This window comes from Siphateles boraxobius, unplaced genomic scaffold (genome assembly GCF_051911475.1).
Source record: "Siphateles boraxobius isolate OS27281-9 unplaced genomic scaffold, OSU_SipBor_1 46, whole genome shotgun sequence".
In the NCBI taxonomy this organism is placed as follows: Eukaryota; Metazoa; Chordata; class Actinopteri; order Cypriniformes; family Leuciscidae; genus Siphateles; species Siphateles boraxobius.
This window is the reverse complement of record NW_027509097.1, coordinates 20,261,244-20,333,332: the sequence shown is the minus strand read 5'-3', so window position 1 is coordinate 20,333,332 and position 72,089 is coordinate 20,261,244. Positions and strand designations below refer to the sequence as shown.

At 39.7% G+C, this 72,089-nt stretch overlaps 2 long non-coding RNA genes across 2 annotated transcripts; one reads left to right on the top strand and one right to left on the bottom strand.

Annotated features, from left to right (window-relative positions):
• The first annotated feature begins 60,978 nt into the window (after window positions 1–60,978).
• LOC143710308 (uncharacterized) lies at window positions 60,979–64,014 on the top strand. Its single transcript, XR_013194523.1, has 6 exons — window positions 60,979–61,087; window positions 61,938–62,149; window positions 62,258–62,334; window positions 62,437–62,490; window positions 63,154–63,211; window positions 63,309–64,014. It is a non-coding gene; the product is annotated as an uncharacterized LOC143710308 (long non-coding RNA).
• A 1,504-nt stretch (window positions 64,015–65,518) lies between these two features.
• On the bottom strand, window positions 65,519–67,259 carry LOC143710307 (uncharacterized). The gene is made up of 3 exons (XR_013194522.1): window positions 67,223–67,259; window positions 66,389–66,430; window positions 65,519–65,793 (listed from the first exon to the last, which is right to left on the bottom strand). It is a non-coding gene; the product is annotated as an uncharacterized LOC143710307 (long non-coding RNA).
• Window positions 67,260–72,089: the final 4,830 nt, after the last annotated feature.

Below are 72,089 nucleotides of genomic sequence, written 5' to 3'. Positions count from 1 at the left end.
TAAGCAGAAAAAAAGTTAAAAAGGTCCCATATGGACTACTGTCTGGCAGACTTTACTTTTTAACATCAGAAAGAGTCTAAGAGGACATCAAATAACTTTTAGACATTCTGGGGACCCTCTGAGGAGAAAAAAAGTTTAAAGGTCCCATAAGGACGACTGTCTGGCGGACTTGACGACTTTTTAACATCAGAAAGAGTCTATGAGGACATCACGTAGCTTTTAGACCTTCTGTGGACCCTCTGAGCAGAAAAAAAAGTTCAAAAGGTCCTATATGGACTACTGTCTGGAGGACTTGACTTCACTTTTTAAAATCAGAAAGAGTCTATAAGGACATCATGTAGCTTTTAGACCTTCTGGGGACCCTTTGAGCAGAAAAAAGTTCAAAGGGTCCCATAAAGACTACTGTCTGGAGGACTTGACTTGACTTTTCAACATCAGAAAGAGTCTAGAAGGACATCGCATAGCTTTCAGACCCTCTGGGGACCCTCTGAGCAGAAAAAAGTTTAAAAGGATCCATTTGGACTAGTGTCTGGCGGACTTGCCTTCAATTTCTAACATCAGAAGGAGTCTATGAGGACATCACGTAGCTTTTAGACCTTCTGGGGACCCTCTGAGCAGAAAAAAAGTTCAAAAGATCCCATATGGACTACTGTCTGGCGGACTTGACTTGACTTTTTAACATCAAAAAGAGTCTTTAAGGACATCATGTAGCTTTTAGACCTTCTGGGGACACTCTGAGGTGAAAAAAAGTTCAAAAGGTCCAATATGGACTACTGTCTGTAGGACTTGACTTTTTAACATCAGAAAGAGTCTTAAGGACATCATGAAGCTTTTAGACCTTCTGGGGACCCTCTGAGGAAAAAAAAAAGTTCAAAAGGTCCCATATGGACTACTGTCTGGCGGACGTGACTTGAATTTTTAACATCATAAAGACTCTATGAGGACATCACGTCGCTTTTAGACCTTCTCTGGACCCTCTGAGCAGAAAAAAAAGTTCAAAAGGTCCAAAATGGACTACAGTATGGCGGACTTGACTTGACTTTTTAACAACAGAAAGAGTCTTTGAGGACATAATGTAGCTTTAAGACCTTCTGGGGACCCTCTGAGGAGAAAAAAAGTTCAAAAGGTCCCCTATGGACTACTGTCTGGCGGACTTGACGACTTTTTAACATCAGAAAGAGTCTATGAGGACATCACATAGTTTTTAGACCTTCTGGGGACCCTCTGAGCAGAAAAAAAGTTGAAAAGGTCACATATGGATTTCTGTTTGGAGGACTTGACTTGACTTTTTAACGTCAGAAAGAGTCTATAAGGACATCATATAGCTTTTAGACCTTCCATGGACCCTCTGAGCAGAAAAAAAGTTCAAAATGTCCCATATGGACTACTGTCTTGAGGACTTGACTTGACTTTTTAACATCAGAAAGAGTCTATAAGGACATCATGTAGCTTTTAGACCTTCCGTGGACCCTCTGAGCAGAAAAAAAGTTCAAAATGTCCCATATGGACAGTCTTGAGGACTCAAGTCTTGAGGACTTGACTTGAATTTTAAACTTCAGAAAGAGTCTATAAGGACATCATGTAGCTTTTAGACCTTCTGTGGACCCTCTGAGCAGAAAAAAAGTTCAAAAGGTCCCATATGAACTACTGTCTGGCGGACTTTACGACTTTTTTAACATCAGAGAGAGCCTTTGAGGACATCATCTAGCTATTATACCTTCTGGGGACCCTCTGGGCAGAAAAAAAGTTCAAAAGGTCCCATATGGACTTCTGTTTGGAGGACTTGTCTTGACTTTTTAACATCAGAAAGACTCTATAAGGACATCATGTAGCTTTTAGACCTTCCGTGGACCCTCTGAGAAGAAAAAAAGTTCAAAAGGTCCCATACGGACTACTGTCTGTAGGACTTGACTTGACTTTTTAACATCAGAAAGAGTCTATAAGGACATCATGTAGCTTTTAGACCTTCTGTGGACCCTCTGAGCAGAAAAAAAGTTGGCGGACTTGACTTGACTTTTTAACATCAGAAAGAGTCTATGAGGACATCACATAGTTTTTAGACCTTCTGGGGACGCTCGTAGGAGAGAAAAAGTTCAGAAGGTCTCATATGGACTACTGTCTGGCCGACTTGACTTGACTTTTTAAAATCAGAAAGAGTCTACATCATGTCGCTTTTAGACCTTCTGGGGACCTTCTGAGGAGAAAAAAAGTTCAAAAGGTCCCATATGGACTACTGTCAGGCGGACGTGACTTGACTTTTTAATATCAGAAAGAGTCTATGAGGACAACACGTAGCGTTTAGACTTTCTGTGGACCCTCTAAGCAGAAAAAACGTTCAAAAGGTCCCATATGGACTACTGTCTGGCGGACTTGACTTTTTAACATAAGAGAGAGTATTTGAGGACATCATTTAGCTATTACACCTTCTGGGGACCGTCTGAGCAGAAAAAAAGTTCAAAAGGTCCCATATGGACTACTGTCTGGCGTTCTTGACTTGACTTTTTAACATCAGAAAGAGTCTATGAGGACATCATGTAGCTTTTAGACCTTCCGTGGACCCTCTGAGCAGAAAAAAAGTTCAAAAGGTCCCAAATGGACTTCTGTTTGGCGGACTTGACTTGTCTTTTTAAAATCAGAAAGAGTCTATAAAGACATCATCTAGCTTTTAGACCTTCCATGGACCCTCTGAGCAGAAAAAAGTTCAAAAGGTCCCATATGGACTACTGTCTGGCGGACTTGACTTGATTTTTTAACATCAGAAAGAGTCTATGAGGACGTCACGTAGCTGTTAGACCTTCTGGGGACCCTCTGAGCAGAAAAAAAGTTCAAAAGGTCCCAAATGGACTACAGACTGGCGGACTTGACTTGACTTTTTAACAACAGAAAGAGTCTTTGAGGACGTCATGTAGCTTTTAGACCTTCTGTGGACCCTCTGAGCAGAAAAAAGTTAAAAAGGTCCCATATGGACTACTGTCTGGCAGACAATACTTTTTAACATCAGAAAGAGTCTATGAGGACATCAAATAACTTTTAGACCTTCTGGTGACCCTCTGAGGAGAAAAAAAGTTTAAAGGTCCCATAAGGACGACTGTCCGGCGGACTTGACGACTTTTTAACATCAGAAAGAGTCTATGAGGACATCACGTAGCTTTTAGACCTTCTGTGGACCCTCTGAGCAGAAAAAAAAGTTCAAAAGGTCCTATATGGACTACTGTCTGGAGGACTTGACTTCACTTTTTAACATCAGAAAGAGTCTATGGGGACATCACATAGCTTTTAGACCTTCTGGGGACCCTCTGAGGAGAAAAAAAGTTCAAAAGGTCCCATAAGGACTACTGTCTGGCAGACTTGACTTGACTTTTTAACATCAGAAAGAGTCTACATCATGTCGCTTTTAGACCTTCTGGGGACCTTCTGAGGAGAAAAAAAGTTCAAAAGGTCCCATATGGACTACTGTGTGGCGGACGTGACTTGACTTTTTAATATCAGAAAGAGTCTATGAGGACAACACGTAGCGTTTAGACTTTGTTTGGACCCTCTAAGCAGAAAAAACGTTCAAAAGGTCCCATATGGACTACTGTCTGGCGGACTTGACTTTTTAACATAAGAGAGAGTATTTGAGGACATCATGTAGCTATTACACCTTCTGGGGACCGTCTGAGCAGAAAAAAAGTTCAAAAGGTCCCATATGGACTACTGTCTGGCGTTCTTGACTTGACTTTTTAACATCAGAAAGAGTCTATGAGGACATCATGTAGCTTTTAGACCTTCCGTGGACCCTCTGAGCAGAAAAAAAGTTCAAAAGGTCCCAAATGGACTTCTGTTTGGTGGACTTGACTTGTCTTTTTAAAATCAGAAAGAGTCTATAAATACATCATGTAGCTTTTAGACCTTCCATGGACCCTCTGAGCAGAAAAAAGTTCAAAAGGTCCCATATGGACTACTGTCTGGCGGACTTGACTTGATTTTTTAACATCAGAAAGAGTCTATGAGGACTTCACGTAGCTGTTAGACCTTCTGGGGACCCTCTGAGCAGAAAAAAAGTTCAAAAGGTCCCAAATGGACTACAGAATGGCGGACTTGACTTGACTTTTTAACAACAGAAAGAGTCTTTGAGGACATCATGTAGCTTTTAGACCTTCTGTGGACCCTCTAAGCAGAAAAAAGTTAAAAAGGTCCCATATGGACTACTGTCTGGCAGACTTTACTTTTTAACATCAGAAAGAGTCTAAGAGGACATCAAATAACTTTTAGACATTCTGGGGACCCTCTGAGGAGAAAAAAAGTTTAAAGGTCCCATAAGGACGACTGTCTGGCGGACTTGACGACTTTTTAACATCAGAAAGAGTCTATGAGGACATCACGTAGCTTTTAGACCTTCTGTGGACCCTCTGAGCAGAAAAAAAAGTTCAAAAGGTCCTATATGGACTACTGTCTGGAGGACTTGACTTCACTTTTTAAAATCAGAAAGAGTCTATAAGGACATCATGTAGCTTTTAGACCTTCTGGGGACCCTTTGAGCAGAAAAAAGTTCAAAGGGTCCCATAAAGACTACTGTCTGGAGGACTTGACTTGACTTTTCAACATCAGAAAGAGTCTAGAAGGACATCGCATAGCTTTCAGACCCTCTGGGGACCCTCTGAGCAGAAAAAAGTTTAAAAGGATCCATTTGGACTAGTGTCTGGCGGACTTGCCTTCAATTTCTAACATCAGAAGGAGTCTATGAGGACATCACGTAGCTTTTAGACCTTCTGGGGACCCTCTGAGCAGAAAAAAAGTTCAAAAGATCCCATATGGACTACTGTCTGGCGGACTTGACTTGACTTTTTAACATCAAAAAGAGTCTTTAAGGACATCATGTAGCTTTTAGACCTTCTGGGGACACTCTGAGGTGAAAAAAAGTTCAAAAGGTCCCATATGGACTACTGTCTGTAGGACTTGACTTTTTAACATCAGAAAGAGTCTTAAGGACATCATGAAGCTTTTAGACCTTCTGGGGACCCTCTGAGGAAAAAAAAAAGTTCAAAAGGTCCCATATGGACTACTGTCTGGCGGACGTGACTTGAATTTTTAACATCATAAAGACTCTATGAGGACATCACGTCGCTTTTAGACCTTCTCTGGACCCTCTGAGCAGAAAAAAAGTTCAAAAGGTCCAAAATGGACTACAGTATGGCGGACTTGACTTGACTTTTTAACAACAGAAAGAGTCTTTGAGGACATCACATAGTTTTTAGACCTTCTGGGGACCCTCTGAGCAGAAAAAAAGTTGAAAAGGTCACATATGGACTTCTGTTTGGAGGACTTGACTTGACTTTTTAACATCAGAAAGAGTCTATAAGGACATCATATAGCTTTTAGACCTTCCATGGACCCTATGAGCAGAAAAAAAGTTCAAAATGTCCCATATGGACTACTGTCTTGAGGACTTGACTTGACTTTTTAACATCAGAAAGAGTCTATAAGGACATCATGTAGCTTTTAGACCTTCCGTGGACCCTCTGAGCAGAAAAAAAGTTCAAAATGTCCCATATGGACAGTCTTGAGGACTCAAGTCTTGAGGACTTGACTTGAATTTTAAACTTCAGAAAGAGTCTATAAGGACATCATGTAGCTTTTAGACCTTCTGTGGACCCTCTGAGCAGAAAAAAAGTTCAAAAGGTCCCATATGAACTACTGTCTGGCGGACTTTACGACTTTTTTAACATCAGAGAGAGCCTTTGAGGACATCATCTAGCTATTATACCTTCTGGGGACCCTCTGGGCAGAAAAAAAGTTCAAAAGGTCCCATATGGACTTCTGTTTGGAGGACTTGTCTTGACTTTTTAACATCAGAAAGAGTCTATAAGGACATCATGTAGCTTTTAGACCTTCCGTGGACCCTCTGAGAAGAAAAAAAGTTCAAAAGGTCCCATACGGACTACTGTCTGGAGGACTTGACTTGACTTTTTAACATCAGAAAGAGTCTATAAGGACATCATGTAGCTTTTAGACCTTCTGTGGACCCTCTGAGCAGAAAAAAAGTTGGCGGACTTGACTTGACTTTTTAACATCAGAAAGAGTCTATGAGGACATCACATAGTTTTTAGACCTTCTGGGGACGCTCGTAGGAGAGAAAAAGTTCAGAAGGTCTCATATGGACTACTGTCTGGCCGACTTGACTTGACTTTTTAAAATCAGAAAGAGTCTACATCATGTCGCTTTTAGACCTTCTGGGGACCTTCTGAGGAGAAAAAAAGTTCAAAAGGTCCCATATGGACTACTGTCAGGCGGACGTGACTTGACTTTTTAATATCAGAAAGAGTCTATGAGGACAACACGTAGCGTTTAGACTTTCTGTGGACCCTCTAAGCAGAAAAAACGTTCAAAAGGTCCCATATGGACTACTGTCTGGCGGACTTGACTTTTTAACATAAGAGAGAGTATTTGAGGACATCATTTAGCTATTACACCTTCTGGGGACCGTCTGAGCAGAAAAAAAGTTCAAAAGGTCCCATATGGACTACTGTCTGGCGTTCTTGACTTGACTTTTTAACATCAGAAAGAGTCTATGAGGACATCATGTAGCTTTTAGACCTTCCGTGGACCCTCTGAGCAGAAAAAAAGTTCAAAAGGTCCCAAATGGACTTCTGTTTGGCGGACTTGACTTGTCTTTTTAAAATCAGAAAGAGTCTATAAAGACATCATCTAGCTTTTAGACCTTCCATGGACCCTCTGAGCAGAAAAAAGTTCAAAAGGTCCCATATGGACTACTGTCTGGCGGACTTGACTTGATTTTTTAACATCAGAAAGAGTCTATGAGGACGTCACGTAGCTGTTAGACCTTCTGGGGACCCTCTGAGCAGAAAAAAAGTTCAAAAGGTCCCAAATGGACTACAGACTGGCGGACTTGACTTGACTTTTTAACAACAGAAAGAGTCTTTGAGGACATCATGTAGCTTTTAGACCTTCTGTGGACCCTCTGAGCAGAAAAAAGTTAAAAAGGTCCCATATGGACTACTGTCTGGCAGACAATACTTTTTAACATCAGAAAGAGTCTATGAGGACATCAAATAACTTTTAGACCTTCTGGTGACCCTCTGAGGAGAAAAAAAGTTTAAAGGTCCCATAAGGACGACTGTCCGGCGGACTTGACGACTTTTTAACATCAGAAAGAGTCTATGAGGACATCACGTAGCTTTTAGACCTTCTGTGGACCCTCTGAGCAGAAAAAAAAGTTCAAAAGGTCCTATATGGACTACTGTCTGGAGGACTTGACTTCACTTTTTAACATCAGAAAGAGTCTATGGGGACATCACATAGCTTTTAGACCTTCTGGGGACCCTCTGAGGAGAAAAAAAGTTCAAAAGGTCCCATAAGGACTACTGTCTGGCCGACTTGACTTGACTTTTTAACATCAGAAAGAGTCTACATCATGTCGCTTTTAGACCTTCTGGGGACCTTCTGAGGAGAAAAAAAGTTCAAAAGGTCCCATATGGACTACTGTGTGGCGGACGTGACTTGACTTTTTAATATCAGAAAGAGTCTATGAGGACAACACGTAGCGTTTAGACTTTGTTTGGACCCTCTAAGCAGAAAAAACGTTCAAAAGGTCCCATATGGACTACTGTCTGCCGGACTTGACTTTTTAACATAAGAGAGAGTATTTGAGGACATCATGTAGCTATTACACCTTATGGGGACCGTCTGAGCAGAAAAAAAGTTCAAAAGGTCCCATATGGACTACTGTCTGGCGTTCTTGACTTGACTTTTTAACATCAGAAAGAGTCTATGAGGACATCATGTAGCTTTTAGACCTTCCGTGGACCCTCTGAGCAGAAAAAAAGTTCAAAAGGTCCCAAATGGACTTCTGTTTGGCGGACTTGACTTGTCTTTTTAAAATCAGAAAGAGTCTATAAATACATCATGTAGCTTTTAGACCTTCCATGGACCCTCTGAGCAGAAAAAAGTTCAAAAGGTCCCATATGGACTACTGTCTGGCGGACTTGACTTGACTTTTTAACATCAGAAAGAGTCTATAAGGACATCATGTAGCTTTTAGACCTTCTGTGGACCCTCTGAGCAGAAAAAAAGTTGGCGGACTTGACTTGACTTTTTAACATCAGAAAGAGTCTATGAGGACATCACATAGTTTTTAGACCTTCTGGGGACGCTCGTAGGAGAGAAAAAGTTCAGAAGGTCTCATATGGACTACTGTCTGGCCGACTTGACTTGACTTTTTAAAATCAGAAAGAGTCTACATCATGTCGCTTTTAGACCTTCTGGGGACCTTCTGAGGAGAAAAAAAGTTCAAAAGGTCCCATATGGACTACTGTCAGGCAGACGTGACTTGACTTTTTAATATCAGAAAGAGTCTATGAGGACAACACGTAGCGTTTAGACTTTCTGTGGACCCTCTAAGCAGAAAAAACGTTCAAAAGGTCCCATATGGACTACTGTCTGGCGGACTTGACTTTTTAACATAAGAGAGAGTATTTGAGGACATCATTTAGCTATTACACCTTCTGGGGACCGTCTGAGCAGAAAAAAAGTTCAAAAGGTCCCATATGGACTACTGTCTGGCGTTCTTGACTTGACTTTTTAACATCAGAAAGAGTCTATGAGGACATCATGTAGCTTTTAGACCTTCCGTGGACCCTCTGAGCAGAAAAAAAGTTCAAAAGGTCCCAAATGGACTTCTGTTTGGCGGACTTGACTTGTCTTTTTAAAATCAGAAAGAGTCTATAAAGACATCATCTAGCTTTTAGACCTTCCATGGACCCTCTGAGCAGAAAAAAGTTCAAAAGGTCCCATATGGACTACTGTCTGGCGGACTTGACTTGATTTTTTAACATCAGAAAGAGTCTATGAGGACGTCACGTAGCTGTTAGACCTTCTGGGGACCCTCTGAGCAGAAAAAAAGTTCAAAAGGTCCCAAATGGACTACAGACTGGCGGACTTGACTTGACTTTTTAACAACAGAAAGAGTCTTTGAGGACATCATGTAGCTTTTAGACCTTCTGTGGACCCTCTGAGCAGAAAAAAAGTTAAAAAGGTCCCATATGGACTACTGTCTGGCAGACAATACTTTTTAACATCAGAAAGAGTCTATGAGGACATCAAATAACTTTTAGACCTTCTGGTGACCCTCTGAGGAGAAAAAAAGTTTAAAGGTCCCATAAGGACGACTGTCCGGCGGACTTGACGACTTTTTAACATCAGAAAGAGTCTATGAGGACATCACGTAGCTTTTAGACCTTCTGTGGACCCTCTGAGCAGAAAAAAAAGTTCAAAAGGTCCTATATGGACTACTGTCTGGAGGACTTGACTTCACTTTTTAACATCAGAAAGAGTCTATGAGGACATCACATAGTTTTTAGACCTTCTGGGGACCCTCTGAGCAGAAAAAAAGTTGAAAGGTCACATATGGACTTCTGTTTGGAGGACTTGACTTGACTTTTTAACATCAGAAAGAGTCTATAAGGACATCATATAGCTTTTAGACCTTCCATGGACCCTCTGAGCAAAAAAAAAGTTCAAAATGTCCCATATGGACTACTGTCTTGAGGACTTGACTTTACTTTTTAACATCAGAAAGAGTCTATAAGGACATCATGTAGCTTTTAGACCTTCCGTGGACCCTCTGAGCAGAAAAAAAGTTCAAAATGTCCCATATGGACAGTCTTGAGGACTCAAGTCTTGAGGACTTGACTTGAATTTTAAACTTCAGAAAGAGTCTATAAGGACATCATGTAGCTTTTAGACCTTCTGTGGACCCTCTGAGCAGAAAAAAAGTTCAAAAGGTCCCATATGAACTACTGTCTGGCGGACTTTACGACTTTTTTAACATCAGAGAGAGCCTTTGAGGACATCATCTAGCTATTATGCCTTCTGGGGACCCTCTGGGCAGAAAAAAAGTTCAAAAGGTCCCATATGGACTTCTGTTTGGAGGACTTGTCTTGACTTTTTAACATCAGAAAGAGTCTATAAGGACATCATGTAGCTTTTAGACCTTCCGTGGACCCTCTGAGAAGAAAAAAAGTTCAAAAGGTCCCATACGGACTACTGTCTGGAGGACTTGACTTGACTTTTTAACATCAGAAAGAGTCTATAAGGACATCATGTAGCTTTTAGACCTTCTGTGGACCCTCTGAGCAGAAAAAAAGTTGGCGGACTTGACTTGACTTTTTAACATCAGAAAGAGTCTATGAGGACATCACATAGTTTTTAGACCTTCTGGGGACGCTCGTAGGAGAGAAAAAGTTCAGAAGGTCTCATATGGACTACTGTCTGGCCGACTTGACTTGACTTTTTAAAATCAGAAAGAGTCTACATCATGTCGCTTTTAGACCTTCTGTTGACCTTCTGAGGAGAAAAAAAGTTCAAAAGGTCCCATATGGACTACTGTCAGGCGGACGTGACTTGACTTTTTAATATCAGAAAGAGTCTATGAGGACAACACGTAGCGTTTAGACTTTCTGTGGACCCTCTAAGCAGAAAAAACGTTCAAAAGGTCCCATATGGACTACTGTCTGGCGGACTTGACTTTTTAACATAAGAGAGAGTATTTGAGGACATCATTTAGCTATTACACCTTCTGGGGACCGTCTGAGCAGAAAAAAAGTTCAAAACGTCCCATATGGACTACTGTCTGGCGTTCTTGACTTGACTTTTTAACATCAGAAAGAGTCTATGAGGACATCATGTAGCTTTTAGACCTTCCGTGGACCCTCTGAGCAGAAAAAAAGTTCAAAAGGTCCCAAATGGACTTCTGTTTGGCGGACTTGACTTGTCTTTTTAAAATCAGAAAGAGTCTATAAAGACATCATCTAGCTTTTAGACCTTCCATGGACCCTCTGAGCAGAAAAAAGTTCAAAAGGTCCCATATGGACTACTGTCTGGCGGACTTGACTTGATTTTTTAACATCAGAAAGAGTCTATGAGGACGTCACGTAGCTGTTAGACCTTCTGGGGACCCTCTGAGCAGAAAAAAAGTTCAAAAGGTCCCAAATGGACTACAGACTGGCGGACTTGACTTGACTTTTTAACAACAGAAAGAGTCTTTGAGGACATCATGTAGCTTTTAGACCTTCTGTGGACCCTCTGAGCAGAAAAAAGTTAAAAAGGTCCCATATGGACTACTGTCTGGCAGACAATACTTTTTAACATCAGAAAGAGTCTATGAGGACATCAAATAACTTTTAGACCTTCTGGTGACCCTCTGAGGAGAAAAAAAGTTTAAAGGTCCCATAAGGACGACTGTCCGGCGGACTTGACGACTTTTTAACATCAGAAAGAGTCTATGAGGACATCACGTAGCTTTTAGACCTTCTGTGGACCCTCTGAGCAGAAAAAAAAGTTCAAAAGGTCCTATATGGACTACTGTCTGGAGGACTTGACTTCACTTTTTAACATCAGAAAGAGTCTATGGGGACATCACATAGCTTTTAGACCTTCTGGGGACCCTCTGAGGAGAAAAAAAGTTCAAAAGGTCCCATAAGGACTACTGTCTGGCCGACTTGACTTGACTTTTTAACATCAGAAAGAGTCTACATCATGTCGCTTTTAGACCTTCTGGGGACCTTCTGAGGAGAAAAAAAGTTCAAAAGGTCCCATATGGACTACTGTGTGGCGGACGTGACTTGACTTTTTAATATCAGAAAGAGTCTATGAGGACAACACGTAGCGTTTAGACTTTGTTTGGACCCTCTAAGCAGAAAAAACGTTCAAAAGGTCCCATATGGACTACTGTCTGGCGGACTTGACTTTTTAACATAAGAGAGAGTATTTGAGGACATCATGTAGCTATTACACCTTCTGGGGACCGTCTGAGCAGAAAAAAAGTTCAAAAGGTCCCATATGGACTACTGTCTGGCGTTCTTGACTTGACTTTTTAACATCAGAAAGAGTCCATGAGGACATCATGTAGCTTTTAGACCTTCCGTGGACCCTCTGAGCAGAAAAAAAGTTCAAAAGGTCCCAAATGGACTTCTGTTTGGCGGACTTGACTTGTCTTTTTAAAATCAGAAAGAGTCTATAAATACATCATGTAGCTTTTAGACCTTCCATGGACCCTCTGAGCAGAAAAAAGTTCAAAAGGTCCCATATGGACTACTGTCTGGCGGACTTGACTTGATTTTTTAACATCAGAAAGAGTCTATGAGGACTTCACGTAGCTGTTAGACCTTCTGGGGACACTCTTAGCCGAAAAAAAGTTAAAAGGGCACATATGGACTACTGTCTGGCGGACTTGACTTGACTTTTTAACTTCAGAAAGAGTCTATAAAGACATCATGTAGCTTTTAGACCTTCCGTGGACCCTCTGAGCAGAAAAAAGTTCAAAAGGTCCCATATGGACTACTGTCTGGCGGACTTGACTTGACTTTTTAACATCAAAAAGAGTCATTAAGGTCATCATGTAGCTTTTAGACCTTCTGGGGACGCCCTGAGGAGAAAAAAAGTTCAAAAGGTCCCATATGTACTACTGTCTGGCGGACTTGACTGGACTTTTTAACATCAGAAAAAGTCTACATCATGTAGCTTTTAGACCTTTTGGGGATCTTCTGAGGAGAAAAAAAGTTCAAACGATCCCATATGGACTACTGTCTGGCGGACTTGACTTTACTTTTTAACATCAGAAAGAGTCTACATCATGTAGGTTTTAGACCTTCTGGGGATCTTCTGAGGAGATAAAAAGTTCAAACGATCCCATATTGACTACTGTCTGGTGGACTTGACTTGACTTTTTAACATCAAAAAGAGTCTTTAAGGACATCATGTAGCTTTTAGACCTTCTGGGGACCCTCTGAGGTGAAAAAAAAATCAAAAGGACCCATATGAACTACTGTCTGGCGGACTTTACGACTTTTTTAACATCAGAGAGAGCCTTTGAGGACATCATCTAGCTATTATACCTTCTGGGGACCCACTGGGCAGTAAAAGTTCAAAAGGTCCAAATGGAATTATGTTTGGCGGACTTGACTTGACTTTTTAAAATCAGAAAGAGTCTATAAAGACATCATGTAGCTTTTAGACCTTCCGTGGACCCTCTGAGCAGAAAAAAGTTCAAAAGGTCCCATATGGACTACTGTCTGGCGGACGTGACTTGATTTTTTAACATCAGAAAGAGTCTATGAGGACGTCACGTAGCTGTTAGACCTGGGGACCCTCTGAGCAGAAAAAAAGTTCAAAAGGTCCCAAATGGACTTATGTTTTGCGGACTTGACTTGACTTTTTAAAATCAGAAAGAGACTATAAAGACATCATGTAGCTTTTAGACCTTCCGTGGACCCTCTGGGTAGAAAAAAGTTCAAAAGGTCCCATATGGACTACTGTCTGGCGGACGTGACTTGACTTTTTAACAACAGAAAGAGTCTTTGAGGACATAATGTAGCTTTAAGACCTTCTGGGGACCCTCTGAGGAGAAAAAAAGTTCAAAAGGTCCCCTATGGACTACTGTCTGGCGGACTTGACGACTTTTTAACATCAGAAAGAGTCTATGTGGACATCACATAGTTTTTAGACCTTCTGGGGACCCTCTGAGTAGAAAAAAGTTCAAAAGGTCCCATATGGACTACTGTCTGGCGGACGTGACTTGATTTTTTAACATCAGAAAAAGAGTCTATGAGGACGTCACGTAGCTGTTAGACCTTCTGGGGACCCTCTGAGCAAAAAAAAGTTCAAAAGGTCCAAAATGGACTACAGTATGGCGGACTTGACTTGACTTTTTAACAACAGAAAGAGTCTTTGAGGACATAATGAAGCTTTAAGACCTTCTGGGGACCCTCTGAGGAGAAAAAAAGTTCAAAAGGTCCCCTATGGACTACTGTCTGGCGGACTTGACGACTTTTTAACATCAGAAAGAGTCTATGAGGACATCACATAGTTTTTAGACCTTCTGGGGACCCTCTGAGCAGAAAAAAAGTTCAAAAGGTCCCAAATGGACTTCTGTTTGGCGGACTTGACTTGTCTTTTTAAAATCAGAAAGAGTCTATAAATACATCATGTAGCTTTTAGACCTTCCATGGACCCTCTGAGCAGAAAAAAGTTCAAAAGGTCCCATATGGACTACTGTCTGGCGGACTTGACTTGATTTTTTAACATCAGAAAGAGTCTATGAGGACTTCACGTAGCTGTTAGACCTTCTGGGGACCCTCTGAGCAGAAAAAAAGTTCAAAAGGTCCCAAATGGACTACAGAATGGCGGACTTGACTTGACTTTTTAACAACAGAAAGAGTCTTTGAGGACATCATGTAGCTTTTAGACCTTCTGTGGACCCTCTAAGCAGAAAAAAAGTTAAAAAGGTCCCATATGGACTACTGTCTGGCAGACTTTACTTTTTAACATCAGAAAGAGTCTAAGAGGACATCAAATAACTTTTATACATTCTGGGGACCCTCTGAGGAGAAAAAAAGTTTAAAGGTCCCATAAGGACGACTGTCTGGCGGACTTGACGACTTTTTAACATCAGAAAGAGTCTATGAGGACATCACGTAGCTTTTAGACCTTCTGTGGACCCTCTGAGCAGAAAAAAAAGTTCAAAAGGTCCTATATGGACTACTGTCTGGAGGACTTGACTTCACTTTTTAAAATCAGAAAGAGTCTATAAGGACATCATGTAGCTTTTAGACCTTCTGGGGACCCTTTGAGCAGAAAAAAGTTCAAAGGGTCCCATAAAGACTACTGTCTGGAGGACTTGACTTGACTTTTCAACATCAGAAAGAGTCTAGAAGGACATCGCATAGCTTTCAGACCCTCTGGGGACCCTCTGAGCAGAAAAAAGTTTAAAAGGATCCATTTGGACTAGTGTCTGGCGGACTTGCCTTCAATTTCTAACATCAGAAGGAGTCTATGAGGACATCACGTAGCTTTTAGACCTTCTGGGGACCCTCTGAGCAGAAAAAAAGTTCAAAAGATCCCATATGGACTACTGTCTGGCGGACTTGACTTGACTTTTTAACATCAAAAAGAGTCTTTAAGGACATCATGTAGCTTTTAGACCTTCTGGGGACACTCTGAGGTAAAAAAAAGTTCAAAAGGTCCCATATGGACTACTGTCTGTAGGACTTGACTTTTTAACATCAGAAAGAGTCTTAAGGACATCATGAAGCTTTTAGACCTTCTGGGGACCCTCTGAGGAAAAAAAAAAGTTCAAAAGGTCCCATATGGACTACTGTCTGGCGGACGTGACTTGAATTTTTAACATCATAAAGACTCTATGAGGACATCACGTCGCTTTTAGACCTTCTCTGGACCCTCTGAGCAGAAAAAAAGTTCAAAAGGTCCAAAATGGACTACAGTATGGCGGACTTGACTTGACTTTTTAACAACAGAAAGAGTCTTTGAGGACATAATGTAGCTTTAAGACCTTCTGGGGACCCTCTGAGGAGAAAAAAAGTTCAAAAGGTCCCCTATGGACTACTGTCTGGCGGACTTGACGACTTTTTAACATCAGAAAGAGTCTATGAGGACATCACATAGTTTTTAGACCTTCTGGGGACCCTCTGAGCAGAAAAAAAGTTGAAAAGGTCACATATGGACTTCTGTTTGGAGGACTTGACTTGACTTTTTAACATCAGAAAGAGTCTATAAGGACATCATATAGCTTTTAGACCTTCCATGGACCCTCTGAGCAGAAAAAAAGTTCAAAATGTCCCATATGGACTACTGTCTTGAGGACTTGACTTGACTTTTTAACATCAGAAAGAGTCTATAAGGACATCATGTAGCTTTTAGACCTTCCGTGGACCCTCTGAGCAGAAAAAAAGTTCAAAATGTCCCATATGGACAGTCTTGAGGACTCAAGTCTTGAGGACTTGACTTGAATTTTAAACTTCAGAAAGAGTCTATAAGGACATCATGTAGCTTTTAGACCTTCTGTGGACCCTCTGAGCAGAAAAAAAGTTCAAAAGGTCCCATATGAACTACTGTCTGGCGGACTTTACGACTTTTTTAACATCAGAGAGAGCCTTTGAGGACATCATCTAGCTATTATACCTTCTGGGGACCCTCTGGGCAGAAAAAAAGTTCAAAAGGTCCCATATGGACTTCTGTTTGGAGGACTTGTCTTGACTTTTTAACATCAGAAAGAGTCTATAAGGACATCATGTAGCTTTTAGACCTTCCGTGGACCCTCTGAGAAGAAAAAAAGTTCAAAAGGTCCCATACGGACTACTGTCTGGAGGACTTGACTTGACTTTTTAACATCAGAAAGAGTCTATAAGGACATCATGTAGCTTTTAGACCTTCTGTGGACCCTCTGAGCAGAAAAAAAGTTGGCGGACTTGACTTGACTTTTTAACATCAGAAAGAGTCTATGAGGACATCACATAGTTTTTAGACCTTCTGGGGACGCTCGTAGGAGAGAAAAAGTTCAGAAGGTCTCATATGGACTACTGTCTGGCCGACTTGACTTGACTTTTTAAAATCAGAAAGAGTCTACATCATGTCGCTTTTAGACCTTCTGGGGACCTTCTGAGGAGAAAAAAAGTTCAAAAGGTCCCATATGGACTACTGTCAGGCGGACGTGACTTGACTTTTTAATATCAGAAAGAGTCTATGAGGACAACACGTAGCGTTTAGACTTTCTGTGGACCCTCTAAGCAGAAAAAACGTTCAAAAGGTCCCATATGGACTACTGTCTGGCGGACTTGACTTTTTAACATAAGAGAGAGTATTTGAGGACATCATTTAGCTATTACACCTTCTGGGGACCGTCTGAGCAGAAAAAAAGTTCAAAGGGTCCCATATGGACTACTGTCTGGCGTTCTTGACTTGACTTTTTAACATCAGAAAGAGTCTATGAGGACATCATGTAGCTTTTAGACCTTCCGTGGACCCTCTGAGCAGAAAAAAAGTTCAAAAGGTCCCAAATGGACTTCTGTTTGGCGGACTTGACTTGTCTTTTTAAAATCAGAAAGAGTCTATAAAGACATCATCTAGCTTTTAGACCTTCCATGGACCCTCTGAGCAGAAAAAAGTTCAAAAGGTCCCATATGGACTACTGTCTGGCGGACTTGACTTGATTTTTTAACATCAGAAAGAGTCTATGAGGACGTCACGTAGCTGTTAGACCTTCTGGGGACCCTCTGAGCAGAAAAAAAGTTCAAAAGGTCCCAAATGGACTACAGACTGGCGGACTTGACTTGACTTTTTAACAACAGAAAGAGTCTTTGAGGACATCATGTAGCTTTTAGACCTTCTGTGGACCCTCTGAGCAGAAAAAAAGTTAAAAAGGTCCCATATGGACTACTGTCTGGCAGACAATACTTTTTAACATCAGAAAGAGTCTATGAGGACATCAAATAACTTTTAGACCTTCTGGTGACCCTCTGAGGAGAAAAAAAGTTTAAAGGTCCCATAAGGACGACTGTCCGGCGGACTTGACGACTTTTTAACATCAGAAAGAGTCTATGAGGACATCACGTAGCTTTTAGACCTTCTGTGGACCCTCTGAGCAGAAAAAAAAGTTCAAAAGGTCCTATATGGACTACTGTCTGGAGGACTTGACTTCACTTTTTAACATCAGAAAGAGTCTATGGGGACATCACATAGCTTTTAGACCTTCTGGGGACCCTCTGAGGAGAAAAAAAGTTCAAAAGGTCCCATAAGGACTACTGTCTGGCCGACTTGACTTGACTTTTTAACATCAGAAAGAGTCTACATCATGTCGCTTTTAGACCTTCTGGGGACCTTCTGAGGAGAAAAAAAGTTCAAAAGGTCCCATATGGACTACTGTGTGGCGGACGTGACTTGACTTTTTAATATCAGAAAGAGTCTATGAGGACAACACGTAGCGTTTAGACTTTGTTTGGACCCTCTAAGCAGAAAAAACGTTCAAAAGGTCCCATATGGACTACTGTCTGGCGGACTTGACTTTTTAACATAAGAGAGAGTATTTGAGGACATCATGTAGCTATTACACCTTCTGGGGACCGTCTGAGCAGAAAAAAAGTTCAAAAGGTCCCATATGGACTACTGTCTGGCGTTCTTGACTTGACTTTTTAACATCAGAAAGAGTCTATGAGGACATCATGTAGCTTTTAGACCTTCCGTGGACCCTCTGAGCAGAAAAAAAGTTCAAAAGGTCCCAAATGGACTTCTGTTTGGCGGACTTGACTTGTCTTTTTAAAATCAGAAAGAGTCTATAAATACATCATGTAGCTTTTAGACCTTCCATGGACCCTCTGAGCAGAAAAAAGTTCAAAAGGTCCCATATGGACTACTGTCTGGTGGACTTGACTTGATTTTTTAACATCAGAAAGAGTCTATGAGGACTTCACGTAGCTGTTAGACCTTCTGGGGACCCTCTGAGCAGAAAAAAAGTTCAAAAGGTCCCAAATGGACTACAGAATGGCGGACTTGACTTGACTTTTTAACAACAGAAAGAGTCTTTGAGGACATCATGTAGCTTTTAGACCTTCTGTGGACCCTCTAAGCAGAAAAAAAGTTAAAAAGGTCCCATATGGACTACTGTCTGGCAGACTTTACTTTTTAACATCAGAAAGAGTCTAAGAGGACATCAAATAACTTTTAGACATTCTGGGGACCCTCTGAGGAGAAAAAAAGTTTAAAGGTCCCATAAGGACGACTGTCTGGCGGACTTGACGACTTTTTAACATCAGAAAGAGTCTATGAGGACATCACGTAGCTTTTAGACCTTCTGTGGACCCTCTGAGCAGAAAAAAAAGTTCAAAAGGTCCTATATGGACTACTGTCTGGAGGACTTGACTTCACTTTTTAAAATCAGAAAGAGTCTATAAGGACATCATGTAGCTTTTAGACCTTCTGGGGACCCTTTGAGCAGAAAAAAGTTCAAAGGGTCCCATAAAGACTACTGTCTGGAGGACTTGACTTGACTTTTCAACATCAGAAAGAGTCTAGAAGGACATCGCATAGCTTTCAGACCCTCTGGGGACCCTCTGAGCAGAAAAAAGTTTAAAAGGATCCATTTGGACTAGTGTCTGGCGGACTTGCCTTCCATTTCTAACATCAGAAGGAGTCTATGAGGACATCACGTAGCTTTTAGACCTTCTGGGGACCCTCTGAGCAGAAAAAAAGTTCAAAAGATCCCATATGGACTACTGTCTGGCGGACTTGACTTGACTTTTTAACATCAAAAAGAGTCTTTAAGGACATCATGTAGCTTTTAGACCTTCTGGGGACACTCTGAGGTGAAAAAAAGTTCAAAAGGTCCCATATGGACTACTGTCTGTAGGACTTGACTTTTTAACATCAGAAAGAGTCTTAAGGACATCATGAAGCTTTTAGACCTTCTGGGGACCCTCTGAGGAAAAAAAAAAGTTCAAAAGGTCCCATATGGACTACTGTCTGGCGGACGTGACTTGAATTTTTAACATCATAAAGACTCTATGAGGACATCACGTCGCTTTTAGACCTTCTCTGGACCCTCTGAGCAGAAAAAAAGTTCAAAAGGTCCCATATGGACTACTGTCTGGCGGACTTGACGTGACTTTCTAACATCAAAAAGAGTCTTTGAGGACATCATGTAGCTTTTAGACCTTCTGGGGACCCTCTGAGCAGAAAAAAAGTTCAAAAGATCCTATATGGACTACTGTCTAGCGGACTTGACTTTTTAACATCAAAAAGAGTCTTTAAGGACATCATGTAGCTTTTAGACCTTCTGGGGACCCTCTGAGGTGAAAAAAAGTTCAAAAGGTCCCATATGGACTACTGTCTGGTGGACTTAACTTGACTTTTTAACATCAGAAAGAGTCTTTAAGGACATCATGAAACTTTTAGACCTTCTGGGGACCCTCTGAGGAAAAAAAGTTCAAAAGGTCCCATATGGACTACTGTCTGGCGGACGTGACTTGAATTTTTAACATCAGAAAGAGTCTATGAGAACATCACGTCGCTTTTAGACCTTCTGTGGACCCTCTGAGTAGAAAAAAAGTTCAAAAGGTCATATACGGACTACTGTCTGGCGGACTTGACGACTTTTTAACATCAGAAAGAGTCTATAAAGACATCATGTAGCTTTTAGACCTTCTTGGGACCCTCGTAGGAGAAAAAAAGTTCAGAAGGTCTCATATGGACTACTGTCTGGCGGACTTGACTTGACTTTTTAACATCAGAAAGAGTGTATTAGGACATCATGTAGCCTTTTGACCTTCTGTGGACCCTCTGAGCAGAAAAAAAGTTCAAAAGGTCCAATATGGACTACTGTCTGGCGGACTTGACTTGACTATTTAACATCAGAAAGAGTGTATTAGGACATCATGTAGCCTTTTGACCTTCCGTGGACCCTCTGAGCAGAAAAAAAGTTCAAAAGGTCCCATATGGACTACTTTCTGGCGGACTTGACTTGACTTTTTAACATCAGAAAGAGTCTATGCTATGAGGACATCATGTAGCTTTTACACCTTCTTTGGACCCTGTTAGCAGAAAAAAAAGTCCAAAAATTCACATATGGACTACTGTCTGGCGGACTTGACTTGACTTTTTAACATCAGAAAGAGTCTATGAGGACATCACGTCGCTTTTAGACCTTCCGTGGACCCTCTGAGCAGAAAAAAGTTCAAAAGGTCCCATATGGACTACTGTCTGGCGGACTTGACTTGACTTTTTAACATCAGAAAGAGTCTTTAAGGACATCATGTAGCTTTTAGACCTTCTGGGGACGCTCTGAGGAGAAAAAAAGTTCAGAAGGTCCCATATGGACTACTGTCTGGCGGACTTGACTTGACTTTTTAACATCAGAAAGAGTCTACATAACGTAGCTTTTAGACCTTCTGGGGACGCTCTGAGGACAAAAAAAGTTCAGAAGGTCCCATATTGACTACTGTCTGGCGGACTTGACTTGACTTTTTAACATCAGAAAGAGTGTATTAGGACATCATGTAGCCTTTAGACCTTCTGTGGACCCTCTGAGCAGAAAAAAAGTTCAAAAGGTCCCATATGGACTACTGTCTGGCGGACTTGACTTGACTTTTTAAAATCAGAAAGAGTCTATGCTATGAGGACATCATGTAGCTTTTACACCTTCTTTGGACCCTGTGAGCAGAAAAAAAAGTTCAAAATGTCCCATATGGACTACTGTCTGGCGGACTTGACTTGACTTTTTAACATCAGAAAGAGTCTTTAAGGACATCATGTAGCTTTTAGACCTTCTGGGGACACTCTGAGGAGAAAAAAAGTTCAGAAGGTCCCATATGGACTACTGTCTGGCGGACTTGACTTGACTTTTTAACATCAGAAAGAGTCTACATAATGTAGCTTTTAGACCTTCTGGGGACGCTCTGAGGACAAAAAAAGTTCAGAAGGTCCCATATTGACTACTGTCTGGCGGACTTGACTTGACTTTTTAACATCAGAAAGAGTGTATTAGGACATCATGTAGCCTTTAGACCTTCTGTGGACCCTCTGAGCAGAAAAAAAGTTCAAAAGGTCCCATATGGACTACTGTCTGGCGGACTTGACTTGACTTTTTAACATCAGAAAGAGTCTATGCTATGAGGACATCATGTAGCTTTTACACCTTCTTTGGACCCTGTGAGCAGAAAAAAAAGTTCAAAAGGTCCCATATTGAATACTGTCTGGCGGACTTGACTTGACTTTTTAACATCATAAAGAGTGTATTAGGACATCATGTAGCCTTTAGACCTTCTGTGGACCCTCTGAGCAGAAAAAAAGTTCAAAAGGTCCCATATGGACTACTGTCTGGCGGACTTGACTTGACTTTTTAACATCAGAAAGAGTCTATGCTATGAGGACATCATGTAGCTTTTACACCTTCTTTGGACCCTGTGAGCAGAAAAAAAAGTTCAAAAGGTCCCATATTGACTACTGTCTGGCGGGCTTGACTTGACTTTTTAACATCAGAAAGAGTGTATTAGGACATCATGTAGCTTTTAGACCTTCTGTGGACCCTCTGAGCAGAAAACAAGTTCAAAAGGTCCCATATGGACTACTGTCTGGAGGACTTGACTTGACTTTTTAAAATCAGAAAGAGTCTATGAGAACATCATGTAGCTGTCTGGCGGACTTGACTTTTTAACATCAAATGCTTCTATAAGAACATCATCATATAGTTTTAGACCTTGTGGGAACCCTCTGACCAGAAAAAAAGTTCAAAAGGTCCCATATGGACTACTGTCTGGCGGACTTGACTTGACTTTTTAAAATCAGAAAGAGTCTATGCTATGAGGACATCATGTAGCTTTTACACCTTCTTTGGACCCTGTGAGCAGAAAAAAAAGTTCAAAAGGTCCCATATGGACTACTGTCTGGCGGACTTGACTTGACTTTTTAACATCAGAAAGAGTCTTTAAGGACATCATGTAGCTTTTAGACCTTCTGGGGACACTCTGAGGAGAAAAAAAGTTCAGAAGGTCCCATATGGACTACTGTCTGGCGGACTTGACTTGACTTTTTAACATCAGAAAGAGTCTACATAATGTAGCTTTTAGACCTTCTGGGGACGCTCTGAGGACAAAAAAAGTTCAGTAGGTCCCATATTGACTACTGTCTGGCGGACTTGACTTGACTTTTTAACATCAGAAAGAGTGTATTAGGACATCATGTAGCCTTTAGACCTTCTGTGGACCCTCTGAGCAGAAAAAAAGTTCAAAAGGTCCCATATGGACTACTGTCTGGCGGACTTGACTTGACTTTTTAACATCAGAAATATGCTTTGAGGACATCATGTAGCTTTTACACCTTCTTTGGACCCTGTGAGCAGAAAAAAAAGTTCAAAAGGTCCCATATTGACTACTGTCTGGCGGGCTTGACTTGACTTTTTAACATCAGAAAGAGTGTATTAGGACATCATGTAGCTTTTAGACCTTCTGTGGACCCTCTGAGCAGAAAACAAGTTCAAAAGGTCCCATATGGACTACTGTCTGGAGGACTTGACTTGACTTTTTAACATCAGAAAGAGTCTATGAGGACATCACATTTTTTAGACCTTCTGTGGGCCCTTGAGGAGAAAAAAAGTTCAAAAGGTCCCATATGGTCCCATATGGACTTCTGGGGACCTTCTGAGGAGATAAAAAGTTCAAAAGGTTCTATATGGACTACTGCCTGGAGGACTTGACTTGACTTTTTAAAATCAGAAAGAGTCTATGAGAACATCATGTAGCTTTTCATGTACCTGTCTGGCGGACTTGACTTTTTAACATCAAATGCTTCTATAAGAACATCATCATATAGTTTTAGACCTTGTGGGAACCCTCTGACCAGAAAAAAAGTTCAAAAGGTCCCATATGGACTACTGTCTGGCGGTCTCAACATCATCATGTATAAATAGTTTTGAAAATTTAATAGAAATAAAGTTTATATTTATGAATGTAAGCATGTGTAGCCTACTCATTTCACAAGAAAAGAAAGAGAGAGAAAGGAGAGTAGCTAGAATAAGTGAACGTACATTAATAATGACTAAATTAGCAGGGCAATAGCAATAATTAAAATCATGTCGGTTTAAGAGTACGACATAGGCTACTCTAAAAAAATGTTTTCAGGTTTATTATGAAAAAACGGAATGAGTTTTAGTTCTTGAATCTTGAATGCATTGCAATGCAACAAAGTGGATATTACTTTTTATATTACTTATAAAGGTTATTCATCCTTGCAACAAAGCGCATATTACTTTTAAATGTTCTTCCATGCAAAATGCTTGTTCAATGCCACAGCACGCTGTTGCAATGGAATGAAACGCATTAGTTCTTGAATGCATTTGCAATGCAACAAAGTGCATATTACTTTTAAATGTTCTTCCATGCAAAACGCTTGTGCAATGCCACAGCACGCTGTGCCAATGTAATGAAACGCATTAGTTCTTGAATGCATTTGCAATGCAACAAAGCGCATATTACTTTTAAATGTTATTCTTCCATGCAAAACCCTTGTACAATGCAACAGCACGCTGTTGCAATTGAATGAAACGCATTAGTTCTTGAATGCATTGCAATGCAACCCCAGTGCATATTACTTTGAAATGTTATTCTTCCATGCAAAACGCTTGTGCAATGCAACAGCACGCTGTCGCAATGGAATGAAACGCATTAGTTCTTGAATGCATTGCAATGCAACAAAGTGCATATTACTTTTAAATATAAATCTTCCATGCAAAACGCTTGTGCAATGCAACAGCACGCTGTTGCAATGGAATGAAACGCATTAGTTCTTGAATGCATTTGCAATGCAACAAAGCGCATATTACTTTTAAATGTTATTTTTCCATGCAAAAAGCTTGTGCAATGCAACAGCACGCTGTTGCAATGGAATGAAACGCAGTAGTTCTTGAATGCATTGCAATGCAACCCAAGTGCATATTACTTTTAAATGTTACTCTTCCATGCAAAACGCTTGTGCAATGCAACAGCACGCTGTTGCAATGGAATGAAACGCATTAGTTCTTGAATGCATTTGCAATGCAACAAAGTGCATATTACTTTTAAATGTTATTCTTCCATGCAAAACGCTTGTGCAATTCAACAGCACGCTGTCGCAATGGAATGAAACGCATTAGTTCTTGAATGCATTGCAATTCAACCCAAGTGTATATTACTTTGAAATGTTATTCTTCCATGCAAAACGCTTGTGCAATTCAACAGCACGCTGTCGCAATGGAATGAAACGCATTAGTTCTTGAATGCAATTGCAATGCAACCCAAGTGCAAACCTTCCGGGGACCCTCTGAGCAGAAAAAAAAGTTCAAAAGGTCCCATGTGGACAACTGTCTGGAGGACTTGACTTGTCTTTTTAAAATCAGAAAGAGTCTATAAAGACATCATGTAGCTATTAGACCTTCCGTGGACCCTCTGAGCAGAAAAAAAGTTCAAAAGGTGACACAGGATAAATAGTTTTGAAAATTTAATAGAAATAAAGTTTATATTTATTAATGTAAGCATGTGTAGCCTACTCATTTCACAAGAAAAGAAAGAGAGAGAAAGGAGAGAAGCTAGAATAAGTGAACGTACATTAATAATGACTAAATTAGCAGGACAATAGCAATAATTAAAATCATGCCGGTTTAAGAGTACGACATAGGCTACTTTAAAAAATGTCTTTAGGTTTATTATGAAAAAAATGGAATGAGTTTTAGTTCTTGAATATTGAATGCATTGTAATGCAACAAAGTGCATATTACTTTTTATATTACTATATTACTTTTAAAGGTTATTCCTCCTTGCAACAAAGCGCATATTACTTTTAAATGTTATTCTTCCATGCAACACGCTTGTGCAATGCCTAAGCATGCTGTTGCAATGGAATGAAACGCATTAGTTCCTGAATGCATTTGCAATGCAACAAAGCGCATATTACTTTTAAATGTTATTTTTCCATGCAAAACGCGTGTGCAATGCAACAGGATGCTGTTGCAATGGAATGAAACGCATTAGTTCTCGAATGCATTTGAAATGCAACAAAGTGCATATTACTTTTAAATGTTCTTCCATGCAAAACGCTTGTGCAATGCCACAGCACGCTGTGCCAATGTAATGAAACGCATTAGTTCTTGAATGCATTTGCAATGCAACAAAGCGCATATTACTTTTAAATGTTATTCTTCCATGCAAAACCCTTGTACAATGCAACAGCACGCTGTTGCAATTGAATGAAACGCATTAGTTCTTGAATGCATTGCAATGCAACCCCAGTGCATATTACTTTGAAATGTTATTCTTCCATGCAAAACGCTTGTGCAATGCAACAGCACGCTGTCGCAATGGAATGAAACGCATTAGTTCTTGAATGCATTGCAATGCAACAAAGTGCATATTACTTTTAAATATAAATCTTCAATGCAAAACGCTTGTGCAATGCAACAGCACGCTGTTGCAATGGAATGAAACGCATTAGTTCTTGAATGCATTTGCAATGCAACAAAGCGCATATTACTTTTAAATGTTATTTTTCCATGCAAAAAGCTTGTGCAATGCAACAGCACGCTGTTGCAATGGAATGAAACGCAGTAGTTCTTGAATGCATTGCAATGCAACCCAAGTGCATATTACTTTTAAATGTTACTCTTCCATGCAAAACGCTTGTGCAATGCAACAGCACGCTGTTGCAATGGAATGAAACGCATTAGTTCTTGAATGCATTTGCAATGCAACAAAGTGCATATTACTTTTAAATGTTATTCTTCCATGCAAAACGCTTGTGCAATTCAACAGCACGCTGTCGCAATGGAATGAAACGCATTAGTTCTTGAATGCATTGCAATTCAACCCAAGTGTATATTACTTTGAAATGTTATTCTTCCATGCAAAACGCTTGTGCAATTCAACAGCACGCTGTCGCAATGGAATGAAACGCATTAGTTCTTGAATGCATTGCAATGCAACCCAAGTGCAAACCTTCCGGGGACCCTCTGAGCAGAAAAAAAAGTTCAAAAGGTCCCATGTGGACAACTGTCTGGAGGACTTGACTTGTCTTTTTAAAATCAGAAAGAGTCTATAAAGACATCATGTAGCTATTAGACCTTCCGTGGACCCTCTGAGCAGAAAAAAAGTTCAAAAGGTGACACAGGATAAATAGTTTTGAAAATTTAATAGAAATAAAGTTTATATTTATTAATGTAAGCATGTGTAGCCTACTCATTTCACAAGAAAAGAAAGAGAGAGAAAGGAGAGAAGCTAGAATAAGTGAACGTACATTAATAATGACTAAATTAGCAGGACAATAGCAATAATTAAAATCATGCCGGTTTAAGAGTACGACATAGGCTACTTTAAAAAATGTCTTTAGGTTTATTATGAAAAAAATGGAATGAGTTTTAGTTCTTGAATATTGAATGCATTGCAATGCAACAAAGTGCATATTACTTTTTATATTACTATATTACTTTTAAAGGTTATTCCTCCTTGCAACAAAGCGCATATTACTTTTAAATGTTATTCTTCCATGCAACACGCTTGTGCAATGCCTAAGCATGCTGTTGCAATGGAATGAAACGCATTAGTTCCTGAATGCATTTGCAATGCAACAAAGCGCATATTACTTTTAAATGTTATTTTTCCATGCAAAACGCTTGTGCAATGCAAAAGCACGCTGTTGAAATGGAATGAAACGCATAAGTTCTTGAATGCATTGCCATGCAACCCAAATACATATTACTTTTAAATGTTATTCTTCCATGCAACACGCTTGTGCAATGCCTAAGCATGCTGTTGCAATGGAATGAAACGCATTAGTTCCTGAATGCATTTGCAATGCAACAAAGCGCATATTACTTTTAAATGTTATTTTTCCATGCAAAACGCTTGTGCAATGCAAAAGCACGCTGTTGAAATGGAATGAAACGCATAAGTTCTTGAATGCATTGCCATGCAACCCAAATACATTTTACTTTTAAATGTTATTCCTCCATGCAAAACGCTTGTGCAATGCAACAGCACGCTGTTGCAATGGAATGAAACGCATTAGTTCTCGAATGTATTTGCAATGCAACAAAGTGCATATTACTTTTAAATGTTCTTCCATGCAAAACGCTTGTGCAATGCAACAGCACGCAGTTGCAATGGAATGAAACGCATTAGTTCTTGAATGCATTGCAATGCAACCCAAGTGCATATTACTTTGAAATGTTATTCTTCCATGCAAAATGCTTGTGCAATGCAACAGCACGCGTTGCAATGGAATGAAACGCATTAGTTCTTGAATGCATTGCAATGCAACCCAAGTGCATATTACTTTGAAATGTTATTCTTCCATGCAAAACGCTTGTGCAATGGAACAGCACGCTGTTGCAATGGAATGTAATGCATTAGTTCTTGAATGCATTTGCAATGCAACAAAGTGCAAACCTTCCGTGGACCCTCTGAGCAGAAAAAAAGTTCAAAAGGTACCATATGGACAACTGTCTGGAGAACTTGACTGGTCTTTTTAAAACCAGAAAGAGTCTATAAAGACATCATGTAGCTTTTAGACCTTCTGTTGGCCCTCTGAGGAGAAAAAAAGTTCAAAAGGTCCCATATGGACTACTGTCTGGCGGACTTGACGACTTTTTAACATCAGAAAGAGTCTTTGAGGACATCATGTAGCGGATGTCTTTTAGACCTTCTGGGGACCTTCTGAGGAGAAAAAAAGTTCAAAAGGTTCTATATGGACTACTTTCTGGCGGACTTGACTTGACTCTTTAACATCAGAAAGAGTCTATGAGGACATCACAGCTTTTAGACCTTCTGTGGGCCCTCTGAGGAGATAAAATAGTTCAAAAGGTCCTATATGGACTACTGTCTGGATGACTTGACTTGACTTTTTAAAATCAGAAAGAGTCTATAATAACATCATGTAGCTTTTCATGTAGCTGTCTGGCGGACTTGACTTTTTAACATCAGAATGCTTCTATAAGAACATCATCATGTAGTTTTAGACCTTGTGGGAACCCTCTGACCAGAAAAAAAGTTCAAAAGGTCCCATATGGACTACTGTCTGGTGGTCTTAACATCATCATGTGACACATGTATAAATAGTTTTGAAAATTTAATAGAAATAAAGTTTATATTTATGAATGTAAGCATGTGTAGCCTACTCATTTCACAAGAAAAGAAAGAGAGAGAAAGGAGAGAAGCTAGAATAAGTGAACGTACTTTAATAATGACTTAATTAGCAGGGCAATAGCAATAATTAAAATCATGTCGGTTTAAGAGTACGACATAGGCTACTTTAAAAAATGTTTTTAGGTTTATTATGAAAAAAACGGAATGAGTTTTAGGCTCGGATGGTGCTGGAGCTGAGGGAATCCACTGATCAACTGGTGAGAGCAGCTGGCCCTAAGATACAAACAGGGAGGAAGTGGAAAGCCCAGGAAGAGGTCGACATGGCAATTAGCAGGCTAAAACACTGTGAAATAGTCGGCAGAATCCAGGAGGGTCGAGCAGGCCTTGGGAGGAGCAAGACCCCCCTCTTCTGGTCAAAGGCCTCCAAGGAAGAGCGGAGAGCCATGGTGGTGGCAGAAGTGACAAGGACTGAGCAGGAGCGCCTTAACATCAAGGCGTAACATCAAACAACTGTATTTCTCAGAGCCGGCAGGGAGGCTGGATGTCATGGGAAGGTGTCACAGACAGGCATTTGTCATGGTCTGATCTGTGAAAGATCCCCCAAGCCAGGCTCAGCTTCCTGATTAGATCTACTTATGACACCCTACCTTGTCCCAGAAACCTCCATAAGTGGTTCGGCACTGAAGAACTTTGCCCCCTTTGCAGTACCAGCGATGCAAGCCTCCAGCACATCCTGTCGGGCAGCAAGACAGCATTGTCCCAAGGTCGCTATAGGTGGCGACATGATCTGGTGTTGAGGAAGCTAGCAGAGGTGGCAGAGTCATGTAGACAGGAGGCTAATAGCAGACCTTTTGGGCCAACGAGAAGTCCCATTCTGTTTGCAAGGGCCGGGGAAAAAATCAACCACCCTCACCAGAGAGCAACATCTAGGGTCCTCTCATCTGGCAGTGAGTGGAACATGAGGGTCGACCTGGGGACGCAGCTCCAATTCCCCAGGGAGATCGTGGAAACTTTGCTCTGGCCAGACCTGATCATGTGGTCAGAGTCATGCAAGACCATCTTGTTGGTGGAGCTTACTGTCCCATGGGAGGAGGGAATGGAGGCTGCCAACGAGCGGAAGCGTGCCAAGTATGCAGATCTGGTAGAAGACTGCAGAGAGGCTGGCTGGAAAGCCACCACATGTCCCGTTGAAGTGGGATGTAGGGGCTTCGTTGGGTCCTCAACGGTTCGCCTGCTCCGCGAAATGGGATGTACAGGAGCAGGGTGTCGAAAAGCCATTAAAGAACTGGCAGAGGAGGCCGAGAGGGACAGCTTTTGGCTGTGGCTAAGGAGGAAGCATAGGGGATGGGGGCCAAGTAACACCTAGGGCCTCAGCAGGGGGTGGCAGGGAGTGATCCCTGCCATCGCTCCGCCACCAGGAGATGTACTGGGGTTAAAGGAGCGAAACATCCACGACTGGTGGTCCCCAGCTGATGACCCGTTTTATGCCCGAAGAGGTGGAGCACACCTGCACAAAAGGCACCGGTGGAGGTGCGTCAGGCAGCAATGCCCAGAAGGTCGACCATCAGCCTGTATTTCTATGAGTTCTTGAATATTGAATGCATTGCAATGCAACAAAGTGCTTATTACTTTTTATTTCATTTCATTTCATTTATTGGTTTATTTTACAGGGACAGTGCTCATTAATTAACAGTAAAATAACTGTAAATGAGCCAGAGTTAGCTCAACCGGCTAATTTTCATCTGTTGTCCCTGGCCAGTTATTATTAAGGCAACCTAAAATCAAGATATAAAAACAAAAAATGACTTTTTACAGTCCACAAATAATGACAACATAGAAAAGTAATGATACGACAAGTACAACACACAACAATAAGTAACAAGCAACATCAGCACACAACATAGGCTAAAAAATGAGAGATAACCAAGTTTGACACAAGACAATCTGCTAGCAAGCAACAATTTTCAGTAGGCAGTCAGTAGTCTAATGTGCACATATCTGATTATCAAGCACGCTGTTGAAATGGAATGAAACGCATTCGTTCTTGAATACATTTGCAATGCAACAAAGCGCATATTACTTTTAAATGTTCTTCCATGTAAACGTTTGTGAAATCCCACAGCACGCTGTTGCAATGGAATGAAACGCATTAGTTCTTGAATGCATTGCAATACAACAAAGCGCATATTACTTTTAAATGTTATTTTTCAACGCAAAGCGCTTGTGCAATGCAACAACACGCTGTTGCAATGAAATGAACGCATTAGTTCTTGAATGCATTGCAATGCAACAAAGCGCATATTACTTTTAAATGTTATTCTTCCATGCAAAACGCTTGTGCAATGCAACAGCACGCTGTTGCAATGGAATGAAACGCATTAGTTCTTGAATGCATTGCAATGCAACCCAAATGCATATTACTTTTAAATGTTATTCTTCCACTCAAAACGCTTGTGTAATGCAACAGCACGCTGTTGCAATGGGATGAAACGCATTAGTTCTTGCATGCATTTGCAATTCAACAAAGTGCATATTACTTTGAAATGTTATTCTTCCATGCAAAACACTTGTGCAATGCAACAGCACGCTGTTGCAATTGAATGAAACGCATTAGTTCTTGAATGCATTGCAATGCAACCCAAATACATATTACTTTTAAATGTTATTCTTCCATGCAAAACGCTTGTGCAATGCAACAGCACGCTGTTGCAATGGAATGAAACGCATTAATTCTTGAATGCATTTGCAATTCAACAAAGTGCATATTACTTTTAAATGTTATTCTTCCATGCAAAACGCTTATGCAATGCAAAGCACGCTGTTGCAATGGAATGAAACGCATTAGTTCTTGAATGCATTTGCAATGCAACAAAGTGCATATTTCTTTTAAATGTTATTCTTCAATGCAAAACGCTTTGTGCAATGCAACAGCACGCTGCATTGCACATCTCTTCGTTGAACAATGGAAATAGTTACTGCATGCATTGGAAAGCGACAGCTTTGTGATATTTCCTCGTGAGTACACAAATTAAAGAGCTGTATGCAATTCGAAAAACAATATGCTGTGAGTTGTCTTTTCAACAGCTGATGCAATGATTTTACTTCATACACAAATAATTATGGTTAGTTTGTTCATTGCAGAAAGCAATAAATTAGTTCTTGAATGCTTTTCAATGCAAAAAAAGTGCATATCACTTATATGTTATTCTATTGCTTTATCCTATGTGCGAGTATCATAAGAGTCTATGAGGACATCATGTAGCTCTTACACCTTCCGTGGACCCTCTGAGCAGAAAAAAAGTTCAAAAGGTCCCATATGGACTACTGTCTGGCGGACTTTACTGGACTTTTTAACATCAGAAAGAGTCTATGAGGACATCATGTAGCTTTTAGACCTTCTGTGGACACTCTGAGCAGGGTCACTTTTTAATTTTCTGATGTACTTTTTAAAATCAGAAAGAGTCTTTAAGGGCATCAAGTAGCTTTTAGACCTTCTGTGGACCCTCTGAGCAGAAAAAAAAGTTCAAAAGGTCCCATATGGACTACTGTCTGGCGGACTTGACTTGACTTTTTAACATCAGAAAGAGTGTATGAGGACATCATGTAGCTTTTAGACCTTCTGTGGACCCTCTGAGCAGAAAAAAAGTTCAAAAGGTCCCATATGGACTACTGTCTGGAGGACTTGACTTGACTTTTTAACATCAAAAAGAGTCTATAAGGACATCATCTAGCTTTTAAACCTTCTGTGGACCCTCTGAGCAGAAAAAAAAGTTCAAAAGTCCCATATGGACTACTCTCTGGCGGACTTGACGACTTTTTAACATCAGAGAGAGTCTTTAAGGACATCATGTAGCTATTAGACCTTCTGGGGACCCTCTGAGGTGAAAAAAAGTTCAAAAGGACCCATATGGACTACTATCTGGCGGACTTGACTTTTTAACATCAGAGTCTTTAAGGACATCATGATTAGACCTTCCGTGGACCCTCTGAGCAGAATAAAAGTTCAAAAGGTCCCATATGGACTACTGTCTGGCGGACTTGTCTTGACTTTTTAAAATCAGAAAGAGTCTATAAGGACATCATGTAGCTTTTAGACCTTCTGTGGACCCACTGAGCAGAAAAAAAGTTCAAAAGGTCCTATGGACTACTGTCTGGCGGAATTGACTTGACTTTTTAAAATCAGAAAGAGTCTATAAAGACATCATGTAGCTTTTAGACCTTCCGTGGACCCTCTGAGCAGAAAAAAATTTCAAAAGGTCCCATATGGACTACTGTATGGCGGACTTGACTTGACTTTTTAACATCAGAAAGAGTCTTTGAGGACATCATGTAGCGGATGTCTTTTAGACCTTCTGGGGACCTTCTGAGGAGAAAAAAGTTCAAAAGGTTCTATATGGACTACTGTCTGGTGGACTTGACTTGACTCTTTAACATCAGAAAGAGTCTATGAGGACATCACAGCTTTTAGACCTTCTGTGGGCCCTCTGAGGAGAAAAAAAGTTCAAAAGGTCCCATATGGTCCAATATGGACTACTGTCTGGCGGACTTGACGACTTTTTAACATCAGAAAGAGTCTTTGAGGACATCATGTAGCGGACTGTCTTTTAGACCTTCTGGGGACCTTCTGAGGAGAAAAAAAGTTCAAAGGTTCTATATGGACTACTCTCTGGCGGACTTGACTTGACTCTTTAACATCAGAAAGAGTCTATGAGGACATCACAGCTTTTAGACCTTCTGTGGGCCCTCTGAGGAGAAAAAAAGTTCAAAAGGTCCCATATGGACAACTGTCTGGAGGACTTGACTTTTTAAAATCAGAAAGAGTCTATAAAGACATCATGTAGCTATTAGACCTTCTGGGGACTCTCTGAGGAGAAAAAAAGTTAAAAAGGTCCAATATGGACTACTGTCTGGCGGACTTGACTTGACTTTTTAACATCAGAAAGAGTCTATAAGGACATCATGTAGCTTTTAGACCTTCTGTGGACCCTCTGAGGAGACAGCATTTAATAAAATAAGTAAAATAATTTCGGTTATTTAATTTACTAAATAACCGAAATACCTTTATTTAATTCATCACAAACATTCTCTAAACTGATCATACAGTTGAATCGCCACATCTTAAAAACTATTAATCTCTTTATCATGAAGGGGGATTTATTGCATTATTTAATTAGTTTTTACAAATAAATTGTGATCTAAGTGTATATTTTTTTGAAACATTGCATCGTCTTAAGGCAAAGAGGGAGCTCCACAGCAGTAATGGAAATTCTTTGGCAAGGCAAGGCAAGTTTATTTAAATAGCACATTTCATACACAATGGTAATTCAAAGTGCTTTACATAGAAGAAATTAAAATAATCAAAATAAATCAGAATAATTAAAACAGTTTAGAGTAAAAGATAAAATACAGAAATAATCAAAAGAAATCAGAATAATTAAAAACATAAAATAGAATACAGTACAAACAGTCGGACGAACAGTGGCACAGTGCTCATTCATTAAATGCACAGTTAAACAGATGTGTTTTTAGTCTGGATTTGAATGTGACTACTGTAGGAGCACATCTGATCTCTTCTGGAAGCTGGTTCCAACTGCGGCTGGCATAGTAGCTAAAAGCGGACTCGCCATGCTTAGAGTGAACCCTTGGTATTTCTAGCTGATGTGATCTGAGTGATCTGTTAGGTTTATATTCAGTGAGCATATCTGCAATGTATTGAGGTCCTAGGCCATTGAATGATTTATATACCAGTAATAATACTTTAAAATCAATCCTAAATGTAACTGGCAGCCAGTGTAAAGCCCTGAGGACTGGTGTGATGTGTTCATATTTTCTGGTTATGCTCAGAATCCTGGCAGCAGCGTTCTGTATGAGCTGCAACTGTCTTATGGTCTTTTTGGGAAGGCCAGTGAGGAGTCCATTACAATAATCCACCCTGCTGGTGATGAAAGCATGCACAAGTTTCTCTAAGTCTTGACTGCAAACAAAACATCTAATTCTTGCAATATTTTTCAGGTGAAAGTATGCTGATTTAGTTATTGCTTTGACATAACTACTGAAACTAAGGTCTGACTCCAGAGACACACCAAGATTCCTGACTTAGTTGTTTGACCCCTAGACTGCGTTCACCTTGAGAACTTCATCTTTGTTTCCAAACGCAATGACTTCAGTTTTGTCTTTGTTTAACTGAAGAAAGTTTTGGCACATCCAATAGTTTACTTCATCAATGCATTGGAACAGAGAGTTAATGGGGCTGTAATTGTATGCGATAGGGCTAAATAGAGCTGTGTATCGTCTGCATAGCTGTGGTAAGCGATTTGGTTATTTCTCATTATTTGGCTCATTGGGAGCATGTACAGGTTGAATAGGAGTGGCGCAAGAATTGAGCCTTGAGGGACTCCGCATGTCATGGATGTCCACTCAGACTTATGGTCTCCTATACTCACATAATAACCTCTCCCTGCTAAGTATGACCTGAACCATTTTAGGACTATCCCAGAAAACCCGACCCAGTTTTCCAGCCTGTCAAGAAGTATGTTGTGATCGACAGTGTCAAATGCAGCACTGAGGTCCAGTAGTACCAGCACTGATAATTTGCTTGTATCAGTATTTAAGCGAATATCGTTTATTATCTTTATGAGCGCTGTCTCCGTGCTGTGGTGCGGTCGGAAACCAGATTGAAAATTGTCAAAGTGTCCATTTGAGCTTAAGAATTTGTTCAGCTGATTGAAGACAACTTTTTCAATGATCTTGCCTATGAAAGGAAGATTTGAGATCGGTCTATAGTTGTTTAATATGGTCTTCAGGAGGGGCTTGACAACTGCAGTTTTCAGGGAGTTCGGAAAACTCCCAGAGAGAAGTGAGGCATTTACCACTTCTAGGAGATCTGCTTCTAAGCTGTGTAACACATTTTTGAAAAAAGATGTGGGAAGTACGTCAAGGGCGCAGGTTGATGTTTTAAGGTGCTGTACGGTTTCTTCCAAAATGTTACCATCAATTTCTTCAAAATCAGACATAGTGACTACTCTCTCAGGCTGTTGTTTGATCTGCCTGACCCTAGCGCAACTCAAGGATGAGCTGATCACCTTTCTGATATTATTGATTTTCTCAGAGAAGAAAGAAGCAAACTCACTGCACTTGCTCTCTGAGAGCATTTCACTGGGAATCTGGCTTGGGGAGTTTGTCAGTCTCTCTACAGTAGCAAAAAGGTTCTTTGGTAGAACCTTAAGATTGAAAAGTAGCCTGAAGCAAAGACCTAACTGATGGAGAACACTATCCAATCAGAAGCGAGGAGTTGATAAAGTCCCACCCACCAATGAAAGGAAATATTGAGTAATACATTTGTTTTGTCAGTAATAATGTAAAACAATACATTGCGCTGAATTTCGTTTTTTTGTTTTGATTAAAAAAACGAAATAAGCGAAAAATCAAACTGAATGGTCAGGGGATCTCTGGATAATCCGTAATTCGTTTGAAATTACAAAACGAAAATACCGTTTTTCAGTTTTTTGTTTCAAAACGAAAAACCAAATAACCGTTTTTGGTGTAGGAATCAAAAAACGAAAAACCAATTAAAAACGGCCCGTTTTTCGTTTTTGGCGATCATTTTATCGTTATTCCTTTTTGAACAAAGAATGAAGAGAGTCTTTGAACTTCAGTCAATTTGTTTTTCGTTTATAAACCAAAAACGGAAGTCACGTGGTATATTCCTTTTTTGGAAGCGAAAGTAACTGGTAACACTTTCAAAATAAAAGTAGGCTAACTATAGTTAGCGAGGTGATTGTAGACTAAAACTGAACTAATATAACGTTTTTTAGTAAAACTAAAGTAGCACTGGGTGTGAAAAAAACACTTTAGTTAACTGAAATAAAATTTTTAAATAATAAAATAATAACTCTGGCTGTTAGGGAGAATTAAACATTTGTAAGACCATTGGTGACCTGCAACTTCAGATTAAGACAAGTGAACTCATTTTATATGTAGCTTAGGATAGCAGGTAGCCTATTTATTTATAAGTTTCTATTATTTAATTCACATTTTAGTTTTGTAACATATTTATAGCCCTTCTTGCTATGTGGAAGCTCAACCAGCAGAGGTCACTCTACCCCCTTCTGTGCACCGACTCTTTCTGTGGGACAACAGGCAACAAGCGTTTGACCTTTTGACTTGTGTTTATATCAAGAGAAGAGAAGGCAAGCACAGCTACCAACAGAAGCTAATCACTGAGTTTGAAGGGTGTGCAGAACTTCACCTGCCTTCCAGCTCCTCTTTCTATGGCACTATAGCTGCTAAACACTCTCAGATTCCACCATCTACTGTTACCCCTTCTGTGTCAAAACAAAACTCTTCCAAAACAAATCTATAAAGTTGTATACTTTTTCTTTTTCTTTTGCATTTTTCTCCAGTGTAATATAGCCTACTTATTATGTTAGTTAAGTAGATGAAATATTTGTTATGCAGCTTGTAGTTCTGGTTAGTTATGTAGACCTATTGTGTGTGAAACCTAGCATTACTCAGTCAAAAATGGTCTCTAGCTCTGGGACTTTCAGATCTTTTAGTGCTTTTTTGGGGTTTAATTCTGTTTGATGAACCACCAGGGAAAGGCAGTGCTCTGTACTCTTGGTACTTGTGTAAAGTAAAATAAAAGTTTAGTTAAATCATTTAGTTTTTCTCCCTGGTACTCATCTCAGGACCTTCCAGATTTGACCCAATACCTGGAGGATGTGATCCTGTGCACTGTGTGTAGGGTTTAAGGACTGATGATAGTATTAAGACTGGCCCCAGTCACCTACCATCACTCTCTCTTCAAATAAATGCTGGACTGGCAGGACAAAGCAGCACACCACTCCTTCCTCCGGCACCCTAAAAGGGCCTTGTTGTCACTTTCAGATATTTACATCATGGTTTATGGTAAGCCACATCTTTGAATTGTGGCACTACTTTTGTGGAATTGGATATTGAAATAAGCGTGTCCTAAGACTAATTGTGACTTTGGTGCTACAAGTGCGGCACCCAGTGTCACTAGTAATGCTTCTGTTGGAAATAGTGGGACACAAGTGCCACTAAATGGAGTGCAATGGAAACTGTTAAAAGGAGTGACCAGGGCACAAATTAGTGGTTGATTTTCCTTTATCAGCAGCCCAACAAACAATGCTACTATTATGTTTATGGTTAAAATTGAACATTCACCCAAACAAATTTCATTTTTTTAGTTGTCACAGGTAGAACTATTCTGTATGCTTTTCATTAAGTTATTTATTTAAATGTATTGTTGTTATTCTAGTTCTCATGGCTGTGCTGTATTTATTTAATTTGCTTGACTGTTTCTTCTTTTGATTCTCCCTCAGTTGTTTTCTTATGTTAGCTGTTTATTGCTGTTATTTGGCTGGTTGTCTAGGTTTCACACACAAGTAGGTCTACATAACTAATGAGAACTACAAGCTGCATAACAAATATTTAATCTACTTAACTAACATAATAAGTAGGCTATATTACACTGGAGAAAAATGCAAAAGAAAAAGAAAAAGTATACAACTTTATAGATTTGTTTTGGAAGAGTTTTGTTTTGACACAGTAACAGTAGATGGTGGAATCTGAGAGTGTTTAGCAGCTATAGTGCCATAGAAAGAGAAGCTGGAAGGCAGGTGAAGTTCTGCACACCCTTCAAACTCAGTGATTAGCTTCTGTTGGTAGCTGTGCTTGCCTTCTCTTATCTTGATATAAACACAAGTCAAAAGGTCAAACGCGTGTTGCCTGTTGTCCCACAGAAAGAGTCGGTGCACAGAAGGGGGTAGAGTGACCTCTGCTGGTTCAGCTTCCACATAGCAAGAAGGGCTATAAATATGTTACAAAACTAAAATGTGAATTAAATAATAGAAACTTATAAATAAATAGGCTACCTGCTATCCTAAGCTATATATAAAATGAGTTCACTTGTCTTAATCTGAAGTTGCAGGTCACCAATGGTCTTACAAATGTTTAATTCTCCCTAACAGCTGAGTTATTATTTTATTAGTTTAAATTTTTATTTCAGTTAACTAAAGTGTTTTTTTCACACCCAGTGCTGCTTTAGTTGTACTAAAAAACGTTATATTAGTTCAGTTTTAGTCTACAATCACCTCACTAACTATAGTTAGCCTACTTTTATTTTGAAAGTGTTACCGGTTACTTTCGCTTCAAAAAAAGGAATATACCACGTGACTTCCGTTTTTGGTTTATAAACGAAAAACAAATTGACTGAAGTTCAAAGACTCTCTTCATTCTTTGTTCAAAAAGGAATAACGATAAAATGATCGCCAAAAACGAAAAACGGGCCGTTTTTAATTGGTTTTTCGTTTTTTGATTCCTACACCAAAAACGGTTGTTTGGTTTTTCGTTTTGAAACAAAAAACAGAAAAACGCTATTTTCGTTTTATAATTACAAACGAATTACGGATTATCCAGAGATCCCCTGACCCTGAATGTTGTTTTTTCGTTTCAGGCCAAAATTCCAAAAACGGAAAACGGGCTCTTTCTGTTTTTTTTCGAAATTCTTCGAAACGAAATTCAGCGCAATGTCTTGTTTTCCATTATTACTGACAAAACAAATGTATTACTCAATATTTCCTTTCATTGGTGGGTGGGACTTTATCAACCCCTCGCTTCTGATTGGATAGTGTTCTCTATCAGTTATGTCTGTGCTTCAGGCTTAGTTTTTAAGAGGTGGCGATTCAACTGTATGATCAGTTTGGAGCATGTTTGTGATGAATTAAATAAAGGTATTTCTGTTATTTAGCATCACCGGTTTGTAAACCTGTGATGCTGCTTATTTTACTTAATTTGGTAAATGCTGTGGACAGTAACGTGTTCTCAATATTATAAAGATCGATGGCATCGAACTAACAGTAAGCACACCAAAAGGATTTACAGAAAATGACCAGCAGGTGTCCCACTGCACCTCCCTCAGCTGTGACCACCTGGAGCCACTTGATAAAACATGCTTAGTGTTATTCTGCAGTGTTTACAGATTCATCCTACCTTATATGGTCTAGTTATCATAGTTTATTATTAAGCTTACTATTGCCCAGATTTGAAACGCAAATTAACATAAAAGCATACATTTTTTTTTTATAAAATATGATCTCCGCTCTCAAAACAGCAACCAGCTTTAGTTAGCCTACTAACATACACTACACGTGTACACTTAAGTTTTTCCTGTATTAGGAAGCGCATTAGAGTAGACTACCATCTATCTTCCCCATTGTGAGCATGCGTGTTATTAGATGGAGACACCAAATGCCAGTGCGCCACAGTTCAATCACAGTTGATGTAGCCTCAGCATCAGACACAGAACGTTACAGTTGATCTCAGACGGTCTGACCCCAGGGAGGCCCCAGTCTCTCTACACTCTTCTCTCTGTGAGATGGAAGAGTTTAGAAAGTCGTGAGGCTCTGTGGAGAGGCCCACGCTGCAGTAGTTCCCTCTGCAGCTCTGACTGGATGAAACCTGATGACCCCCAAAAATTTCACAAATCATGTCTTTAGGGGAGCTCATGTCTTACTGTATTATAAAGAGCTAAGCTCCCCCTGGCTCCCCCGTAGTTTGCACCCTGGGAGAACCTGAACTGTGGCGCACTGGCATTTGCATTCTCTATCATCACAACGCACTCTCACAGTGCAATTGGAAACGTGCAGTTCATCAAGGGGGGTTCAAGCTGAAGTGTAGCTATTTTGACACAACAGAGGAGATCATATTTGATCACATCACAGATGTTTTGGATAGCTTAAATAAGGTGACGTCCTGGGAGCGTTCCAAGCCAGTTTACAAACTTTTTTTTATCGCACCTGGTTTCATATGCTATGTCATATCAAGGCGCATAGGCCTATAATAAACCAATTAACAATGAACTCAGATTGAGACATTTCAGCATACTGGCCTCTTACTTACTCAACCAAGGTAGCTTACTGTAATATCTTAGTTTCCTAAACACAAATGTGTGTAGTAAATTATTTGCAAATTATAGGCTATGATTATTAGGATAATTAAATGAGTTACAATTATGAGTTGGTGTGCCTTGATGTTCTGGTTTGACCTTTGATGTGGAAACCTTTGCCTTAGACAGAGCATCATCACAGCACCAGTTTATTTACATTTCAGGATATCCAAGTTGTGTCCAAAAGGAAAGTGTAACATTTTCAGTGTATGTATTTTACCAGCCTTTTCAGTATTTGTCAAGAGGCTAAGTTCATACGGAATGCTTGGTCATATGGATCAGCCCTGTCAACATGACGGTTGTCGGAAGGTTACCCGTGTCCTGCATAACTTCTTGAGGACCGTAAGCACACCCAGGATGCCCATACCATCATCTGGAGATGAAGAAGCTGTGGGCAGTATTAAATCCACAGCAGAGGCCAAACATTGCCAGATATATTTGAGTACTATTTCTTTGCAGATGGGGCTGTACATTTTCTGTATTTTAAGAGCCACCAATTACTTTTAAAACATCAGATTTCCATAAATATGACAATCTAATGAAGATGGCATATATGTGCAAAAGATTTCAGGTGTTTCATTTACTATTTTAACATCAATGTATTGTTTGCAGTCATTAAACCAACTGAAAAGCAGGACAACATCCAATTTCACCTACTCTATAATAACTGGTATATAATAGTTTTAAAAAACAAAACACATAAACAGAAATGTTGAAATAATTTTATTATATTCAAAAATAAAAGATAAAATCAGAGGAAACTCTGCAGAGGAACTAGAATTCCACTTTTAGCTTCTGAAATTATTGACACGCTCTGATGGAGCTCAGGACTGATCAGGAGGACGGCTGCTTTACTCCAAAGAGTTTCTCTGTATGTACTTGGACTGTGTGTGAGACCTTTTGAATGTGTAAAGAACACAGGACATCAGTTAATATTGATCCCGACCGATCCTGTCAGCTTTCAGGAGCTTTTAGTAATCAGTGAAGTTACGCTGCTGTGCCTCGTGCGTAAATGCGCACGGTGTCATAGTAATGCGCCCCTAAAATAAAAAAAAAACAGTGTAAGCCTAACTAGACCATGGGCCTATATTATGAAGCCAGTTTAGGTGGCTAGCCAGCTATGTTTCAGTTTAGTTTGCGTCAACCCTGGGTTTTAGGGAACATGAAAGTGGTTTGGCTTTTAGCAGTGTTCATCGCCATAGTAACTTACACTCCACGGCTAACCTGGTCCGGGGCAGGTTATGTTCTAGGTAAGAGGTTGCAAACTGAACTTGGACCAATCAGCTGTGAGCAAAGTGACACATGTCTGATGCGATAAAGTCACTCCACCTGTTTCTACTCCAAATTAATGGTCACTACATAGCAAATGATTTTTAAAGACAAAATCGTCTGGTTTTTAGTGATGCTTATTTAGAATAATAAATTTGTATGGTTTAGATATTATTTATGTAATTATTATACCCTTTATCAATCACACATGTACAATTTTAGTTCATCAATTATTATTAAGCAGTTTAAATGAATAAATATATAAAGGTAATATAAATACGCTTTAGCATCAATAGATGAAGCTATAAAATGACTACATGTGAGCTTATATGTTCAATTCTCTCTATACATTTATCAGCTGCAGGGGCGCTGCTAAGGATTTTGGGCCCCATGAAAAGAATCTTGACAGGGCCCCCAACACAGCTGAGACTTTTTTCATATTAATTTACATAAAATCATGCGCTTTTATGGTATTTTGACTATCATTCTCATATATTTAAGTCAATCAGACAATTGAACTCCATGTCCTCACCCGTAATTTTTCCTCTGTAATACAAAGCCGTGCACCCGCTGCACCCTGTCGAAACGTGCTAACTTGTCGAAAAATGCTACCGTAGAGACCTGGGGCCTCATGTACATGTAGTCTGGCTGGGGAGATTGTAGGAATTGATAAGAAAAGTAGAACGGAAAGAGAAACGGGTAGTGTAAATAAGCAATCAATTTTTATAAGAGGAACAGATGGAAAAGAAATAATTGATATTGTCAGATCATTTAAAAATAAGAAGTCAACTGACTGGAATGACATGGATATGTCTGTAGTAAAACATATTATCGAGTGTGTTGAGAAACCCCCGGTACATATATGCAATTTGTCTCTTCAAAATGGCATATTTCCTAAAAAAATTTAAAATAGCTAAAGTTATACCCATATATAAAACTGGAGATAGACATACCTTTTCAAACTATAGGCCCGTTTCTTTGCTTTCACAATTTTCCAAAAATATTGGAAAATTTATTTTACATAAGATTAAATGATTTTGTTATAAAATACGATATAATAAGCAAGCAACAATATGGGTTTAGAATTAATAGAACAACCTCACATGCATTAATAGATTTTGTGGAAAAAATATCTAACGCAATAGAAAATAAACAATGCACAGTTGGGGTATTTTTAGATCTTAAAAAAGCATTTGACACTGTCGAACATGACATATTACTAGAGAAACTGAAAAAATATGGAGTAAGAGGGGTAGCTCACTCTTGGATAAGTAATTACTTAGAGAAAAGGCATCAATATGTCAAAATAGATAATTGCAAGTCACAATTGGTGCAGGTAACATGTGGGGTTCCCCAAGGCTCTGTGCTGGGCCCATTGCTTTTTCTGTTATACATTAATGATATATGTGAGGTTTCCAAAGTATTAAATTTATATTATTTGCAGATGATACAAACTTATTTTGTATTGGTGACAATCTGAAACAACTTCTGGATACAATGGAAAAAGAAATGGTACTGCTAAAAAATTGGTTTGATTCGAATAAACTAACATTAAATATAAGGAAAACAAAATTTATTGTATTTGGTAATCGTTTATCGAACACAATAGGTAAATTAATGATTAATGAAGTTGAAATAGAAAGGGTGTCAGCTATTACATTTCTTGGAGTGATTATAGACAATTTAAATTGGAAGCCCCATATATCTGAACAAGATATCAATTCAATCGCAATATTGTATATAGTTAAAGATCTCTTAAATGAAAAATCATTATATACTTTGTATTGTTCCCTTGTGCTTCCATACATAACTTATTGTGTGGAAGTATGGGGAAATACATATAAAACAAACACTGACCCAATATTTATGCTTCAAAAGAGAGCCATACGAATAGTAAAGAAAACCACCAATAGGGAGCCAACAAACTCCCTTTTTATTGAATTAAAGGCTTTAAAGTTTAAAGAATTAGTAGAACTTAAAACATGACAAATCATGTACAAAGCAAAAAAACATCAATTGCCAGAAAGTATCCAAGGGTTGTTCACAGAAAGAGAATGCCAACATGACTTAAGGGGAACTTGTATATTCAAAAAGAACCAAGTGAGGACCAATGCAAAATACCATTGTATTTCAGTTAAAGGTGTAAATCTATGGAACAGCTGTGATGAGGAATTAAAAAAACGTGGGACACTTAGCAAGTTAAAGAAATTATTTAAAAATAATGCAATGAAACTATATGAAACTATTTAAAGAGCGATAAATGAACAAACTGTTTTTGTTGTATTTTGGATGGTGCAACTGTATTGCATAGGAAATAAAAAAAATTGTATTCTGTTTAGATTTGTTTGTCAAGATTATAATGATAATTACTTTTATTTTTTAAATATGAGAGGTTTTCAAAAAAGGGTATAAGCAAGAGCTTCAGCCTACACCTGTTTCAGACTGTTGTAAATATGCTGCTGTTTGTCAGCTCAAATGTGTTGAGACTAAGTTTTTTGTCTGAAACTATCTATCTACAAAGCGTCCTTTCTTTTACTGTCTACTATGCAAAGCGTGCGTACGCCATAGCTGTCAACATTGAAAATAAGGGAGATTTCCCGGAATCCATCCCCAAAATAAGCGATTTTTTTACACGATTCTTAACCACAAACTTTAAAAATAAAGCACTAATCATTAAAAGTCTAAAGAGTTTATAACTAGCCTACATATGTGTGAGAGAAAGAGAATGTGTGTGTATGAGACTGAGAGAAAGAGACTGTGTCATTTAAAAAAAATTATCATAGAGAATGTTTAAATACTAATATCAGCTTACGAGGGAAACGGAGGCGGAGGCTGAGTGCTGGAGATGATTCGGGAGAGGTCTGTGCACCTTTACCGATCAGAGCGCGGGCTGACACGGAGTAAAGTTTATAGCGTCCGCACGAGCGCGGCAAAAGTGACAAGTTCGGTGCGCAAGACCTCATTTCGCTTAGCGGCACCGCATCCGAGAATGAACGACTTCAAGCCGTATCTGTCCTAGCGTGTAACTTACGTCTCACACAATCAGAGCGTAAAATACGTTGCCTGAATACAATTTGGGCGGACTGAACCATTTTAAGATAATCGAGAGGGGGAGAGGGGCCCACGGACTTTTTGTGTTTCCTAAACAAATACATTTTTTGACACCAGGAAACAGCAAATAGAATAATTTAAAGTTAATTAGTTTTACTATCAAATATATTTTTTTAGCACCACAATTTTATTGGGGGCTTCTCTGGGCCCCCTCTTAGTCATGGGCCCCGAGAATCGTCATCGTTTACCCCCCCTTTACTGCGCCCCTGTCAGCTGTATAAAATAACTTTTACTTGCACTGATATACAGTAGCGAGACTTTTTCTTTTAGTTGTCCTCTTTCATAGACAGCTGTTTTCTTCTTGCTGTGTAAATTTGTTTAAATTCTTACTATTTGAATACTTTTATTTAATAAGTGAATTGCGCTGCTTCTCTCACGAGAAATTAATCTCAGTTTCACTCTTTCTCAACATGTGATTGGCTGTTCGCTACTGATGTCACACTTAAACTCCTAAACTCGGGATCAAAGCCTGAGTTGACAGAGAAAGTTGATGATCAGCATCATGGTACCAAAAAAGCCTGGTTGGATTGGTTTGGTTTTGTCAACTCTAAACTAATCCTGTAACCCTGAGTTTGTTCAACTACCATCATGGTACAGGCCCCATATCAGGTGTGATGAATCTTTAAATACTGCAGGATTAACTCAGTGGAACTGTTTTCTCAAGTGGTCTAGGTGATCACAGCTGAGGGGGAGGTGCAGTGCGACACCTGCTGGTCATTTTTTGTCAATCCTTTTCGCGTGCTTGCTGTTAGTTCGATGGCATCGATCTTTATAATATTGAGAACACTTTACTGTCCACATCATTTACTAAAATAAGCCTTAATCTGTGAGGCTTAATAACAGAAACACCTTTGTTTAATTCATTACAGTTTAACAGAACCACAAACTAGGCTACATGCTCCAAACTGATCATACTGTTGAATCGCCTCCTCTCATAAACTGTTAATCTCTTAATCATGATGGGGATTTATTGATAGTGTGCTCTCCCAGTTATGTCTGTGATTCAGGCTACTTTTCAAAATGAAGGTTCTCCCAAATAATTTCCATTACTGCTGTGGCTCTCCCTCTTTGCCTTAAGACGATGCAATGTCTCCACAAAAATATAGCTACACTTAGATAACAGTTTATTAATGAAAACTAATTAAATAATGCAATAAATTGGTCAGTTTCTAAAAATCCTTTTGGTGTGCTTACTGTAAATTCGATGCCATCGATCTTTATAATATTGAGAACACCTTACTGTCCACAGCATTTACAAAAATAAGCCTTAACCTGTGATGCTAAATAACAGAAATACCTTTATTTAATTAATCACAAACATTCTCCAAACTGATCATACAGTTGAATCGCCACCTCTTAAAAACTATTCATCTCTTTATCATGAAGGGGGATTTATTGCATTATTTAATTAGTTTTTACAAATAAATTGTGATCTAAGTGTATATTTTTGTGGAAACATTGCATTGTCTTAAGGCAAAGAGGGAGCTCCACAGCAGTAATGGAAATTCTTTGGCAAGGCAAGGCAAGTTTATTTATATAGCACATTTCATACACAATGGTAATTCAAAGTGCTTTACATAGAAGAAATTAAAATAATCAAAATAAATCAGAATAATTAAAACAGTTTAGAGTAAAAGATAAAATACAGAAATAATCAAAAGAAATCAGAATAATTAAAAACATAAAATAGAATACAGTACAAACAGTCGGACGAACAGTGGCACAGTGCTCATTCATTAAATGCACAGTTAAACAGATGTGTTTTTAGTCTGGATTTGAATGTGACTACTGTAGGAGCACATCTGATCTCTTCTGGAAGCTGGTTCCAGCTGCGGCTGGCATAGTAGCTAAAAGCGGACTCGCCATGCTTAGAGTAAACCCTTGGTATTTCTAGCTGATGTGATCCTAATGATCTGAGTGATCTGTTAGGTTTATATTCAGTGATCATATCTGCAATGTATTGAGGTCCTAGGCCATTGAATGATTTATATACCAGTAATAATACTTTAAAATCAATCCTAAATGTAACTGGCAGCCAGTGTAAAGCCCTGAGGACTGGTGTGATGTGTTCATATTTTCTGGTTATGCTCAGAATCCTGGCGGCAGCGTTCTGTATGAGCTGCAACTGTCTTATGGTCTTTTTGGGAAGGCCAGTGAGGAGTCCATTACAATAATCCACCCTGCTGGTGATGAAAGCATGCACAAGTTTCTCTAAGTCTTGACTGGAAACAAAACATCTAATTCTTGCAATATTTTTCAGGTGATAGTATGCTGATTTAGTTATTGCTTTGACATGACTACTGAAACTAAGGTCTGACTCCAGAGACACATCAAGATTCCTGACTTAGTTGTTTGACCCCTAGACTGAAGGTATGCGTTCACCTTGAGAACTTCATCTTTGTTTCCAAACGCAATGACTTCAGTTTTGTCTTTGTTTAACTGAAGAAAGTTTTGGCACATCCAATAGTTTACTTCATCAATGCATTGGAACAGAGAGTTAATGGGGCTGTAATTGTAGGCGATAGGGCTAAATAGAGCTGTGTATCGTCTGCATAGCTGTGGTAAGCGATTTGGTTATTTCTCATTATTTGGCTCATTGGGAGCATGTACAGGTTGAATAGGAGTGGCGCAAGAATCGAGCCTTGAGGGACTCCGCATGTCATGGATGTCCACTCAGACTTATGGTCTCCTATACTCAAATAATAATTTCTCCCTACCAAGTATGACCTGAACCATTTTAGGACTATCCCAGAAAACCCGACCCAGTTTTCCAGCCTGTCAGGAAGTATGTTGTGATCGACAGTGTCAAATGCAGCACTGAGGTCGAGTAGTACCAGCACTGATAATTTGCTTGTATCAGTATTTAAGCGAATATCGTTTATTATCTTTATGAGCGCTGTCTCCGTGCTGTGGTGCGGTCGGAAACCAGATTGAAAATTGTCAAAGTGTCCATTTGAGCTTAAGAATTTGTTCAGCTGATTGAAGACAACTTTTTCAATGATCTTGCCTATGAAAGGAAGATTTGAGATCGGTCTATAGTTGTTTAATATGGTCTTCAGGAGGGGCTTGACAACTGCAGTTTTCAGGGAGTTCGGAAAACTCCCAGAGAGAAGTGAGGCATTTACCACTTCTAGGAGATCTAAGCTGTGTAACACATTTTGGAAAAAAGATGTGGAAAGTGCGTCAAGGGCGCAGGTTGATGTTTTAAGGTGCCGTACGGTTTCTTCCAAAATGTTACCATCAATTTCTTCAAAATCAGACATAGTGACTACTTTCTCAGGCTGTTGTCTGATCTGCCTGACCCTAGCCCAACTCAAGGATGAGCTGATCACCTTTCTGATATTATTGATTTTCTCAGAGAAGAAAGAAGCAAACTCACTGCACTTGCTCTCTGAGAGCATTTCACTGGGAATCTGGCTTGGGGGGTTTGTCAGTCTCTCTACAGTAGCAAAAAGGTTCTTTGGTAGAACCTTAAGATTGAACAGTAGCCTGAAGCAAAGACATAACTGATAGAGAACACTATCCAATCAGAAGCGAGGGGTTGATAAAGTCCCACCCACCAATGAAAGGAAATATTGAGTAATACATTTGTTTTGTCAGTAATAATGGAAAACAAGACATTGCGCTGAATTTCGTTTTTTTGTTTTGATTTAAAAAACGAAATAAGCGAAAATTCAAACTGAATGTTGTTTTTTCGTTTCAGACCAAAATTCAACTGTATGATCAGTTTGGAGCATGTTTGTGATGAATTAAATAAAGGTATTTCTGTTATTTATGCAAATGCAAATGCAAATGCTCTACACTCTTAGTGTAAAAAACATAAAACATGCTTAGTGTTATTCTGCAGTGTTTGCAGATTCATCCTACCTTATATGGTCTAGTTATCATATTTTATTATTAAGCTTACTATTGCCCAGATTTGAAACGCAAATTAACATACAAGCATACATTTTTTTTTGGATAAAATATGATCTCCGCTGTCAAAACAGCAACCAGCTTTAGTTAGCCTACTAACATACACTACACGTGTACATTTACGTTTTCCCTGTATTACGAAGCGCATTAGAGTAGACTACCATCTATCTTCCCCATTGTGAGCATGCGTGTTATTGGATGGAGACACCAAATGCCAGTGCGCCACAGTTCAATCACAGTTGATGTAGCCTCAGCGTCAGACACAGAATGTTACAGTTGATCTCAGACGGTCTGACCCCAGGTAGGCCCCAGTCTCTCTACACTCTTCTCTCTGTGAGATGGAAGAGTTTAGAAAGTTGTGAGGCGCTGTGGAGAGGCCCACGCTGCAGTAGTTCCCTCTGCAGCTCTGACTGGATGAAACCTGATGACCCCCAAAAATTTCACAAATCATGTCTTTAGGGGAGCTCATGTCTTACTGTATTATAAAGAGCTAAGCTCCCCCTGGCTCCCCCGTAGTTCGCACCCTGGGAGGACCTGAACTGTGGCGCACTGGCATTTGCATAAATAACAGATTTAGCATTTTAGTAAATGCTGTGGACAGTAACGTGTTCTCAATATTATAAAGATCGATGGCATCGAACTAACTGTACTGATACTGACTATTGTAACAGTCAGCCAACAGAGGGCGCCGTTAAGCGGTGTTGCTTCATGTTGCTTGTTAACGGAGTTTGAGCAATAAAGCACTCTTGAGAATGGCAGTCTATGTGTACAGTCCAGTCAATACATGGTACCAGGAGTAAACTCGTAAAACATGAGTGTAATGAATAATATACGCCCACCGGACGAGTTGAAGCTGACGGGTAACGTCCACGCAAACTGGAAAGCCTTTAGGCAAAGTTTTGAGCTTTATTTGTTAGCCATTGGGCTTGACGAACGAAATAATCGACGGAAGATAGCTCTGTTGCTAACTGTAGCTGGTCGGGCTGCGCTGGATGTATACAACACGTTCGTCTTTTCGGAAGAGGAAAGAGACACGCTGCCCGCAGTACTGAGCAAGTTTGAGGATTACTGCACGCCGAGAAAGAATGAAACATATGAACGGTATGTCTTCAGAAACAGAATGCAAAAATAGACTGAATCAATAAAACAGTATGTGACAGACTTGCGCCTTAAGAGTCAATCCTGCAATTTCGGCACACTGTGCGACTCCATGATAAGGGATCAAATTGTAATAGGAGTGCAGGACAAGAGAGTAAGGATGCTGTTATTAAAAGAAACAGAACTTACCATTGAGAAAGCAGTTGGTATTTGTCAGGCTGCAGAAAGTACGAAGATGCAATTGAAATCATTTGAAAACGAAAGTGAAACTGCTGCTGTTGATACGGTGCAAAAACACAAAAATAGATTTGATAAGCGACAGACACAAAAATCCAAATGGAAACCACAGGGCAGAGACTGTGAGAGATGTGGAAGTAAACATGCTCCCAAAGAATGTCCAGCTTATGGCAAAGAAAGTCGAAAGTGTGGAGGAAAAAATCATTTTGCCAGGTCCTGTCTCACAAAGAAAAGGGTACATGTCGTCGGACAGAAACGAGAAGAAAGTGACAGTGAGGACGGAGAACCCCTGTATGTCGAAGCAGCAATTCTGACTAATATGGACAGTAATGATGATGAATGCATAGCACCTTTGATGGTGGATGGTGTGACAGTGCCAATGAAAATCGACACAGGTGCACAAGTAAATGTTCTGCCGAGAAAATACTACAATAAGATGAACGTTAAGCCAAAAGTGAGACCAAAGAAATTGGACTTAAGGGCATTTAACGATCAGCCGATTCCACATATGGGTGTTTTCAGAGCGAGTCTTTCAGGAGAAGGACGCACCATAAATGCACTGTTTGTTCTAGTAGAGGAGGATAGACAGCCGATTTTAGGTCTGAAAGTAAGTGAAGGACTTGGGCTTATAAAGAGAGTTCATGTCATTGATAGTGCTTTAGTGACCACTAGGGGCGCACAGCAAACGGATGGACATATGTGCTGATTCTACCGCTGAGATAATGAGGGAGTACAAGGATGTGTTCCAGGGTATCGGTTGCTTACCTAATCAGTACAAAATACGGCTGAAAGAAAATGCAGAACCGGTTATCCATGCAGCAAGAAAAGTGCCATTAGCCCTGAAAGAAAGACTGAGAAAAGAACTGAAATCCTTGATAGACAAAGGGATAGTGAGAAAAGTAGAAGAACCTACTGACTGGGTTAATTCTCTCGTCATTGTGGAAAAAAAGAACGGTGATTTGAGACTTTGTATCGATCCAAGAGATCTGAACAAATGGATCAAAAGAGAGCACTATAGGCTGCCAACTAAATCAGACATCACAAGCGCAATGGCTGGTGCACAGTTCTTTTCCAAGCTTGATGCATCATCAGGGTTCTACCAAGTTAAACTGGATGAGGAAAGTGCAGCATTGTGCACATTTAACACTCCCTTTAGTAGACATTGCTTCCTACGTATGCCTTTTGGAATTGCCTCAGCTCCAGAGGTTTTCCACAGGACAGTACAACAAATGTTCGATGGCATGGAAGGTGTGGGAGTCTTTCTTGATGATGTAGTCGTATGGGGTGCTACAAGGGCAGAACATGATGAGCGACTGAGAAAAGTGATGGCACAAGCACGAAAAGCAGGACTGAAACTGAACAAGCAAAAGTGTCAGTTTGGGGTGAGAGACATTACTTACCTGGGTGACAGATTATCTGCTGCAGGGATACAGCCAGACCCTGAAAAAATAAGAGCTATAAAAGAAATGCCACAACCCAAAGAAAAGACAGAGCTGCAACGTGCATTAGGCTTAGTCAACTATGTGAGAAGATTTATTCCAAATCTGTCGGCTAACACGAAGGCATTGCGCAGCTTGCTGGAAAGCGGAACTGAGTGGCGATGGGAGCATGAACATGTGACTGAATGGGACATGCTCAAGAACAGCTTAGTTAAAGAACCGGTGCTAAAATTCTTTGATCCTGAGCTTCCAGTGAAAGTATCTACTGATGCTTCAAAAGATGGACTTGGAGCAGTTCTGCTTCAAAAACATGACTTGGCATGGTTTCCAGTGGCATATGCATCACGAACGATGACTGAGGCTGAAAGAAACTATGCACAAATAGAGAAAGAGACATTAGGAGCAGTTTTCGTATGTGAAAAGTTCCATGAATACATTTATGGAAGAGAAGTGGTATTAGAGACTGATCATAAACCACTGATAGCGATCTCAACAAAGGCACTAGGAGATGCTCCTCCTCGCATCCAACGGTTAATGCTCCGTCTCCAGAAATACAGTCTGACGTTTGAGTTCACTCCAGGGAAGCACCTGGTGATGGCAGATGCACTCTGCAGAGCATCTTTGAGCCATACAGGATCAAGTAACATAGAACATGATGTTCAGGTTCATGTAGACTGCATACAAAAACACCTACCAGTGTCTGAGGATAAATGGAGACAGATTGCTGAAGCAACGGCAGACGACCGTGAGCTACAAGCTGTAATAGACAAAATCCACCTGCCAGGAGATCAGAGGTTGACAAACCCATATCAGAGCATTAAAGACGAGCTGTCAGTTGTGCATGGTGTGCTCTTGAGAGGCGAACGGATTGTCATACCTACCTCCATGCGCTCACAAATGGCAAAACTCACGCATGAGGGACACTTAGGCATTGAGAAATGCAAGGGACGTGCAAGAGTTTTGATGTATTGGCCACACATGAATAAGGACATTGAAGCACTGGTGCAGCGCTGCGAGACATGTCAGCGGCACAGGTACCAGCAACCTAAGGAACCCCTGATGGCCCACAGTAAACCTGAGGAACCATGGAGAAAGGTCGGTACAAACTTATTTCACCTAGCAGGGAGGGACTACCTTGTCATCATGGACTACAAGTCAAACTATCCAGAGCTGGCGATGCTGACAAATACAACAGCACAACAGGTGATAAAACACACTAAAGCCATCTTCGCAAGACATGGAATTCCGGTGACTGTGGTGAGTGACAACGGACCACAGTTCAGCAGTCAGGAGACTTTGCGGAGACTTATGGGTTTGAACATGTAACATCAAGTCCACTGTACCCGCAGTCAAACGGCTTGGCTGAAAAAGGAGTGGAGATTGTAAAGCGTCTGCTAAAGAAAGCTGCTGAGACAGGAGAGGATCCTTATTTAGCACTGCTAAACTACAGAGCATCCCCTCTTGAATGTGGACAGTCTCCAGGAGAAATTCTCATGAACAGGAAGCTGAGAACACGGCTACCCTCAGCAGAACACCTGCTTCAAAAGAGACACAGAGATTATGCAGAGAAGAACAGGCAGAGCAAAGCCTATGACAGGAATGCCAAACAGCTATGTCCACTGGAACAAAAGGACACGGTACGTGTCAGATGTGATGGGAAATGGGGACCTGTAGCGAAGGTCATCAAAGAGACAACACCAAGATCCTACGAGGTACTTACTGAGTATGGTAACACACTGCGACGAAATCGCCGTCACCTGCTGAAAGTGCCAAGCACCTGTAGTGAAAGTACAGACATAGTAATCTCTGGTGGACCAACTGAGCAAACACGAGTAGAGGAAAACTCTCCTAGCTCTACAGCTGTCACTGAAAACATCACAAAAAACTCACCTTCCACTGAGATGGCTGGGGGAAGACCACGTCGTCACGCAATGAAACCTAAAAGACTAATAGAATAGTGTTAGGTTAGGTTTGAAATTTTTTTTTTACTTCGTATTTACTTAGTTATATGCAACAAAGTTTGTGCAGCTAATGTTAGAAATACGCAGCAAGATTGTGTAGTACTAACTTGTTGCTTTTGTTGTTGCTGTTATTAAGAGTAAGTGCTGTTTAGGTTGACAGACCTTGTTTAAATTGTCATTGTTAAGTTCTTGTAAAAAAAAAAAAAAAAAAAAAAAAGAGAGATGTACTGATACTGACTATTGTAACAGTCAGCCAACAGAGGGCGCCGTTAAGCGGTGTTGCTTCATGTTGCTTGTTAACGGAGTTTGAGCAATAAAGCACTCTTGAGAATGGCAGTCTATGTGTACAGTCCAGTCAATACACTAACAGTAAGCACACCAAAAGGATTTTAGTAAATTCTAGTAAATTTAGTAAATTATTTTACTTATTTTAGTAAATGCTGTGGACGGTAACGTGTTCTCAATATTATAAAGATCGATGGCATCGAACTAACAGTAAGCACACCAAAAGGATTTACAGAAAATGACCAGCAGGTGTCGCACTGCACCTCCCTCAGCTGTGACCACCTGGAGCCACTTGATAAAACATGCTTAGTGTTATTCTGCAGTGTTTGCAGATTCATCCTACCTTATATGGTCTAGTTATCATATTTTATTATTAAGCTTACTATTGCCCAGATTTGAAACGCAAATTAACATAAAAGCATAAAAAACAGCAACCAGCTTTAGTTAGCCTACTAACATACACTACACGTGTACACTTACGTTTTCAATGTATTACGAAGCGCATTAGAGTAGACTACCATCTATCTTCCCCATTGTGAGCATGCGTGTTATTGGATGGAGACACCAAATGCCAGTGCGCCACAGTTCAATCACAGCTGATGTAGCCTCAGCGTCAGACACAGAATGTTACAGTTGATCTCAGACGGTCTGACCCCAGGGAGGCCCCAGTCTCTCTACACTCTTCTCTCTGTGAGATGGAAGAGTTTAGAAAGTTGTGAGGCGCTGTGGAGAGGGCCACGCTGCAGTAGTTCCCTCTACAGCTCTGACTGGATGAAACCTGATGACCCCCAAAAATTTCACAAATCATGTCTTTAGGGGAGCTCATGTCTTACTGTATTATAAAGAGCTAAGCTCCCCCTGGCTACCCCGTAGTTCGCACCCTGGGAGGACCTGAACTGTGGCGCACTGGCATTTGCATTCTCTATCATCACAACGCACTCTCACAGTGTAATTGGAAACGTGCAGTTTACAAGGGGGGTTCAAGCTGGAGTGTAGCTTTTTTGACACAACAGAGGAGATCATATTTGATCACATCACAGATGTTGGATAAGCTTAAATAAGGTGACGTCCTGGGAGCGTTCCAAGCCAGTTTACAAACTTTTTTTTTATCGCACCTGGTTTCATATGCTATGTCATATCAAGGCGCATAGGCCTATAATAAACCAATAAACAATGAACTCAGATTTCAGCATACTGGCCTCTTACTTACTCAACCAAGGTAGCCTACTGTAATATCTTAGTTTCCTAAACACAAATGTGTGTAGTAAATTATTTGCAAATTATAGGCTATGATTATTAGGATAATTAAATGAGTTACAATTATGAGTTGGTGTGCCTTGATGTTCTGGTTTGACCTTTGATGTGGAAACCTTTGCCTTAGACAGAGCATCATCACAGCACCAGTTTATTTACATTTCAGGATATCTGTACAAAAGGAAAGTGTAACATTTTCAGTGCATGTATTTTACCAGCCTTTTCAGTATTTGTCAAGAGGCTAAGTTCATACGGAATGCTTGGTCATATGGATCAGCCCTGTCAACATTACGGTTGTCTGAAGGTTACCCGTGTCCTGCATAACTTCTTGAGGACCGTAAGCACACACAGGATACCCATACCATCATCTGGAGATGAAGAAGCTGTGGGCAGTATTAAATCCACAGCAGAGGCCAAACATTGCCAGATATATTTGAGTACTATTTCTTTGCAGATGGGGCTGTACATTTTCTGTATTTTAAGAGCCACCAATTACTTTTAAAACATCAGATTTCCATAAATATGACAATCTAATGAAGATGGCATATATGTGCAAAAGATTTCAGGTGTTTCATTTACTATTTTAACATCAATGTATTGTTTGCAGTCATTAAACCAACTGAAAAGCAGGACAACACCCAATTTCACCTACTCTATAATAATTGGTATATAATAGTTTTAAAAAACAAAACACATAAACAGAAATGTTGAAATAATTTTATTATATTCAAAAATAAAAGATAAAATCAGAGGAAACTCTGCAGAGGAACTAGAATTCCACTTTTAGCTTCTGAAAATATTGACACGCTCTGATGGAGCTCAGGACTGATCAGGAGGACGGCTGCTTTACTCCAAAGAGTTTCTCTGTATGAACTTGGACTGTGTGTGAGACCTTTTGAATGTGTAAAGAACACAGGACATCAGTTAATATTGATCCCGACCGATCCTGTCAGCTGTCAGGAGATTTTAGTAATCAGTGAAGTTACGCTGCTGTGCCTCGTGCGTAAATGCGCACGGTGTCATAGTAATGCGCCCCTAAAATAAAAAAAACAGTGTAAGCCTAACAAGACCATGGTCCTATATCATGAAGCCGGTTTAGGTGGCTAGCCAGCTATGTTTCAGTTTAGTTTGCGTCAACCCTGGGTTTTAGGGACCATGAAAGTGGTTTGGCTTTTAGCAGTGTTCATCGCCATAGTAACTTACACTCCACGGCTAACCTGGTCCGGGGCAGGTTATGTTCTAGGTAAGAGGTTGCAAACTGAACTTGGACCAATCAGCTGTGAGCAAAGTGACACATGTCTGATGCGATAAAGTCACTCCACCTGTTTCTACTCCAAATTAATGGTCACTACATAGCAAATGATTTTTAAAGACAAAATCGTCTGGTTTTTAGTGATGCTTATTTAGAATAATAAATTTGTATGGTTTAGATATTATTTATGTAATTATTATACCCTTTATCAATCACACATGTACAATTTTAGTTCATCAATTATTATTAAGCAGTTTAAATGAATAAATATATAAAGGTAATATAAATACGCTTTAGCATCAATAGATGAAGCTATAAAATGACTACATGTGAGCTTATATGTTCAATTCTCTCTATACATTTATCAGCTGTATAAAATAACTTTTACTTGCACTGATATACAGTAGCGAGACTTTTTCTTTTAGTTGTCCTCTTTCATAGACAGCTGTTTTCTTCTTGCTGTGTAAATTTGTTTAAATTCTTACTATTTGAATACTTTTATTTAATAAGTGAATTGCGCTGCTTCTCTCACAAGAAATTAATCTCAGTTTCACTCTTTCTCAACATGTGATTGGCTGTTCGCTACTGATGTCACACTTAAACTCCTAAACTCAGGATCAAAGCCTGAGTTGACAGAGAAAGTTGATGATCAGCATCATGGTACCAACAAAGCCTGGTTGGATTGGTTTGGTTTTGTCAACTCTAAACTAATCCTGTAACCCTGAGTTTGTTCAACTACCATCATGGTACAGGCCCCATATCAGGTGTGATGAATCTTTAAACACTTTAACACAGCTGAGGGTGAGGTGCAGTGCGACACCTGCTGGTCATTTTTAGTCAATCCTTTTCGCGTGCTTGCTGTTCTCGATCTTTATAATATTGAGAACACTTTACTGTCCACATCATTTACTAAAATAAGCCTTAATCTGTGAGGCTTAATAACAGAAACACCTCTGTTTAATTCATCACAGTTTAACAGCACCACAAGCTACATGCTCCAAACTGATCATACTGCTTAATCGCCTCCTCTCATAAACTGTTAATCTCTTAATCATGATGGGGATTTATTGATAGTGTGCTCTCCCAGTTATGTCTGTGATTCAGACTACTTTTCAAAATGAAGGTTCTCCCAAATAATTTCCATTACTGCTGTGGCTCTCCCTCTTTGCCTTAAGACGATGCAATGTCTCCACAAAATATAGCTACACTTAGATAACAGTTTATTAATGAAAACGAATTAAATAATGCAATAAATTGGTCAGTTTCTGCAAATCCTTTTGGTGTGCTTACTGTAAGTTCGATGCCATCGATCTTTATAATATTGAGAACACCTTACTGTCCACAGCATTTACTACAATAAGCCTTAACCTGTGATGCTAAATAACAGAAATACCTTTATTTAATTCATCACAAACATGCTCCAAACTGATCATACAGTTGAATCGCCACCTCTTAAAAACTATTAATCTCTTAATCATGAAGGGGGATTTATTGCATTATTTAATTAGTTTTTACAAATAAATTGTGATCTAAGTGTATAATTTTGTGGAGACATTGCATCGTCTTAAGGCAAAGAGGGAGCTCCACAGCAGTAATGGAAATTCTTGGGTAGAACCTTAATTTTGAAAAGTAGCCTGAAGCACAGACATAACTGATGGAGAACACTATCCAATCAGAAGCGAGGGGTTGATAAAGTCCCACCCACCAATGAAAGGAAATATTGAGTAATACATTTGTTTTGTCAGTAATAATGGAAAACAAGACATTGCGCTGAATTTCGTTTTTTTTGTTTTGATTAAAAAAACGAAAAAACGAAAAATCAAACTGAATGTTGTTTTTTCGTTTCAGGCCAAAATTCAAATAAGGAAAAATGACCTATTTGTCACCCAATTATTTGGCTTCATTGACTGAAAAAAACTATTGAAATAGCCTAAATGTAAACATGTTGGTGCATTGACTGTTGTCAGGGTGGTTATCAGACAAAAGGAAGAATGGAGAGGAGGCCCTTCTTATAGTATATTGCATTCCTTCGCAACATAGGTTACTTTTGCCTTCCCTGTACTCCTGCTCACTACAGTTTTGAGGATTCCTTTCCAGATAACCACTGGCAAACACCTACAGTAGGTAGTCAACCAGAATGCCTATTACCGCCGCGGCAAAAATAAACCAGTCATTTCAAAATCATTCGCGAAATGACCGCCAGGTGGCGTAAATGGATATTGTGCAAAACAGCAGCAATTGCAGCATTTTGAAATGTAAGTGTAATGTCAATAAACAGTAAGGGTGAAATACTACAATTATGGTAAACAGAATAGAATTTTTTTTTAGGCCAGAAAAATAGAAAAAATAGAGACGAGAACAATATAGCATATATTTCATATTGTAGACGTCGGTTGGCGACATATGGGCCTTTGACACAGGACGCGGAATGCGCTGCGCTATGAAACACATTAGGCTTGTTTGAGATTAGCAAAATCTGCGCAGAACCGATCACCGGTGATCAGCGCGTAATGCATGCTGGTTAGAAATGTGTCCGAGTGTGGTCCGTCTTGCTCTGATGTCATGCTGACGTGTGTCAAAAAGCTCTCGCGAGCGCTAGGCGCACGTGTCGGATTCTGCAGTTGTGCGCAGTTGCTCTCCACCGACTGCGCTGATCAAAAGCATGATGGGAAACGACTTTCTGACGACACAGCTTAATGTTGATTGGTTTAAACAACCGTGATGTATTGTTCTCTTTTAAAATGTTTGATTTTAAAACTTGGATATCATGTTTTATGTGTATGTTATGTGTGAATATTCCCAAACTCTCGGACAGTGCGATCTCTATGGGTTATGCAATTTCATTTTATTATAAAAACAAAAAAACACATAGCCTATGTCTGTATTGAAGAAAAAATGATTTATTTATTTATTGTAAATAAGATTATTGACTTATTTGGAATGGAGTTAAATAAGTACTTTGGGTGTCTTGTTCATTATATTTATTTTCATATAAAAGCAACAGAGCTTAAATTACATCCAGTTTATTAGCAACACTGTGCACGAGCGTGAATCCCGTGAATCCCGCGATATCCATCATTGATCTCGCAGGTGCCAGATCCACTGCGAGAAGCGAGAACTGTTCGGCTTGCCTACGCTTTTTTCACTCCTCCTCTCACTGCAGCCGCCTACACTCGACTACATTTCAGGTGAGGCAAGGCGCATCTCAAACAAGCCTATTCATTTCGAAGGCTTGCGCCGCGAAGACGTTTTATTGCTGCGTCGACCAAAGCGCAAGCGCATCGGTGCGCACCATTAGGCTTGTTTGAGATGAGCAAAATCTGCGCAGAACCGATCACCGGTGATCAGCGCGTAATGCATGCCGGTTAGAAATGTGTCCGAGTGCGGTCCGCCTTGCGCTGATGTCATGCTGACGTGTGTCAAAAAGCTCTCGCGAGCGCAAGGCGCACGTGTCGGATTCTGCAGTCGCGCGCAGTTGCTCTCCACCGACTGCGCTGATCAAAAGCATGATGGGAAACGACTTGCTGACGACACAGCTTAATGTTGATTGGTTTAAACAACCGTGATGTATTGTTCTCTTTTAAAATGTTTGATTTTAAAACTCGGATATCATGTTTTATGTGTATATGTACTCTCGGACAGTGCGATCTCTATGAGTTATGCAATGTCATTTTATTATTTAAAAAAAAACACACACAAAAAAACATCCATGTCACAGCCTATCCCAGATAGCAAAAAATATCGGCACGGCTTCTTTTTGCCGCCGGCCCCAAACTGTCGGCTATAGGTGCGCCCCGCTGGCGGAGATGAAACGTTTGCCGCCGAATACGTCACTCCCATTTCTTGCGAGATGCCGCCGGCGAACAGCCGCCGGGCCGCCGACTTCATTCTCTCTGGCGGTTGCCGCCGTCTAATTGAACCGCGGCCGGCTGGCGGCAAGCCGCTTTGAAATCGACCAGCCATGTCATTGGCATGAGTGGAACTGACAGCATTTTAACATTCACATTTAAAGCGATTATAATTATTATGTGAATTATATCAAATTTTGTTGTTGTTGTTGCTCCAAAGTCATTAGGGTTTATAACAGATTTGACTCAGTCTGATTCCATGATAAGGTTTAGGAAAATACATTTAAATTACGTTGAAACTCTGAAGCGATTCAGTGATATGCCTATGTAAAATATATAGAATTATTTTAGTCACTTAAGGTGACAATTCTTTACATTTCTTTGATTTATGCACAATTGAGATGCACAAATAGTCCAAAAAGAATTCCTTTTGTAAAACTTACTTGGCAATAAATATCTTTCTGATTAGGTTTTAAAATTAATATTTCATTCATGGTATGAACAATTTAGCAGAATAAATGGATGAAGTTAGACTTTTCACCAATGCCTGAAATCAGTGAACAGTGAAAGACATCTGCAACTTGGGCAAAAGCTTGGGTATGCTTTAGATTTTTTTTATTAATTTGCAACCATGGTAATATTTATAATAAACATGAAAATCCCTGTTTTGACCTGAAAGATAAAGTGAAATATTTAGAAATATTTTGTCTCTCTGTCACCCCAGGAAATTTCGTTTATGTCTTTCATTTTTTTACAAGCTCGATTTTTTTATTTATTTGACCTTTTACAGGTATAAGGGATTAATTTGCAATTGCGAGTTTTGCAATCTGTACAAATGTTTAAGAAAGTATTAAAGCACAAACAGAGAAGTACCTCCACCGGCCGAGAGGGGCAGTACCTAAAAAACGGAAGCAGATTTACCAACACAACAGTGGCCCCTCGTCACACGATTTCAGTATTTGGAGAGGATATCCTATCTAGTCATTGACTACGATCTTTAAAGTAAGTACATTTTTCCTTTTTGTGTAACGCAATATTATGTTCATTTTTTACATTTTTAGTTCATCTTTTTCAAATATGTTCTTGCCTTACTAGTCAAGCTAGTAAGTTAGCCTTGTTTACAAAGTTTCCGTCATGTTTCTGACATAGCTAACGTTAGTTAGGCTAACGTTACTTAGTTTCTTCCTGGCGTTAGTTTTTTCTTTTCTTCTTTTAACTATATTTACGTATGTTTATGCCAGTGTGAGTACTACAGTATGTGGTTTAAGATAGTATTGGTCAGTCGAATAATTAACTAACTTACGTAACCAAATCCTGAAGGACAATTCTCCCGCCCACGTGGGAATGGTAACGTTAGCAAAATCTTTACGACAAGAAAGACTGATCAGTATAACTTGTGTTGTTTTCTAACTAAACATAATGATGTTTTGTTTGATTCGACAACCATGCTGCTAGTCTAGTTTAACTTACAGTGTTAGCTAACACATGCTGCTTCGCCTTTTTTACTCACTGAATTCAAGCATGTTCGACATGTTGAAATGTATCTAGCTACAGTAAATCGCCAATGCTTTACATCTAGAAAATGTAAAGCATTTTCATGTGTGTGTATATATATATATATATATATATATATATATATATATATATATATATATATAATGTGTATATATGTGTTTATGTGTATATATGTGTGTGTATATGTATATGATTGTGTTTGTCTGAACATGGTTTTCTGTTGATCCACTTGTGAAAATGACTCGTTTTTTTGAAGGGGTGAGCATTTTAATGTTATTGATTTTGCCTGGAAATTAATCAAAAAGTATACTTTATGCAAAATGTTCTTCTATTTTAGATGGTTCACATTGTTCAGTTTATCAACGAGGAGGATCTGCCATTTGCAGTGGTTCCGCAAGAGTGGCTCAGCGAGAGCGGCTCAGCGAGAGCATGTGCCATTGGCCCCCATTTAACCTCAGCAAAAAGACGAAGGCAACAATTTAGCCATCCTCTGCACACCTCCACACAGCACCTGGGAGAAACATCATTTTAAGTTCATGAAGGGAGCAGGTAAATGGGTCTGACTTGTGTATTTGATTTTCCTGTATTTCATCTGTGTAATTTATTTTCTGTTTATTGTGGATAACTGACTCTTTCATTCATTATTCCCTACTCTAGAATCTTGGAAGTCTCAAGAAAAAAAAAAACTCTAGAAAGATGCATCGATTCCAGAAAAACAGAAAAATGCTGAACTGGTATGTAAAATCTATTGCTGTGATGCTGGATTTGTGATCCTGCCACTAAACTATACCATTTGTTAGATTTTCAAATTTCTGTTTCCTCTTTCTCGCAACCAGGTTTCTCCCCAGTAATCCAGACTCCACTTCACAGAGCCAAGAGTTTGAGTACAAGTAAGTGATGTTATTTGTGAAGTTTTTTTGTCTTGGAAACTATTGCTTCTATTTGATGTCGGCATGAACCGGAAGTTACAAACGACTTTTCTCCAGTGTTGTGACGTATTTAAAAGTGAAACGGTATATTGAACGGAGGGCAGGGTTTTACTCTAGCGCTCCTCTTCTCCATCTCTGCTCATAGCACGGTTTGAGGGGAGTTGCCACGCCCTCGCACCATAGCACATGACCGGAAGAGAAGAGAAGTCGTTTCGAGGGGGGAGGGAAGGGTAACGTATTTGATTAAAGATTATAAGGCTACATGAATTTTAAAAGAATAATGAAGTGCACAGATAAATCATTTATAATAAACACTACAATATTACATATAAAAATACGAATTGTAAAATCTTACTTCAAGAGCAGGTGAAACAAGTTCAACAAACAATGTTGAAGACGTTTGCTTGCACTGAGCAATTAGGCACAACTTGCAAACAGCACCTGTGGTTGTCGGTTTAATTCCCACTGGGGCTACCTGTACATGTAGTAGACCTAGATATAAAGTAAAATTTAAGATTGTATACTGCATATATTACAGTCTGAATCCTTAGCCTTTCACATTTTTTATTTATTTATGAGAAGCTTCAGAGAAATGTAATTTGTAACACTTTTTTGGATTTTCAGCTTGGTGTAGGGGATAAAGCATGTTTTAGAGACATGTTCCTGAAGACCATTGTTCAAAGTAAGTTGGATATTTTTTTTAGATTTAAGTAGATGTGTATGTCCTATTGTCCTCATGCAATTCAAATTAAATGACTCATCTGTATTTTCTATATTAGCCATCCGGAAGGACCCGGCAACCCAGGATGCACTGATGAGGCGGTCCAGGTTAACGTTACGCGTTACCTGAAAGGAGCATCTGACCGTGAAGGCAGAAAAAGGCGCCGCACAGCTGAGAGGGACCCACAGCCGACCACTTAAAACTAGACTGACTACTGACACCCCAGAATCACTGACAACTGGAATCCTTTCTTTATCTTGCAGTCAGTAGAATCAAGACCCCTAAAGAAGTCAGAAGTGTCAGACTACACTCACTCACTGTGGAAATTACTTTCTTTTTTTCTTTTTCAAATAAAGCTTGTAAATCCTTGTGCCACAGGTCAGCATTGCCGTTATAATGGCCTATTCTACTCCAGAGCTTTACTATAAATTACTACCACTTATCATATTGTTAGAAATGGCTTGTAAATGTAGTTATACTTTTATTTGTTTGGTATCTTGCACATTATTTGGTATCAAATATCCTCTTTACTTGTCATAATGTTTACTGGTAATTTTTTACCCTAGAGCTGTCCTTTTTATATGAACACTTATTGTAAGTGTTGTAATTTGCTTGTAAGGCTGTTTAACCAAAATTGAATTGGAAACCTGCATGTTAGTATATTGATTTATTTATTTTTCTGTTATGTTTCAGTGATCTGAAATATCTTGTTTAAATGACAGTTACTGTACTTTGAAATGTGGAATAAAAATGCCAATTGTAAATTTGTCTGGTTTGAGCAATCATTATTCTTGCTAAACTGCATGCTATAAATAAAAAAATATATATATAGCCAGAATAAGCGGCGGCAGAGCGCTCGAAAATAGCGTTTGCCTCCGCGGGCCGGCCGCTTAACGAAGGCGGTATGAAGGCGGCTGCCGCTTTTAAAAAGCGGCTGCCGCCGGCGGTGCGCCGTCCAACGTGTTTGCGATGTCGCCATTCTGACGCTTCTACTGCCGCCGGAGAACCGACGGTGGTCCGCCGACTCATTGCTATCTGGGATGTCTGTATTAAAGAAAAAATGATTGATAAACACTTATTTGGAATGGAATTAAATAACAAGTACTTGTTATTGTCTTGTTCATTATATTTATATTCATATAAAGGCAACAGAACTTAAATTACATCCAGTGTATTAGCAACACTGTGCACGAGCGTGAATCCCGCGATATCCATCATTGATCCCGCAGGTGTCAGATCCACTGCGAGAAGCGAGAACTGTCCGGCTTGCCTGCGCTTTTTTCACTCCTCCTCTCACTGCAGCCGCCTACTCTCGACTACATTTCAGGCGAGGCAAGGCGCATCTCAAACAAGCCTATTGACTTGCTCGCGCGCACAACTACAGCTCGCAGCATCCTGCGGTGGATATCCAACCCGGCCCACATCCAAGTGTGACGTCAGAAGCCACGCCCATCCAAGCGTGACGTCGGAAGCCACGCCCATCCAAGTGTGACGTCGGAGGCCACGTGATTCGATTTGTTGTACACATGCGCAAAATAGCGCTGCTTCCTGTCGGAAATATTTTTACGGTTATCATAGTTATTGGTTTATAATAAAGATGAGGTTATTTGTGTAGAGGTGTGACGCTACAGATTGTTGGTGCAGTTAAATTGTGACGCTTTTTCAGGCTTGGAATAGTATAATATACATATAAGGGAGCCTCTATACTAAAACGAATTTTTGTCACTTTCTTAGTGATCCAAACTGCACTTATAGTTACCCCTTCCAAATAATAAAAAAATAAATGTAAACTTTTCGTTCGACATTGACAACTTTTCGACATTTCTTTATAGAAATATTGCTTTTTTACAACCAAAGAATTCACTTAATGCCTGTTACAGCAAATGACTTTGAAATCAAATATAGAACAGCAGAATGGAATTTATGTAAACCTTAAATTAAAGAACCAATATGGTGAGACTCAAAAATTAGAATATCATGCAAAAATTAATTTATTTCAGTAATTCAACTAAAAGCTAATACTAATAGACTCATTACATCGAAAGTGAGATATTTCAAGCCTTTATGCGTTATAAATTTGATGATTATGGCTTACAGCTATGTTGAATTACTGAAATAAATGAAGTTTTGCACAAACATATAATCTCAGGAGTATTTCTATAAAATTTTTTTTTTATTCGAAATGCATGAAGCATTTTGAAAATTTCAAATTACACAAAACAAATTAAAAATGTATATCAATCTTTAAACTGAAAAAGTGGAGTGAATCTTACTTTCTTGAATTATGCTGTATATTGATTAACCTCCTTAAGTTGAACTAATTTGCTCATTATCAGGTAAAATAACAATGGAATCAGCATGCAGTCACTAAATGATATGGCCAAATATCAGAAGGCAAAACTCCAGAATGATTAAAGCATGAATTTATTTATATATAAACATGTATTTATTTATATTATATGAAAGAACAAAATTATTTGTGCTAGAACAAAAGCACCAAAAAGATCCCCTTTCCTCCAGTTGCTGCAAGAATGGCTTCAACTCTGAGAGAGAGAGAGAGAGAGAGAGAGAGAGAGAAAGAGAGAGAGAAATAGAGAGAAATATAAATTTGTTAACATGCTGAACTGAAATATATATTTCTGATTTAACACTTAACACTTATTAAATGTTGGAGTTGTAGAGAGAGAAAGTCAAATATTCATGTTACTGACTTATATGGTTCTCAAGATGAAGAGAAAATGAGAATTTCTCTTTAGTCCTAAAAGTGCAGCAGGGACATTCAAACCACCCATCCAGGCAGTATTGATCTGCATCAGGCTTGATCTGAAAATGTGTAGGATGCTGTAAAACATGACAATGACAATAATTATGTGATCTTCCCATTAATCTAGAATAGATAGAAGGATACATAGATAATTTGCCACGCATACACAGTTATCATGTATGTAGTGAAATTATTCAGTTGCTCAAACAAGTTACTTTGCATTTGCAAGGGTTGTAAGTGATAGGTGATCAGACCAAAACGTTTTAACCTAGCTATCGTTAAATTGTTAATACCATTTCAGACAAACCTTTGGCTCGACAGTTAATAGTCCGCTAACTTGATTAGGATACAAACCAATGTTTATTTTTACTTACCGGCATGGCAAACAATCACTTGCTTTCAAAATTGTAGTACTCCTGAAAAGAAGTATAATATAGTTATGAAAGACTGCTGATGTGATGGCTGGCTTGCCATCACTGTATTTACTGTATTTACTATGAATCAATAATAAAACTTATTCATGTTACAACAGTTTATCATCACATTACATTATCTAAACATGTATAACTTCTTTGCATAGCAAAAAACTTTTTCAATATGCAGTATTTACAACTGACATAGTGACATATTCTCATATTCTTGATCTCATATTATTTACAAGTAGAATAAGATTTACAGGATGTAACGTCACACATAAGCACTGAAATAATAATAAATTTTTCATATTTACCCTTAATCCAAATAACAACATTAAATTGGTGATATAACAATGCAGTTAGTATAGTATAATAGTAATAGTATACTAAACAAAATTCTCAGTTAAGAATCTAACGTAGTTAACGTTACTGATAGGAAATTCACTAAGCCACATGTAACGTTAACACACAACTCAGTTAAGACATCGCAGGGGAGTTAAATGACCAAATATGTAAGTTGATGATAATTCTAAGCTCTAAAACAACATCATCAAACCTTATTGATTCGAATTACATCGATATTTTGACAAGCATTACATAAGGCGGGCTTTCGCGCTGAGCAGGCATTCTAGTCAAGTGATCAACCGCACCAAACTATTATAAAAGTGATAAGAGCTGCTTTCAACAGGTAGCTAACACATCTCATTCTCATACAACGCATTCTTATATTATGTTGAACAGTGTTTATACTAAAACCGCAAGTGTGTTTCGTGCATTTTGTTTCGCAGTTACCTTCGTCTTCTCTCGATGCTTCTTCCAGTGTTTAATTGTTAACGTACATTAATGAGAACGTGTCCAATTTGGGCATGGGCGTGGTAGCTTCTGACGTCACACTTGGATGTGGGCCGGGTTGGATATCCACCGCAGGACGCAGCGAGAGGCTTCTCCGCGCGCACGCCGCGGTCAAAGTTTAAAGGCTTGTTCGACTTGAACCGGCGCTGCACAGACCGATCGGTTTATGACATCAAAGTACCGCGAGAGCGATTAGAGAGCAGACGGCTCCTTATGCTTTTGAATCGCTCTCGCGGTACTTTGATGTCATCAACCGATCGGTCTTTGCAGCGCCGGTTCAAGTCGAACAAGCCTTATAATAGTTCAACTTTTGCCGCTGCGCTCTGTGACGACTATCAGCGCGGCCAATAGAAATGGGACATCCAAACAAACACGGAAATCAAAATGGATGAACGGCTAGTACTGTGTGCGTCGGAATTTCCTGAGCTGTACGATACGATAAGTTTGACATCGTCAGAAAAGCTGTGTCATGGAGACATATCTCCATTCAAGTTGGCATGTCAGGCGTGTTTTAATATAGCCTATATATAATTTGTTCCTTTGTTGTCAGCTTTAATGTTTGAATAAATGTTTTTGTAGTGGCCGTTTGTCAACAAACAAAAGAAATTAAATTTAAATCAAACCTTCAAACGACAACTTCTAGCACCCTGGGCAGGTGATGTACGCAGGCAAGAAATAAAATCAATTCCAGGCTGGTTTCAGGTTTGTGGCTGGTTTATTTGTTCCAACTGAGCAAACAATACAGCATACAGCAATAAATACATGCATATAACTCCTGTGCTGGCCTCACTGCATTGGCTCCCTGTTCAGGTTAGAGCTGATTTTAAGGTTTTGTTGTTAACATACAAAATAGTGAATGGCCTTGCACCATTATATTTGTCTGATCTTCTAAATTCTTTTGTGCCTACACGGTTGCTGCGCTCCCACGGGACAGGACTTCTGACTGTACCTAAGGTTAGGAAGAAAACGATTGGTGAGCGAGCCTTTTCGTTTCGTGCTCCAACAGTATGGAACAGTCTTCCGGCAGATATTAGGCTGGCATGTTCGATTGAGGTTTTTAAATCAAAGCTTAAGACCTACTTATTCACTGCTGCGTATGAGTCCTTAATGTTCAGTTATCTTTGATGCTTTTGTATAGTGGTATTACTTTTTACTGTCTTAATGTAGTGCAAGGGACTGGTAACCTGTCTGGAGTGTACCTCGCCTTTTTCGTTAATGTGGGATGGGATTGGCTGCAGCCCCCTGCGGCCCTGTGTGCTGGGTGGGATGGATGTATGGATGTCTCGATTTTAAATTGTTATTGTACTGTTTGTATTTTAACTATTCTTTTTGTAAAGCACTTTGATTGAAAGCGCTCTATGAATAAATGTATTATTATTATTATTATTATTATCTCTCACGCTGGTAAAAAAAACATTTGCCCATCGCCCAGGTGCTACAGGTCACCTCCTACTTCCTACCTACAGTATATTTACCCTCACCTGTGCCCACTACTGCCCTCAGATGTCTAAATCAAACATTGCAATTATTAAACTAACCAAAAATAAAGACTAAACATATAAATAAAAACAATTAACTAAACAAACAAAGGAACATTACCAATATATATATATATATATATATATATATATATATATATATATATATATATATATATATATTACTAATGTAAACAAAATCATAAAAATAAACAATTTAATTAACAAATTACCACTACTGAAATCAAACTAATGTAGCTCCAACACTCCAGCAGCAGGCACAGCTTCGTCACAGGCCTCTCTAAGATGCTAGTCTTCGTTTGAAGGCGGACAGACCGCACAACATTCACATCTGATCTGACATCCAAAACTTTCCCCATCATCCAGTCAGACTCTCCTTGAGCACACGGTTGGCTCCAACAAAGTTAGTTTAATTGTCAGACCTGAAAGTTGAAACTGGGCCTCGTCTGCAGATGAACCTTCTCACAGAATTTATACAGGAGTCTGTATCCAACGTGTATGCTACTTCCAAGTGTACAGCACGGCTGGTCATACAAGCAAAGAGCACTCCGTATCTTTTGAGAAGACCTCAGTTTCTTTTAACTTCAATGGGCCCAAAATAATCAATGCCAACATGAGTAAAAGGGGCTTCATCAGGCAACACTCTTTCGGCAGGCAAGTCCGCCATTTTTTGTTCAAGGGGTCTTCCTCTGTTGCGTCTGCAAACAACACAATCTGATATGACATTTCTGGCAGCAGAGTTTGCATTTATAATCCAATACTTCCGCATTAAACTGGACAACATGTAATTTCTTCCACTATGACCTATTTGCTGATGAATATGGCGCAGAATTAGTGTTGATAGTGTTGAATAGCAGGACGCTTGGATTCCACTGGCAGTGAGGCTTTGCTTAACCGGCCACCCACTCTGAGAATCTCACCATCCATTACTGGGTCCAATCTATACAGTGGACTGTCCTTGGATATGGATTTCACACCACTCTGCAGCAAGGTAAATTCATCCTTAAACCGTTGATGTTGTACATACCGGATGATTGACAACTCTGCCCTGGTCACATCTTGAGGTGTCAGACTCTGTCCTTTGAGCGTAGCCTTAAAGCTCTGCATTTGGCTTTCCACCTGTTGATGACAGTCTGCAGTGTCCATACTGAGGTCAGCAGAGGCATAAAGCTCCTTTCTCCTATGCCCCAATAACACAAGAGTATCCTTAATCTTAAGAAGCCAAGCTACAGCTACCTGCAATCTCTTCCAAGATGAAAAGTAATGAATCAAGTGGCCCATAGCATTATCTGTATCTTTAACAGCAGCATTCACTGTCAAGACCCTTCTGATCTCAGGGTCAACGCCAGGAATCTCCTGAATGTCTACATCTAATTTTGGCCACCCATCCTTGGACTTATAAAGGAAATCAGGTCCCATCATCCATCTCCTTCGATCCAGGAGATCTTCTGCCCTCATTCCTCTTGACGCTTCATCTGCTGGGTTTTCCTTCGTCCCCCCACTGATCAATATCAGTTGCCTCCCTGATGACTGCAATTCTGTTGGCCACGAAGGTATAGAATCGCCGGTTTTCATTTGATATATATTTAAGGACTGTTGTACTATCAGTCCAGAAAACTGACTTCTCCAGCCTAAGTTGCAACTCCTTCCGTAGCATGCGGTCTACTCTAACAGCGAGGACTGCTGCTGTTAGCTCCAGGCGAGGAATCGTGGTCTGCTTCAGCGGAGCAACTCTGGCCTTCCCCATCATAAATGCAACATGCACTTTATTATCCCTTTCCAATCTTAAGTAAGAGACAGCTAGATACCCCACCTCACTGGCATCAGAGAAGTGATGAAGCTGTATAGTGACAGGGTTGCCCAAGTCATTAGGTTTAATGCAACGATCAATCTTAAACCTTGCCACCTTGTGGAGATCTTCCAACCAGTCAGCCCATTGCTTAGCGAAAACATGGGGAATATCTTCGTCCCATCCTAGGTTATTTTTACAGAGTTCCTGCAGTAACAACTTAGCCATCATGCTGAACGGAGCAAGGAAGCCCAATGGGTCATAAAGGGAACTGATCACCGAAAGAATTCCTCTTCTCGTCCGCAGTTGCTCTTGTGCTGAGGCCTTAAATCCAAATTGGTCTGTCTCAACGTACCACTGTAGTCCTAATGTACGTTCAACAGGAAGTTGATCTGTATCCAAATCCAGCTCCCTCACATCTTTTGCTCTGTGGCCTTCACTGACAGAGTGCAATACTGCACGACTATTACTGACCCACTTTGACAGAGTGAATCCTCCTTTCTGACAAAGTGCAGTTAAATCCTGGATCATTTTCCTAGCTTCCTCTTCTGAGGCCATTGAACGGAGGTAATCATCAACATAAAAATTGTCTTTCACTGTACTCACAACCTCTGGAGGGAAATGTTCTGCGTTGCCATCTGCAGTTCTCCTTAAGGCATAATTGGCACAGCTTGGCGATGATGCAGCTCCAAACAGATGTACCTTCATGCGGTATTCCTGCGAAGACTGTGCAGTGTCACCACCTGGCCACCAGAGGAAGCGGAGAAAGTTAACAAGCTTATTTGAGACATGAACCTGGTGAAACATAGATTGGATATCAGCCACTATTGCAATAGGCTCCTACCTAAATGGGACTAAAACTCCAATGAGGCTGTTGGTGAGATCGGGGCCTTGCAAAAGCTGACTATTGAGCAATGTTCCCTGGTATGAAGCTGCACAGAAAAAACAACTCTTAGCTTGCCCTTCTGAGGATGATACACCCCTTGGTGAGGGATATACAGTGGCGCAAAAAGTGGGTATGCGCTATATGCGGCTCATAGGGGCGCCGCATCATGGGGGCGCCAAAGCGATGGTTAAAAAAAAAACTTTTTATGTAAGTTATATAAATTTATATAAAAGTTATATAAGTTAAATATAAAAAAGTTATATACATTTTAGAGGACTAACAGGCTAGAGTAGGTGCCGGCGCCCTCCTAAGATTCCATCATAGAATTTATTTTGACATAGAAGAAGGGTTAATATCGCGAGCGGGCGCAGGTGCGCACATGAGCGATGAGTGAGCAGCACAGCAGTGAGTGGTCATTGAAACTCGAAAAAGAGATGGATAAAGCAAGCTGTCGGGGGCAAAAAATAGAAAAATAAACAGGGAAAAGGAGATGGCATGTCAAGGGATGCGACAGCGGCTAAATAAGTGGATGGTGAAAGGCAACAGGTAGGATTTAAAGTGTGACGTCTGTGCTTGGAGGAGGCTTGCAAATATTCATGTTAACAGACTAGCGTTTGCTAACACTGGGAATGT